Source organism: Triticum aestivum, chromosome 1A (assembly GCF_018294505.1).
Source record: "Triticum aestivum cultivar Chinese Spring chromosome 1A, IWGSC CS RefSeq v2.1, whole genome shotgun sequence".
In the NCBI taxonomy this organism is placed as follows: domain Eukaryota; kingdom Viridiplantae; phylum Streptophyta; class Magnoliopsida; order Poales; family Poaceae; genus Triticum; species Triticum aestivum.
The window spans coordinates 84358102-84430190 of NC_057794.1; the positions used below are offsets into that span (position 1 = coordinate 84358102).

The window sequence follows — 72089 nt, forward strand, 5'->3', positions numbered from 1 at the left end:
GCTGCGGAGTAAACGGAGACTAGCTAAAGGTGAGCTGACGATATGTGTTGGAAGTTTTTCCCAAGCTTGATGTGATCAAGCATCGCACGCTCCCTCTACCATCGAGATAGGTGTTTGCATTGAGCATAGACATGATTGGATTATGTCTATCGCAATACGGTTATTCATTTAAGGAGAATAATGGTTAATCTGTTTATTTGAATAATACCTTCAATGGTCTTACACCTGAAATGAATGGTTTATTGAATCTCGATCGTAGTGATACACATGTTCATGCCAAAAGATATAATATAGTAATGATAGTACCACCTACTTGTGGCACTGCCACTTAAGTCATATCGGTATAAAACGCATGAAGAAGCTCCATATTGATGGATCTTTCGGCTCACTCGTTTTTGAAAAGGTTGAGACATGCGAACCATGTCTATTGGTGTATATGCATGAAGAAACTCCATGCAAATGGACCGTTTGGACTCACTTGATTTTGAATCACTTGAGACATGCAAATCATACCACATGGGCAAGATGACTGAAAGCCTCGTTTTCAGTAAAATGGAACTAGAAAGCAACTTGTTGGAAGTAATACATTTTGATGTGTGCATTCCAATGAGTGCTGAGGCGTGTAGTGGATATCGTTATGTTCTTACTTCACAGATGATTTGAGTAGATGTTGAGTATATTTACTTGATGAATCACGAGTCTGAATTATTGAAAGGTTCAAGTAATTTCAGGGTGAAGTTGAAAGATCGTCGTGATAAGAGGATAAAATATCTATGATATGATCATAGAGATGAATATCTGAATTACGAGTTTGGCACAGAATTAAGACATTGTGGAAATCGTTTCATAACTAATACAGCCTGGAACACCATAGTGTGATGGTGTGTCCGAACATCATAACTGCACCCTATTGGATATGATGCATACCATGATGTTTCTTATCGAATTACCACGATAGTTTATGGGTTAGGCATTAGAGACAACCACATTCACTTTAAATAGGGCACCACTTAATTCCGATGAGATGACACCGTATGAACTATGGTTTAGAGAAACCTAAGCTGTCATTCTTAAAAATTTGGGGCTGCGACGCTTATGTGAAAAGTTTCAGGCTGATAAGCTCGAACCCAAAGCGGATAAATGCATCTTCATAGGACACCCAAAACAGTTGGGTATACCTCTTGTCTCAGATCCGAAAGCAATAAGGGATTGTTTCTAGAATCGGGTCCTTTCTCGAGGAAAGGTTTCTCTCGAAAGAATTGAGTGGGAGGATGGTGGAGACTTGATGAGGTTATTGAACCGTCTCTTCAACTAGTGTGTGGCAGGGCACAGGGAGTTGTTCCTGTGGCACCTACACCAATTGAAGTAGAAGCTTATGATAGTGATCATGAAACTTTAGATCAAGTCACTACCAAACCTTGTGGGATGACAAGGATGCGTACTACTTCAGAGTGGTACGTAATCCTGTCTTGGAAGTCATGTTGCTAGACAACAGTGAACCTACGAGCTATGGAGAAGCGATGGTGGGCCTGGATTCCAAAATGGCTCGAGGCCATATAATCCGAGAGAGGATCCATATATGAAAACAAAGTGTAGACTTTGGCGGAACGGCTCGATGGTCATAAGGCTATTGAGTACAGATGGATTTTTAAAAGGAAGACGGACAATGATGGCAAGTATCACCATTAAGAAAGCTCGACTTGTCATTAAGATGTTTTCCGACAAGTTCAAGGAGTTGACTACGGTGAGACTTTCTCACTCGTAGCGATGCTAAGAGTCTGTTGGAATTATATTAGCAATTACTGCATTATTTATGAAATCTTGCAGATAGGATGTCAAAACATTGTTTCCTCGATGATTTTTGAGGAAAGGTTGTATGTGATACAACCGGAAGGTTTTGTCAATCCTGAAAGATGCTAACAAGTATGCAAAGCTCCAGCAATCCTTCTAAGGACTGGAGTAAGCATCTCGGAGTTGGAATGTATGCTTTGATGAGATGATCAAAGTTTTGGGTGTATACAAAGTTTATGAGAAACTTGTATTTCCAAAGAAGTGAGTGGGAGCACTATAGAATTTCTGATGAGTATATGTTGTTAGATATTGTTGATCGGAAATGATGTAGAATTTCTGGAAAGCATGCAGAGTTATTTGAAAGTGTTTTTCAATGGAAAGCCTGGATTAAGCTACTTGAACATTGAGCATCAAGATCTATAAGGATAGATCAAAATGCTTAATGGTACTTTCAAATGAGCACATACCTTGACATGATCTTGAAGGTGTTCAAGATGGATCAGTCAAAGAAGGAGTTCTTGCCTGAGTTGTAAGGTATGAAGTTAAGACTTAAAGCTCGACCACGGCAGAAGAAAGAGGAAGGACAAAGGTCGTCCCCTATGCTTTTGTCATAGGCTCTCTACAGTATGCTATGCTGTGTGCCGCACCTGAAGTGTGCCTTGCCATGAGTCAGTCAAGGGGTACAAGAGTGATCCAAGAATGGATCACAGGACAACGGTCAAAGATATCCTTAGTAACTAGTGGACTAAGGAATTTTCTCGATTATGGAGGTGGTAAAAGAGTTCATCGTAAAGGGTTACGCCGATGCAAACTTTGACACTAATCCAGATTATTATGAGTAGTAAACTGTATTCGTATAGTAGAACAGTTATTTGGAATAGCTCCAAATAGAACGTGGTAGCTGCATCTAGGAGATGACATAGAGATTTGTAAAGCACACACGGATTTGAAAGATCCAGACCCGTTGACTATAACATCTCTCACAAGCATAACATGATCAAACCCAGAACTCATCGAGTGTTAATCACATGGTAATGTGAACTAGATTATTGACTCTAGTAAACTCTTTGGGTGTTAGTCACATGGGGATGTGACCTTGAGTGTTAATCACATATCGATGTGAACTGGATTATTGACTCTAGTGCAAGTGGGAGACTGTTGGAAATATGCCCTAGAGGCAACAATAAATTGATTATTATTATATTTCCTTGTTCATGATAATCGTTTATTATCCATGCTAGAATTGTATTGATAGTAAACTCACATACATGTGTGGATACATAGACAACACCATGTCCCTAGTAAGCCTCTAGTTGACTAGCTCGTTGATCAATAGATGGTTACGGTTTCCTGACCATGGACATTGGATGTCATTGATAACGGGATCACATCATTAGGAGAATGATGTGATGGACAAGACCCAATCCTAAGCCTAGCACAAGATCATGTAGTTCGTATGCTAAAGCTTTTCTAATGTCAAGTATCATTTCCTTAGACCATGATATTGTGCAACTCGCGGATACCGTAGGAATACTTTGGGTGTGCCAAACGTCACAACGTAACTGGGTGGCTATAAAGGTGCACTACGGGTATCTCCGAAAATGTCTGTTGGGTTCGCATGAATCGAGACTGGGATTTGTCACTCCGTGTAAACGGAGAGGTATCTCTAGGCCCACTCGGTAGGACATCATCATAATGTGCACAATGTGACCAAGGAGTTGATCACGGGATGATGTGTTACGGAACGAGTAAAGAGACTTGCCGGTAACGAGATTGAACAAGGTATCGGGATACCGACGATCGAATCTCGGGCAAGTATCATACCACTAGACAAAGGGAATTGTATACGGGATTGATTAAGTCCTTGACATCGTGGTTCATCCGATGAGATCATCGTGGAACATGTGGGAACCAACATGGGTATCCAGATCCCGCTGTTGGTTATTGACCGGAGGACGTCTCGGTCATGTCTTCATGGTTCCCGAACCCGTAGGGTCTACACACTTAAGGTTCGATGACGCTAGGGTTATAGGGAATAGATATACGTGGTTACTGAATGTTGTTCGGAGTCCCGGATGAGATCCCGGACGTCACGAGGAGTTCCGAAATGGTCCGGAGGTAAAGATTTATATATGGGAAGTCCTGTTTTGGTCGCCGGAAAAGTTTCGGGGTTTATCGGTAACGTACCAGGACCACCGGGAGGGTCCCGGGAGTCCACCAAGTGGGGCCACAAGCCCCGGAGGGCTGCATGGGCCAAGTGTGGGAGGGGACCAGCCCCACGTGGGCTGGTGCGCCCCCCACAAGGGCCCAAGGCGCCTAAGGGGAGGAGGAGGGGCAAACCCTAAGGGCAGATGGGCCTTAGGGCCCATGACTGGTGCGCCTCCCTCTCCCCTCCACCTAGCCGCCACCAAGATGGGATCTGGGGGCTGCCGCCACCCCTAGGGAGGGAACCCTAGGTGGGGGCGCAGCCCCTCCCCTCCCCCTATATATACTTGAGGTTTGGGCTGCCCAATACACACGAGTTCCTCTCCTTCTTGGCGCAGCCCTACCCCTCTCCCTCCTCGTCTCTCGCGGTGCTTGGCGAAGCCCTGCTGGAGTACCACGCTCCTCCACCACCACCACGCCATCGTGCTGCTGCTGGATGGAGTCTTCCCCAACCTCTCCTTCTCCCTTTGCTGGATCAAGGCGTAGGAGACGTCACCGGGCTGTACGTGTGTTGAACACGGAGGTGCCGTCCGTTCGGCACTAGGATCATCGGTGATTTGAATCACGACGAGTACGACTCCATCAACCCCGTTCACTTGAACGCTTCCGCATAGCGATCTACAAGGGTATGTAGATGCACTCTCCTTCCCCTTGTTGCTGGTTTCTCCATAGATAGATCTTGGTGACACATAGGAAAATTTTGAATTTTTGCTACGTTACCCAACAAGGCCATGTCCACTTTCTCTGTTTTCCCAACCAGAATCCCCAAGCTAGCTACTACCCGAGCATCCTGAAGCGGCTTGGATGGAGCACCGGAGAATCGCAGCCAACCCTGAGTAAGAGGCGTGCCCTGCGGCTCAACTCTCTTCCACTCATGGAACTCAAGGATGCACTACGTACCAAGTGTTGGAAATATGCCCTAGAGGCAATAATAAAATGGTTATTATTATATTTCTTTGTTCATGATAATTGTTTATTGTTCATGCTATAATTGTGTTATCCGGAAATCGTAATACATGTCTGAATACATAGACCACAACATGTCCCTAGTGAGCCTCTAGTTGACTAGCTCATTGATCAAAAGATAGTCATGATTTCCTGACTATGGACATTGGATGTCATTGATAATGGGATCACATCATTGGGAGAATGATGTGATGGACAAGATCCAATCCTAAGCATAGCTCAAAGATCGTGTAGTTTGTTTGTTGTAGCTTTTCCGAATGTCAAGTATCATTTCCTTAGACCATGAGATTGTGCAACTCCCGGATACCGTAGGAGTGCCTTGGGTGTGCTAAACGTCACAACGTAATTGGGTGACTATAAAGGTACATTACAGGTATCTCTGAAAGTATCTGTTGGGTTGGCATGAATCGAGACTGGGATTTGTCACTCCGTACGACGGAGAGGTATCTCTGGGCCCATTCGGTAATGCATCATCATAATGAGCTCAATGTGACCAAGTGGTTGATCACGGGATCATGCATTACGGCACGAGTAAAGTGACTTGCCGGTAACGAGATTGAACGAGGTATTGGGATATCGACGATCGAGTCTCGGGCAAGTAACGTACCGATTGACAAAGGGAATTGTATATAGATTGATTGAATCCTCGACATCGTGGTTCATCCGATGAGATCATCATGGAGCATGTGGGAGCCAACATGGATATCCAGATCCCGTTGTTGGTTATTGACCGGAGAGGCGTCTCGGTCATGTCTGCATGTCTCCCGAACCCGTAGGGTCTACACACTTAAGGTTCGGTGACTCTAGGGTTGTAGAGATATTAGTATGCAGTAACACGAAAGTTGTTCCTAGTCCCGGATGAGATCCCGAACGTCACGAGGAGTTCCAGAATGGTCCGGAGGTAAAGATTTATATATAGGAAGTCCAGTTTCGGCCATCGGGAAGGTTTCGGGGGTCATCGGTATTGTACCAGGACCACCGGAAGGGTCCCGGGGGTCCACCGAGTGGGGCCACCTATCCCGGAGGGGCCCATGGGCTGAATTGGGTGGGGAACCAGCCCCTAGTGGGCTGGTGCGCCCCCCCCCCCCTTGGGCCTGCCCTGCGCCTAGGGTTGGGAAACCCTAGGGGTGGGGGCGCCCCCCCACTTAGCTTGGGGGGAAGCCACCCTTGGCCGCCGCCCCCTTGGAGATCCATCTCCCTAGGGCCGCCCCCCCAAGGCCCCTATATAAAGAGGGGGGAGGGAGGGCAGCCGCACCCCTTGCTCTTGGCGCCTCCCTCTCCCTCCGTAACACCTCTCCTCCCCGCTTGCGCTTGGCGAAGCCCTGCCGGGATCCTGCTGCATCCACCACCACGCCGTCGTGCTGCTGGATCTTCATCAACCTCTCCTTCCCCCTTGCTGGATCAAGAAGGAGGAGACGTCTTCCTAACCGTACGTGTGTTGAACGCAAAGGTGTCGTCCGTTCGGCACTAGGTCATCGGTGATTTGAATCACGTCGAGTACGACTCCATCAACCCCGTTCTCTTGAACGCTTCCGTGCGCGATCTACAATGGTATGTAGATGCACTCCTCTCTCCCTCGTTGCTAGATGACTCCATATATTGATCTTGGTGATGCGTAGAAAATTTTAAAATTCTGCTACGTTCCCCAACAATGGTATCAGAGCTAGGTCTATGCGTAGTTACTATGCACGAGTAGAACACAAAGCAGTTGTGGGCATCGATATTGTCAATTTGCTTGCCGTTACTAGTCTTATCTTGATTTGGCGGCATCATGGGATGAAGCGGCCCGGACCGACCTTACACGTACGCTTACGTGAGACTGGTTCCACCGACTGACATGCACTAGTTGCATAAGGTGGCTGGCGGGTGTCTGTCTCTCCCACTTTAGTCGGATCTGATTTGATGAACAGGGTCCTTATGAAGGGTAAATAGAAATTGGCAATTCACGTTGTGTTTTTGGCGTAGGTAAGAAACGTTCATGCTAGAAACCTATAGCAGCCACGTAAAAACTTGCAACAACAATTAGAGGACGTCTAACTTGTTTTTGCAGCAAGTGTTTTGTGATGTGATATGGCCAAAGGATGTGTTGAATGATATATGTGATGTATGATATGATCATGTTCTTGTAATAGGAATCACGACTTGCATGTCGATGAGTATGACAACCGACAGGAGCCATAGGAGTTGTCTTTATTTATTTATGACCTGCGTGTCAACATAAACGTCATGTAATTACTTTACTTTATTGCTAAAGCGTTAGCCATAGTAGTAGAAGTAATAGATGACGAGACAACTTCAAGAAGACACGATGATGGAGATAATGGTGTCATGCCGGTGACAATGATGATCATGGAGCCCCGAAGATGGAGATCAAAAGGAGCAAATGATATTGGCCATATCATGTCACTATTTGATTGCATGTGATGTTTATCATGTTTTACATCTTATTTGCTTAGAACGACAGTAGCTTAAATAAGATGATCCCTCGCAATAATTTCAAGAAAGTGTTCCCCCTAACTGTGCACCGTTGCGAAGGTTCGCTGTTTCGAAGCACCACGTGATGATCGGGTGTGATAGATTATAACGTTCGAATACAACAGGTGTAAGCCAGATTTACACACGCAATACACTTAGGTTGACTTGACGAGCCTAGCATGTACAGACATGGCCTCGGAACACGGAAGACCGAAAGGTCGAGCATGAGTCGTATAGAATATACGATCAACATGAAGATGTTCACCGATGTTGGCTAGTCCGTCTCACGTGATGATCGGACACGGCCTAGTTAACTCGGATCATGTTTCACTTAGATGACTGGAGGAATGTCTATCTGAGTGGGAGTTCATTGAGTAATTTGATTAGATGAACTTAATTATCATGAACTTAGTCTAAAATCTTTACAATATGTCTTGTAGATCAAATGGCCCACGTTGTCCTCAACTTCAACGCGTCCCTAGAGAAAACCAAGCTGAAAGACAATGGCAGAAACTATACGGACTGGGTCCGAAACCTGAGGATCATCCTCATAGCTGCCAAGAAAGAGTATGTCCTACAAGCACCGCTAGGTGACGCACCTGTCCCACAGAACCAAGACGTTATGAACGCTTGGAAGTCACGTGCTGATGATTACTCCCTCGTTCAGTGTGGCATGCTTTACAGCTTAGAACCGGGGCTCCAAAAGCGTTTTGAGAGACACGGAGCATACGAGATGTTCGAAGAGCTGAAAATGGTTTTTCAAGCTCATGCCCGGTGTCGGTGTCACAACCGGCGGATCTCGGGTAGGGGGTCCCGAACTGTGCGTCTAGGTCGGATGGTAACAGGAGACATGGGACACTTTGTTTTACCCAAGTTCGGGTCCTCTAGATGGAGGTAAAACCCTACTCCTGCTTGATTAATATTGAAGATATGGGTAGTACAAGAGTAGATCTACCACGAGATCAAGGAGGCTAAACCCTAGAAGCTAGCCTATGGTATGATTGTGTATGGAGTTGATCCCCTACGGACTACAACCCTCCGGTTTATATAGACACTAGATAGGGTTAGGGTTACACAAAGTCGGTTACAATGGTAGGAGATCTTGAATATCTGCATCGCCAAGCTTGCCTTCCACGCCAAGGAAAGTCCCATCCGGACACGGGACGAAGTCTTCAATCTTGTATCTTCATAGTCCAGGAGTCCGGCTGAAGGTATAGTCCGGCTACCCGAACACCCCCTAATCCAGGACTCCCTCAGTAGCCCCCGAACCAGGCTTCAATGACGACGAGTCCGGCGCGCAAATTGTTCGGCATTGCAAGGCGGGTTCTTCTCCAAATCTTGTGTACCTATAGGAATAATGTCCTATTCTTGTAATGTAGCGCTCCTCGGCTTCCATGCCTAATAATGGCCGTCTTCTACGTGTAAAGCAGATGCGAAAAGCCGGGGCATTTTTACATTTACACCCCTGGCCACATAAACGAGCCGCCTATTTAACGGGACGGGGATTTAGATCCGAACCACATCTCCTCCTTTCCGCGAGTGATCATCAGAGCGCTTCCAGCAAAGGTCTATTCCAACATGACCAGCCGTCGCAGCTCCTCCCCTCGCACCTCCGGTCCCAAACCCGGGGACTGGGAGAGTTGTACCATCCTGCATAGCAAGTTAGCGTCACTTCAAGCCCAGGGATTCCTACCCCAGGCATGCATGGTCCCGATCCGAGCCGGTCTCGCCACCTATAATGGCGGAAAACAAGCGGAGAGCACCCCCAATCCTTCTAGGGGAGAGCGGGTGTGCCTCGTCCCCTATCTATTAAGGGGACTGGGATTTCCAATTCACCCATTTCTCCGCGGGCTTCTGGAGTTTTACGGCCTCCAACTGCACAATCTCACGCCCGCCTCCGTGTTGCATATTGCGGGTTTCGTCGCCTTTTGCGAGCTATTTTTAGGCGTTGAGGCTCATTTCGCACTGTGGAAGAGGTTATTTTGCCTGGTGCCCCGTTCTCAAAAGGGGTCCATATACAAAGTGGGCGGAGCCGAAGTATGGCGTATCGCCGGGACCGGATACCTATCCGGAACCCCAAAGGAAGCGTCCGAGGACTGGCCTTCAGAATGGTTTTATATAGATGACGTCCCGCTACCGGACCTTATCCGGGCTGGTCTCCCTGAGTTCAACAGTGCTCCATTAAAGAAGCGCTTGAGCTGGCGTGCGTGAAGCTCTCAAAGAGAAAACAACAGAGACGTCCTTTACCTGATGGGCCGGATAAGACTGTTGGCTCATTCCGGACTAACCATGATCGGAGTCATGGCTGCGTGCATTATGCGGGGGGTGCAGCCGCTTCAATACAGAGGCCACCCAATGTGGGAATTCAACGGGGAGGATGACGCCACCCGTTACGGTCGTAAAAAAAGGGCTGGACTCAGCTGCCGCTCTAGAAAAGATCTTATCCTCTTTGTACAAGGGAGAAAAGGAGGAATTCCTCCGCGTCAACCCGCAGGCCGGATTCAGCATGTACGATCCTCCAAGTTGGGTAAGTGAACAATTGCGCTTGCCCGTTTGTTTTATACTCCCGTGGATAGATAGGTAGTCCAATGATTTTAATGCAGGAACTGCGACAGGAGGTAAAGAATATAAGCAGCCGCCCTCCACAGCCCGAGGACCCAGAACGGTCCCTTGATCCGGACTCCGAAGAGGATCTGGACATATCAGTGGAGCTTATCGACGGGGTGTTCTATCAGCTAAGCAAGGACAATACCTTGGTAGCCATCACGGATGATTACCCAGGGTTAATCCCGGCCTCCCAGGTGACGGAAACCAGAGTCTCATTCATTTGAGAGGGATTACACTCTCATGTATTTCGGTGTTTCTGACGACAACCGCGTTTATAGGGGAGATTTCCACGGCAGGAGGCTGAACCTGCGGCGGCTAGCCAACGAGGGGCCGCAGAGCCCCGTAGGGCAAAAAGGAATGAAGTCCGGACTGAAATGCCGGCGCAAAGGTATAGTGCACCCTCTGCTTCCCTGGAGTTATTCTGTCAGGGTCGTATTAACGTTCGTGCTATCTTCAGGACGAAGAGACCTCGCCGGACTACATCCAGAGAGGTCGCCAATCGCGCCTCCACCAGCCAGGCTCCAACGTCTAGCCAGGAAGCGGAGGCGAGTACAAGGCGCGCACCGGACGCTCCTCCGACAGAGGATGCGGATAGGCTATCCGCCACAAATTCAGTGGAGAGTGCCATGAACCACAGGCGTCGCCGGACAACTCTACGCGACGGTTGTTTCTCCCAACAGGCTTTAGATGCCTTTAATTCGGGAGATGCGTACCTCCATGCCGCTCAAAATGGTTTAGCAGAGCTACGGAGCAGTATGTGAAAGACATACAGGTAAGAAAATTTTGGTTAAATATATACATATGTCAGTAGCCCCCGAGACTTGAAACAGTTAGAGCAACTGATTTAAGGATCATTGAATATGCAAGTTCTTACAGAGAAGAATACTGTACTGTCCCAGGAGCTGGAGAAGTGCAAGGCCCAACTAGAGGCCGCACTAGCCGCAGCAGGGGAGCCCCGAGAGACCCCCTCAGGTAAAATACACTTTGAAAGATTAGTATTGTGCGGTGTGGGTGCAAATCTGACAAGTTAAATTGCAGATGGCGCCGGACTCGATCCGGACAAGCAACAACTCGTACGCCAGCTAAAGGCCGGTGAGAGTATGTTGACAAGGGTGACGCGAGAGAAGAATGATCTTCAGGATGCCAACACCAAGCTGGATGTCGAACTTAAAGATGTTCGTGGCCAGCTGTCGAACTCCACGAAGGAGAATCAGTGGCTTCGACGCGGCATTTTTAGTAAGTGCTTGAACGAACTTTGAAAAAAGAGTTCGGCGAGGAAGTCGATTAACAGAGTAATGTCTGTAGGTATGCTCACATGTCGTCCTGCAGAGGAGATGCCCGGTTCTACGGGTGACCTTCTTCCCGAACTCATGCAACTGCATGAGCGAATTCAGCAAGCGATGCGAGGTGTTGCCCAAGCCTTATGGCCTGCCCACTCCGTGCCCGAGAACCTTGGAGAGCTTGCGGAGAAGCTGAAGGAAGCTCGGCGGCGCTTCCGATTGTGGAAGATATCGGCCTGCCGACAAGGCGCTCGAGAAGCCTAGGCCATGGTGAAGACTCGTTTTACGAAGTCTGACCCGAACCACATGGTCGAGGTCGGACCCGTGGGGCCTGACGGGAAGGAGATTCCTGTGAGTTTAGTATACGGCCAAGTAGAGTTGGCCGCAAAGTATTCCCAGCAGGATTGTAAATTAGACAGCCTGTTAGATGGTATAGAAGAGGAATACAATCAGTCATAATGACTATGTAATTTTGAATTGACATGTGTAATGCCTTCTAGCCGGATTGTAGATCGTTTGTCGTTGCTGACCTTTTCGCTTCAACCTCGAGACCTGACGGTCTGGAGTGTGTCCGAATACCATAGCGGTTATATAAGAACCGTGGTATGCGTGGAGACCAGGCGTAGGGGTCATTAGTGCTTTATCAGACAAGTGCCCAACTAGTTATGTTATATTACATGGTTAGTAAGAAACATCTTCCAGAGAGAGTACTTCCATTAGGGGTTCCTTTCGCTGGGAGGCATGCCCTAAAGTGCATGTCCGGACTGCGTAAAAAGACGCAGAAAAAGCATCTGGGGGCACATAAAATGGGTAAAAAGATCATCTTTTATCTCACCAACCGAATATTCCCTTAAGAACGCTAGCTTTCGGCTTCACCCAGTCTGAGGTACACATCCGGCTGATCCGACAGTAACAATCGCAGAGGTGCTCCCTTTACCACCTAGCCGAACAATCGTGAACGTAGGGGTAAGCACAGGAGCCAGGCAACCCAGCTTGGCCAAAACTTAAGTCATATCGATGCATATAATGGTGAAGAAAAAGGTACATGCGGAAGTTTGACGCATGTGTTGGGCATGAAGCCCATATAAATAAGCTTCTGTTAAAGAAGCCCCCAGGTTTAATGAGCATGAGTGGCGCATCACTTAGATGAGCCCTTAAGGGCGATAAAAGAAAAGAGGGGAAGGAGAGAAATGTAAGACAGAAAAATGCAAAAAATGGACAAAGGAAGGAGACGAACACAGAGTCCGACGCTAGGCGTAGAATCTTCGGAGACGGGTGGCGTTCCATGGGTTCGGCTTGAGTCGGTTATCCGACGCATCTCGCAGGCCGTACGCCCCGCCAGTCAGGACTTGGTAGATTATGAATGGACCTTCCCACTTGGGCTTGAGTTTGTCCTTTTTCTTGTCCGGCAGGTGTAGAACTAGTTCGCCGACATTATAATTTTTGGCCCGTACTTCTCTGCTTTGATATCTTCGAGCCTGCTGTTGATAGAATGCGGAACGGGCTTTTGCCACGTCGCGCTCCTCCTCCAAAGTGTCCAAACGGTCCTGCCAATCGAGCCCGGCTTCTCTTTCTTCGTACATGCGCACTCGAGGTGAGTCATGAATTATGTCACAGGGCAGAACTGCCTCTGCGCCGTACACCATGAAGAATGGTGTGTATCCGGTGGTGCGATTCGGCGTGGTCCGCAGCCCCCAGAGTATGGAGTCGAGCTCCTCTACCCAGTGCGTATTAGATTCCTTAAGGGACCGCACTAGTCTGGGTTTAATGCCGCTCATGATAAGACCATTTGCACGTTCGACCTGGCCATTGGTTTGAGGGTGATAGACGGAAGCATAATCGAGCTTGATGCCCATGTTTTTGCACCAGAGTTTTACCTCGTCGGCGGTAAAGTTTGTACCGTTATCGGTTATGATGCTGTGGGGGACGCCATAACGGTGTACAACCCCGGATATGAAGTCTATCACAGGTCCGGATTCGACCGTTTTAACAGGCTTGGCTTCTATCCATTTGGTGAATTTATCCACCATGACCAGTAAGTATTTCTTTCTATCGGTCCCACCTTTAAGGGGTCCGACCATGTCAAGCCCCCAGACCGCAAAAGGCCAGGTGATTGGTATAGTTTGGAGTGCGGTGGGTGGCATATGGCTTTGGTTGGCAAAAAGTTGGCAACCAGCGCATCGTTGGACTAAGTCCTGAGCGTCTACCCGGGCCGTCGGCCAATAAAAGCCTGTACGGAAAGCCTTGCTAACAAGGGACCGAGCAGCGGCGTGGTGACCACCGAGTCCGGCATGAATTTCAGCCAGAAGGTTCCGCCCTTCCTCTTCGGAGATGCACCTTTGAAGGACTCCGGTAGTGCTTTTCTTATAAAGCTCTCTCTCATGGACTCTGTAGGCTTTAGATCGCCGCACTATGCAGCGGGCCTCATTTTGGTCCTCCGGGAGTTCTTGCCTGATAAGGTAGGCTAGGAATGGTTCTGTCCACGGGGCGATGACCGCCATTATTACGCGGGATGAAGATTTAATTTCATTGGCAGAGCCTCCAATTGTGTCAGTTTGTTCGGCGTCGAATGGTGCGGCTAGGTCCGGGCTGTTATTTGCGGGTTCCCCCTCCCATGCTACAGATGGCTTGAACAATCTTTCCAAAAAGATGTTGGGGGGACTGCATCGCGTTTTGCTCCGATGCGTGCCAGGACGTCGGCTGCTTGATTGTTTTCTTGGGCTATATGGTGAAACTCCAGCCCTTCGAATTGAGCTGACATTTTTAGGACGGCATTGCGGTAAGCTGCCATTTTTGGGTCCTTGGCGTCGAAGTCGCCATTTATTTGGGATATCGCGAGGTTCGAATCCCCGCGTACCTCTAGGCATTGAATGCCCATGGATACTGCCATCCGGAGACCATGTAGAAGGGCCTCGTATTCGGCTGCGTTGTTGGAGTCCGTGTACATAATTTGGAGTACATATTGGACTGTTTCTCCTATGGGGGATGTCAAAACGACGCCAGCCCCCAGTCCGGCCAACATTTTGGAGCCGTCGAAATGCATGATCCAGTTTGAGTATGTGCCGTACTCTTTGGGGAGTTCGGCCTCTGTCCATTCTGCGACGAAGTCGGCCAAAACTTGCGATTTTATAGCTCGCCGTGGCTTATAGGTTATATCGAACGGGAGGAGCTCGATGGCCCATTTTGCGATCCGGCCTGTTGCATCGCGGTTGTTGATAATATCGTTAAGTGGTACTTCCGAGGCAACTGTTATGGAACACTCTTGAAAGTAGTGTCGTAGCTTTTTGGATGCCATGAATACCGCGTATGCAATTTTTTGATAATGCGGGTACCATGATTTTCATGGAGTGAGGACAGTGGACACGTAGTAGACCATCCTTTGAAGGGGGAATTTGTGTTCGTCCGTTTCCCGCTCGACAACGAGCACTGCGCTGACAACTTGATGTGTTGCTGCAATGTACAATAGCATTGGTTCGCCGGTGTTCGGCGCGGCTAGGACTGGGTTTGTTGCCAATATGGCTTTTATTTCATCGAGTCCGGCCGTGGCGGCATCCATCCACTCGAAGTGTTCGGTGCGCCGGAGTAGGCGATAAAGGGGCAGTGCCTTTTCTCCCAAGCGGGAGATGAAGCGGCTTAGAGCCGCCACGCATCCGGTTAATTTTTGTATTTGTTTGAGGTCCTTTGGGATATCCAATTGTGACAAAGCTCGGATCTTGGCTGGATTTGCTTCAATTCCTCTACCGGATACAATGAAGCCCAAGAGCTTTCCGCCTGGAACGCCGAAGACGCATTTTTCTGGGTTGAGCTTGATGTCGTATTTTCGGAGGTTATCGAATGTGAGCCTCAAGTCGTCTACTAGAGATTTGACATGTCTTGATTTGATGACCACGTCATCCACATATGCCTCCACTGTTTTGCCGATCTGATTTGCCAGACATGTCTGGATCATGCGCTGATATGTTGCGCCGGCGTTTTTTAGCCCGAAGGGCATTGTGTTGAAGTAGAATGGGCTGTATGGTGTGATGAATGTTGTTGCAGCTTGGTCTGATTCTGCCATCTTGATTTGATGGTAACCGGAGTATGCGTCGAGGAAACACAACGAATCGTGTCCTGCGGTGGCATCGATAATTTGATCGATACGGGGGAGGGGGAAGGGATCCTTTGGGCAAGCCTTGTTAAGGTCTTTAAAGTCGACACACAGGCGCCAGGATTTGTCTTTCTTTGGTACCATCACCAGGTTTGCTAGCTAGTCCGGATGTTTTATGTCTCTAATGAATCCGGCCTCCAATATCTTGGCTAGCTCTTCTCCCATGGCCTGTCTCTTAGGTTCGGAAAAATGCCGAAGGGCTTGTTTGACGGGTTTGAATCCTTTTAGGATATTTAAGCTGTGTTCGGCCAGCCTGCGTGGGATTCCTGGCATGTCTGAGGGGTGCCAGGCGAAAATGTCCCAATTCTCTTGTAGGAACTCTCGCAGTGCAGCGTCTACGTCGGGGTTCAGTCGTGCCCCGATGGAAGCTGTTTTATTGGGGTCCGTTGGATGGACCTGGAATTTGACTATTTCGTCGGCTGGCTTGAAGGATGTGGACTTGGATCTTTTGTCGAGTATCACATCATCCCTGTTAACCGTGGAGCGCAGCATAGTCAGTTGCTCGGCTGCTAAGGCTTCGGATAGTGTCTCGAGGGCTAATGCGGCCGTCTTGTTTTCGGCGCGGAGTGCTATGTCCGGATCACTAGCTAGAGTGATGATTCCATTCGGCCCGGGCATCTTAAGCTTCATGTACCCGTAATGGGGTATCGCTTGGAAGATTGTGAATGCTTCCCGCCCTAGTAAGGCGTGATGTCCGCTTTTAAATGGGGCCACTTGAAACGTGACTTCTTCAGACCTGTAATTATCCGGCGTGCCGAACACCACATCTAGTGTGATTTTTCCTGTGCAGCGTGCTTCCCGACTGGGGATTATTCCTCTAAAGGTTGTGCTGCTTCGCTCGACGCGGTTCCAGTCTATTTCCATTTTTTGAAGGGTTTCCTCATAAATGAGGTTCAGTCCGCTGCCTCCATCCATGAGCACCTTGGTGAGGCGAAAGCCGTCCACTATGGGACTGAGGATCAATGCGGCTGGTGCTCGGGTTGTTCGGAATCTAGGTTCATCACTTGCGTTGAAGGTGATAGCAGTGTCGCTCCATGGATTTATTGTTGCAATTTGATAGACTTCGACGAGGCTGCGGAGTGTTCTTTTTCGCATATTGTTTGATGCGAAAGTCTCGAAGACTGTGAGAACGGTACTGGTGTCCTCGGGCTGGCTTTCTGCGGCCTCCCGATTTAAGAGGTCCTCGCCAATTTTGGCTACCTGTCGGAGTATCCAACACGCTCTAAGGCTGTGAGTTGGTGTGGCGTCCTCTGTACTGTGAATTCTACAGGGTCCATCAAGCCACCTTTTCAGTACGGTCCCATGCCCTGTAGAGGGTTTTGGCTTTTTGCTATTTACTCCGGGTGTCTTATGATGATGCACCCTCTTAGTTCGTACGGGATTATTATTCAAGGCCGGATTATCCCAAAATTTTATTTCGGTTTTCCAGGCACTTTCCATCGCACAGTACTTTTGTACTATGAACGCCAAATCAGCGAAGCGTGTAATATCACGGCGACTTATGGCGTTAAGGATTCCCTCGTCCGTGCAATTACTACAGAAGATTGATATTGCGTCTTCCTCGCGGCAGTCCGTTATCCTGTTCATAACCAGGAGGAATCTGGCCCAATAATGATGTACTGTTTCATCGGGCCTCTGCCTGACTTGGGAGAGATCGCTTATATTCGGGTGGGTGGGTGTTGTTGAATCTGAGACTTCACCCAATCCAAGATTCGGAGGCCAAAGAGTTTCCGAACTCTGAAGTTCAGATTCTTGGATGTTGTCCAGCGAGTCTGGCCCGTTGCCTGATCCTAAGCTCAGGTCTTGAGTTACATCCTCCTCTCCGTGGGTATCCGTCTTGGAGGGGTCGGGAATTCAGACGTAGCTGATCCTTAAAATAGATGAAGGGTCGCCGCACTGTGCCTCTACCACGGCAACGTGGTGGGTGACTTGGGGAGAGTTAATTTCTCTTAGATCGGGTTTAAGCCCAACCTGGTCATAATCCGTAGTGACCCCCAGGGCGGCGATATGATCCAGGAGCCCGTTTACAAAAGAGAGCTCCATTGGATCTAGCTGCTGAACGAGTTCCGAGCTGACGTGTAGGTTGCTTTTGACGACCCGAGAGGTCACCGTCGGTGCAACAGCCGAACAGGCGGTCATGAGGAAACCACCTAGCCGGAGGGTTTGGCCGATAGCCAAGGCTCCCTTAGCAACGGCGCCGTCTTTGAAGTCAGGAGAAGGCATCCTTCCTGATTGTGACGGCACAAAGGAACTCTCAATGAAAGCACCAATGTCGGTGTCAAAACCGGCGGATCTCGGGTAGGGGGTCCCGAACTGTGCGTCTAGGTCGGATGGTAACAGGAGACATGGGACACTTTGTTTTACCCAGGTTCAGGCCCTCTCGATGGAGGTAAAACCCTACTCCTGCTTGATTAATATTGAAGATATGGGTAGTACAAGAGTAGATCTACCACGAGATCAAGGAGGCTAAACCCTAGAAGCTAGCCTATGGTATGATTGTGTATGGAGTTGATCCCCTACGGACTACAACCCTCCGGTTTATATAGACACCGGATAGGGTTAGGGTTACACAAAGTCGGTTACAATGGTAGGAGATCTTGAATATCCGCATCGCCAAGCTTGCCTTCCACGCCAAGGAAAGTCCCATCCGGACACGGGACGAAGTCTTCAATCTTGTATCTTCATAGTCCAGGAGTCCGGCTGAAGGTATAGTCCGGCTACCCGAACACCCCCTAATCCAGGACTCCCTCACCCGGGTCGAGAGATATGAAGTCTCCAACAAGTTCTTCAGCTGTAAGATGGAGGAAAATAGTTCTGTCAGTGAGCACATACTCAGAATGCCTGGGTTGCATAACCGCTTGACTCAGCTGGGAGTTAATCTCCCCGATGACGCGGTCATTGACAGAATCCTTCAGTCGCTTCCACCGAGCTACAAGAGCTTTGTGATGAACTTCAATATGCAGGGGATGGAAAAGACCATTCCTAAGGTGTATTCAATGCTGAAATCAGCAGAGGTGGAAATCAAAAAGGAACATCAAGTGTTGATGGTGAATAAAACCACTAAGTTCAAGAAAGGCAAGGGTAAGAAGAACTTCAAGAAGGACGGCAAGGGAGTTGCCGCGCCCGGTAAGCAAGCTGCCGGGAAGAAGCCAAAGAATGGACCCAAGCCCGAGACTGAGTGTTTTTATTGCAAGGGAAGTGGTCACTGGAAGCGGAACTGCCCCAAAAACTTAGCGGACAAGAAGGCCGGCAACACTAAAGGTATATGTGATATACATGTAATTGATGTGTACCTTACTAGTACTCGTAGTAGCTCCTGGGTATTCGATACCGGTGTGGTTGCTCACATTTGTAACTCAAAGCAGGAGTTGCGGAATAAGCGAAGACTGGCGAAGGACGAGGTGACGATGCGCGTCGGGAATGGTTCCAAGGTCGATGTGATCGCCGTCGGCACACTGCCTCTACATTTACCTACGGGATTAGTTTTAAACCTCAATAATTGTTATTTAGTGCCAGCTTTGAGCATGAACATTGTATCAGGATCTCGTTTAGTTTGAGATGGCTACTCATTTAAATCCGAGAATAATGGTTGTTCTATTTATATGAGAGATATGTTTTATGGTCATGCTCCGATGGTGAATGGTTTATTCTTAATGAATCTCGAGCGTAATGCTACACATATTCATAGTGTGAATACCAAAAGATGTAAGGTTGATAATGATAGTCCCACATACTTGTGGCACTGCCGCCTTGGTCACATAGGTGTCAAACGCATGAAGAAGCTCCATGCAGATGGACTTTTAGAGTCTCTTGATTACGAATCATTTGACACATGCGAACCATGCCTCATGGGTAAAATGACCAAGACTCCGTTCTCAGGAATAATGGAGCGAGCAACCAACTTATTGGAAATCATACATACTGATGTGTGCGGTCCAATGAGTGTTGAGGCTCGCGGTGGCTATCGTTATGTTCTCACCCTCACTGATGACTTGAGTAGATATGGGTATGTCTACTTAATGAAACACAAGTCTGAGATCTTTGAAAAGTTCAAGGAATTTCAGAGTGAGGTTGAGAATCAACGTGACAAGAAAATCAAGTTCTTGCGACCAGATCGTGGGGGAGAATACTGGAGTCACAAATTTGGCACACACTTAAGAAAGTGTGGAATAGTTTCACAACTCACGCCGCCTGGAACACCTCAGCATAATGGTGTGTCCGAAAGTCGTAATCGCACTCTATTGGATATGGTGCGATCTATGATGTCTCTTACCGATTTACCGCTGTCATTTTGGGGCTATGCTTTAGAGACTGCCGTATTCACTTTAAATAGGGCTCCGTCGAAATCCGTTGAGACGACACCGTATGAATTATGGTTTGGGAAGAAACCTAAGCTGTCGTTTCTAAAAGTTTGGGGATGTGATGCTTATGTCAAGAAACTTCAACCTGAAAAGCTCGAACCCAAGTCGGAAAAATGTGTCTTCATAGAATACCCTAAAGAAACTGTTGGGTATACCTTCTACCTCAGATCCGAAGGCAAGATCTTTGTTGCCAAGAATGGGTCCTTTCTAGAGAAAGAGTTTCTCTCGAAAGAAATAAGTGGGAGGAAAGTAGAACTTGATGAAGTATTAGCTCTTGAACCGGTAAGTGGTGCAGCTCAAGAAAATGTTCCTGAGGTGCCTGCACCGACTAGAGAGGAAGTTAATGATGATGATCATGAAACTTCAGATCAAGTTACTACTGAACTTCGTAGGTCCATGAGGACACGTTCCGCACCATAGTGGTACGGCAACCCTGTCTTGGAAATCATGTTGTTAGACAATGGTGAACCTTCGAACTATGAAGAAGCGATGGCAGGCCCGGATTCCGACAAATGGCTGGAAGCCATGAAATCCGAGATAGGATCCATGTATGAAAACGAAGTATGGACTTTGACTGACTTGCCCGATGATCGGTGAGCCATAGAAAATAAATGGATCTTTAAGAAGAAGACAGACGCGGATGGTAATGTGACCATCTATAAAGCTCGGCTTGTCGCTAAGGGTTATCGACAAGTTCAAGGGGTTGACTACGATGAGACTTTCTCACCCGTAGTGAAGCTGAAGTCCGTCCGAATCATGTTAGCAATTGCCGCATTCTATGATTATGAGATATGGCAAATGGACGTCAAAACGGCATTCCTTAATGGTTTCCTTAAGGAAGAATTGTATATGATGCAGCCGGAAGGTTTTGTCGATCCTAAGAATGCTGACAAGGTGTGCAAGCTCCAACGCTCGATTTATGGGCTGGTGCAAGCATCTCGGAGTTGGAACATTCGTTTTGATGAGATGATCAAAGCATTTGGGTTTACGCAGACTTATGGAGAAGCCTGCATTTACAAGAAAGTGAGTGGGAGCTCTGTAGCATTTCTCATATTGTATGTGGATGACATATTGTTGATGGGAAATGATATAGAATTCTTGGAAAGCATAAAGGCCTACTTGAACAAGTGTTTTTCAATGAAGGACCTTGGAGAAGCTGCTTATATATTAGGCATCAAGATCTATAGAGATAGATCGAGACGCATCATTGGTCTTTCACAGAGTACGTGCCTTGACAGGATATTGAAGAAGTTCAAAATGGATCAGTCAAAGAAGGGGTTCTTGCCTGTATTGCAAGGTACGAGATTGAGCACGGCTCAATGACCGACCACGGCAGAAGATAGAGAAAAGATGAGTGTCGTCCCCTATGCCTCGGCCATAGGGTCTATCATGTATGCTATGTTGTGTACCAGACCTGATGTAAACCTTGCTGTAAGTTTGGTAGGAAGGTACCAAAGTAATTCCAGCATGGAACACTAGACAGCGGTCAAAAATATCCTGAAGTACCTGAAAAGGACTAAGGATATGTTTCTCATGTATGGAGGTGACGAAGAGCTCGTCGTAAAGGGTTACGTCGATGCTAGCTTCGACACAGATCTGGATGACTCTAAGTCACAAACCGGATACGTGTATATTTTGAATGGTGGGGCAGTAAGCTGGTGCCGTTGCAAGCAAAGCGTTGTGGCGGGATCTACATGTGAAGCGGAGTATATGGCAGCCTCGGAGGCAGCACAAGAAGCAGTCTGGGTGAAGGAGTTCATTACCGACCTAGGAGTCATACCGAATGCGTCGGGCCTGATGACTCTCTTCTGTGACAACACTGGAGCTATTGCCCTTGCCAAGGAGCCCAGGTTTCACAGGAAGACCAGGCATATCAAGCGTCGCTTCAACTCCATTCGTGAAAGTGTTCAAAATGGAGACATAAAGATTTGTAAAGTACATACGGACCTGAATGTGGCAGCTCCGTTGACTAAACCTCTCCCTAAAGCAAAACATGATCAACACCAGAACTGCATGGGTGTTCGATTCATCACAGTGTAACTAGAATATTGACTCTAGTGTAAGTGGGAGACTGTTGGAAATATGCCCTAGAGGCAATAATAAAATGGTTATTATTATATTTCTTTGTTCATGATAATTTTCTATTGTTCATGCTATAATTGTGTTATCCAGAAATCGTAATACATGTGTGAATACATAGACCACAACACGTCCCTAGTGAGCCTCTAGTTGACTAGCTCGTTGATCAAAAGATAGTCATGATTTCCTGACTATGGACATTGGATGTCATTGATAACGGGATCACATCATTAGGAGAATGATGTGATGGACAAGACCCAATCCTAAGCATAGCTCAAAGATCGTGTAGTTCGTTTGCTGTAGCTTTTCCGAATGTCAAGTATCATTTCCTTAGACCATGAGATTGTGCAACTCCCGGATACCGTAGGAGTGCCTTGGGTGTGCCAAACGTCACAACGTAACTGGGTGACTATAAAGGTACATTACAGGTATCTCCGAAAGTATCTGTTGGGTTGGCATGAATCGAGACTGGGATTTGTCACTCCGTATGATGGAGAGGTATCTCTGGGCCCACTCGGTAATGCATCATCATAATGAGCTCAATGTGACCAAGTGGTTGATCACAGGATCATGCATTACGGCACGAGTAAAGTGACTTGCCGGTAACGAGATTGAACGAGGTATTGGGATACCGACGATCAAGTCTCGGGCAAGTAACGTGCCGATTGACAAAGGGAATTGTATACGGATTGATTGAATCCTCGACATCGTGGTTCATCCGATGAGATCATCGTGGAGCATGTGGGAGCCAACATGGATATCCAGATCCCGCTATTGGTTATTGACCGGAGAGGCGTCTCGGTCATGTCTGCATGTCTCCCGAACCCGTAGGGTCTACACACTTAAGGTTCGGTGACGCTAGGGTTGTAGAGATATTAGTATGCAGTAACCCGAAAGTTGTTCGGAGTCCCGGATGAGATCCCGGACGTCAAGAGGAGTTCCGGAATGGTCCGGAGGTAAAGATTTATATATAGGAAGTCCAGTTTCGGCCATCGGGAAGGTTTCGGGGGTCATCGGTATTGTACCGGGACCACCGGAAGGGTCCCGGGGGTCCACCGGGTGGGGCCACCTATCCCGGAGGGCCCCATGGGCTGAATTGGGTGGAGAAGCAGCCCCTAGTGGGCTGGTGCGCCCCCCCCCCCTTGGGCCTGCCCTGCGCCTAGGGTTGGGAAACCCTATGGGGTGGGGGCGCCCCCCCCCCCACTTGGCTTGGGGGGAAGCCACCCTTGGCCGCCGCCCCCTTGGAGATCCATCTCCCTAAGGCCGGCACCCCCCCAAGGCCCCTATATAAAGAGGGGGGATGGAGGGAAGCCGCACCCCTTGCTCTTGGTGCCTCCCTCTCCCTCCGTAACACCTCTCCTCCCCGCTTGCGCTTGGCGAAGCCCTGCCGGGATCCTGCTGCATCCACCACCACGCCGTCGTGCTACTGGATCTTCATCAACCTCTCCTTCCCCCTTGCTGGATCAAGAAGGAGGAGACGTCTTCCTAACCGTACGTGTGTTGAACATGGAGGTGCCGTCCGTTCGGCACTAGGTCATCGGTGATTTGAATCACGTCGAGTACGACTCCCTCAACCCCGTTCTCTTGAACGCTTCTGCGCGCGATCTACAAGGGTATGTAGATGCACTCCTCTCTCCCTCGTTGCTAGATGACTCCATAGATTGATCTTGGTGATGCGTAGAAAATTTTAAAATTCTGCTACGTTCCCCAACACCAAGAACTTTGCACAACCCAAAGCTCAGAAGACGCTCCAAGTCCTCTGTTGAAGGGAAATCAGCCTTATATGAATTGGCCTCGAGAGGAGAGAGCTCCCACTGAAAATAACCCGGAGCTAACTCACTGAGCCTATGAATAATCTGCGCCTCAGACACATCACCCTTCGTGACCTTTACAATCCCCGTGGTTGTGCTCTGAGGCTCCTCAGTTATCTCCCTCGCGCTAGGAGACTCAAAGAACATCAGCTCAGCACAATAAACACCATAGATGATAATACTCGGCATCTGATCACGTAAAACGGGGCACTCCCTCGTGTCATGTGTTGGCTTGAGACACGTATCACATAACTCAGTCATGCAGTCGGCAATGAAGTGGCCTCTCTCTCCACAACGGTAGCATAGCATCTTTTCCTTTTTTCGAGCCCACCTCGAAGCTCTGTCCACGTCGGACTTGTCGGTGGCATCGGCGGTAACGGTAGGCACATGCTCAGTCACAGGTATGTCAGCGTTAGCTAGTGCCGTCACCGCCTCCAAAACCTGACTGGACAAATCTGGCGTCTGGCTAGAAACAATCACCCCCGAGGACGTCGGCGGCTCGACAACGACAGGAGGTGGAGTTTGGCGGTACCGGTTCCGACCACCGCGACCACCACGATGACCTCTGTAGCCACCTCTCTGCCGGTAGTCAGGGCCAGAAACCCCCTCAACAAAGCCTCCAGGGGGACCGTAAAACGGTTTTTCTGCAGTGTCATCACTCTGCCAAGCGAACCCACGCCCGCCTCCCGTTGACGAGGAACCACGATGTTGGCCTTCCCCGTAGACATTGTATCCATCATCGCCCCAACGCCCATGCGGGGGGTCCCGGTTTGCATATCCGCCACCGGCAACTCTGGCCGCGTGAGTCCTGTGACCTCCGGCGTGAGCGTACGACGCCCTAGGCCGACCGTCCTGCACCACGTGCTGCTGCTGCACTTGCTGCTGCTGCTGGATGTTCTATGGATGCATGGGCGGGCGGTGTTGAGGAGGCCCGGACTGGGTCGGCCCAGCCCTAGCGGCCGGAGGCGTGGCCTTGGCCAGCGCAGCCTTCGCCAGGTGCGGCGCGGCCTTGGGCGGAGGTACGGCCCTGGCCGGCGGCGGCGGGGCAGGCCTCGGCGCCGGAGGCAGCGGCTTATGCGAAGGCGGCGGCTTTTGCGACGGGAGAGCAGGCTTGATCGGCGGCGGTAGACCCCTTCCGCGACCCGCCATGGTCCTAGCTGAGATCGATCAAAGCGGAGGAATCCTCCTAGCACGACCCGGCGGTAGTTTAGGAAACCCCGGTCTAGCGATCCTCCTGATCGTGATTGCCGAACGTGCATGGGGGGACACGGAGTCCAACAGCAGCTCATGCAACGGCCCATGGGCCACGTTGCTCGCGTCCAGCCTCTGGGTCACGGACTGGGCCTCACACCCAGTCCGCCCCGGCCCCAGACTCGGAACAACGAGCTCCAACCCAGTGTCAGCACAAATCTGATTCAAACGCACGTATCGCGCCGCCCGGATCTCACCGGGACCGACGGCCGCCGGCGGCGAGTGAACCTTCGCCGGAAACACTTTCTTTTTCTTTTTTCGGGTGACCTTTGTCCACCCATCTACCGGAAAGAAATCCGATAAGGTGACATGAGGCAAACTTACCTTAGGAAGGGGCCCTTCCCACGGCTTGATCGCCATCGCCGCTGGTTTGCAGCCCGCCGCCGGCCTTGGCGCGGGGCTCCTCTTGTCCTTGCGCCTCTCTCCCGGCATAAACTTGGATGAAGGCGCAACAACATCTGTCCACCAACGACGACGAAGACACGGTCTTCTTTGGGTCTTTGGCTGCAACCGGGTGACAATCCTCGACATCCTCTTCTTCGCCATCAACAAGCACACAAAACCTTCCTCCAATCCCTGGATTCGGTCTCATGATTTGATGCTCCGAAGTGGTTAGATCGACGATCTCGATCTGCTCCTCCCCGCTAGAAGAAACCTGCAAGCAATCCAGCACAAGAATTTCGAAGAAATCAATATGCAGACGCATACCTGTATGAATCATCTCACCGGCATGCAGGTACCGTCCGGCCAGAAAGTCGTGCTCCTCATCCCTCACCGTCGTCCAGCTTGAGCGCGGGTGCATGTATACGAAACCATCCCGTCAGATCTCCACCCTCCGGTCATCTTTGAAACGAATCCTCCAACGCACTACATCCGATGGTTTGGCAGACGGATCCTGATCCAGATCAGAATCAGACTCGGAGCCAGCACAACCTGGCGGCCGCGGCAGCACCGGAGACGGTGGCAAGGCAGCCGGAACCACGCCCCCAAGCGCCGGCTTGATTGGCAGAGGTGATGCCGGCGGCGGCGGCACAACCACCACCCACTCTCCATCCCCCTCACGTGCCTGCGTGAATAGCGGAGATGGTTCCGGCGGCGGACGTGGATTTTTAGAACAGCTGCACCCCGGCCCTGGTATCCTGGTTGTCCAATATTGCTTTAAGATCTGTGCAACACAACTAACTTTTCGTATGAAAATTTCTCTTTTTTGTTTCTCTCACATAAAAGATGTCTTGAAGTTCAAACCTTTGCAGCGTGGCAAAGCTTTCCATCTAGAATCTAGGATAAATCTTTCAGAATTTTTTGTCAAACATAAATATACAAAAAATGATTTTTTACATTAAAAAAATCGTTTTTGTATATTTATATTTGACAAAAAAATCTAAAAGATTTATCCTAGATTCTAGATAGAAAACTTTGCTACGCTGCAAAGGTTTGAACTTCAAAATATGTTTTATGTGAGAGAAACAAAAAAGAAAAATGTGTTTGCACGAATCGCGATGCGCAGAATGGATGGCTAGATAGAGAGGGCCCCGGTGCAGCTGTGCTATTTTATATTTTCGTTCCGGCGGCGGTGCTCGCTCCTGCAGTTCCTCGGCTGATTCCTCGTTCACCGTGGTCGGAGGCGCGGGCGATGGCTCCGGCGGCGGCGGCTCGGTCTCCTCAGACGCCTCAGTCATCGTTTTAGAGGTTGTAACCTATAAATATAATGAGCCCTTGAGCCATTGCTCTATGCCGGTTGTGACTAGCCTTCCAGAGCATGCGTCACTACGGCTCATTATAAGGGCATGAGCAATGGAAGCATCCGTAAGGTATAGCCTCATCTTCTCCACCTAGATAAAGTATGTTGAGCAGTAGTACTATAAAATAAACTCCCAATGCAACAGCTGCTTCACCAGGGTCCACTTTCTCTCTCTCTTCGTAATCTTTTTCAAGCATGAACCGAGAGCATGCCTACTCTGTACCAGTGTATGCTCATCTTTCTCTTCTTTTCTACCCTTCTCTCACCTTTTTGCTTCTTTGGTCAGGGAGGAGCCGGCCTCCTCTGCAAGCATCCGTTTTGATCTGCAGGCAGCACGTTGAGCAGTTTAGGACCACCCGAGCCTATGTGGATAGCTGGGGCAGCTGTCCACGGTGGCACGTTGGCCTTGCCCTAAGCAATGGTGTCACCGATCCTCTGTCCCCTGCCATCCACCTGCCTCCTGGTAGTACTACAAAGGTGAGCAGTAGATTTTTCTTTTTGATAATTGTTTTTCTTCCTGCATTGATACAAAATGATGACGCCAATGCCATTGCCATGGTTGTTTCCCTTAGCTTGGTGGTGATTTGGTTTTGCAAACCCATAATTGCAATGAGGCCGGCCGCCATAATATGGAAATACATCCTCCCCCGATCAATTTGGATAGCTTCGGTACACCCAAAAAAAGAGCCATGGATGAGTATCATTATCACCACAACTCGGTTCAAATTGCACTAACAAATACTCCCTCAGTTCCAAATTACTCGCCACAGAAATGAATGTATCTAGAACTAAAATACATCTAGATACATTCATTTCTGCGACGAGTAATTCGGAACGGAGGGAGTAGTAACTTGTATGACTAATGTGTTTTGTAATTTTTAGATTTCATCATGTACACTCATATGCGATGAGAACTTAAAGCCAACTGTAGGAATGACATTCGACAGTATGAAAGCAGTCGAGGAGTTTTACAAGGCTTATGCACACAACGTTGGTTTTTCAGTTCGAATTGGACAGAACAAGACTAAAAGATAATGTGATAGTCTGGAGGTGTTTCCTTTGTGCAAATTCAGGATTCCGAACAAAGAAGGGGGATGAACCCAAGATGGATTTGAATGGAGAGTGAGAGCCTCGTCTATCCTGAATTTGTCATAGACAATACCACAGAGATTTCAGCTCACCGCAGACAAGACATATTTCTAGAACCAATTCACATTCATTCAGTAAATCTGCAATTTCAGTATGTACAACAATAGCAAAAGGCCAAAGATTTCTTGTATAACCACATCCATTCAAGTAGTTTCTGTACACCCACTTTCATTCAGATGCAGCAAAACAACAAGGACTTGTCTGTATTGTACAACCCAGTCATTCAGTTGCAGCAAAACACCATTATCATTCACTTACAGAAACATCAGCTTGAAAGGGCAAGCCACCGGGAAGCCGTAGCAGGGAGGCAGCACCGCGGTCGCCGGATATCCCTCGCATGGGCCAGCACCAGGTCGCCTGAGGGCAGCGCCAGGTCGGCTGGGCCGCCGAGGTCGCCGTGGCGCGGGGCCATCACGGTAGCCATCAGGTCGCCGTTGCGTGGGGCTACCGCCGTCGCCGCCAGCGCGTGTAGACGCTGCCGCGTCAGGGCTGCGGCCTCCGGGTCGCCGTCGCCAGAGGAGCGGCGCTGCAGTCTGTCTGTAAAACTGTGATTAAATGGCTAGTTAGGTTCCCACCTTTGCTGTGCACCGTACGTCCTGGATCAGATGGCGTACGACGATAGTTTTTAATTTTCACTGAATAGCCGTTTTCACTTGATACTTTGCCTGGTTTATTTATATAAGCACCTTTCATTGCACATGGACTTAGTGCAATTTTGAAAAGTTTGTGTGCAATACATTCCACAGCAATGAAATGAGGTAATTTGCTGGAGATTTTGATTCTCCCTCACCACATGCTATGCTACACGGCGAGTGTAGGAAATTAAGGTTCAGTTGTCCTAGCTGGAGATTTTGATTCTCCCTCGCCACATGCTATGCTACACGGCGCGTGTTAATGCTCGCTTAGATCATAGGCATGTGCCGTCCTCATACTCCCCGCGTAATGACCACAGCGATCCATCGGGTATAAATTTGGCCGCAGAGCAACTCCCCGGTGCAGATAACCCCAACGATGGCGATCAACAAAGTAGCTCTCGTCTCAGCCGTGCTGTTGCTGGTGATCTCTTCCGCTGCTGCTGCTGCAGGGAGAGATGTTCCTCCAGTCCTCCCCAAGGACAACGTTCTGCGCGACCACGGTATCATGAATACCCCAGGTACGGACGGTTCGATTCAGCACAGCATCTCCTACCCCCTTATGTACCTTCATTTGATCCAAGAGTTTGCTTTTTCTTTTTAATTAGAGGAGAACGGCGGTCGCTCCGAATCCAAGATATACGCCATCACGCAGCCAATATTCCATCCTCCCTACGTCCCACCTTGTGCTTCCAAGGCCGTTCGTGCGAGCGGGGTCACCAAGGACGAGAAGCGTTGTTAGGAGGGCAAGTGCTGCCGAGTAACTTGCATCTCCAGCGGATCCCTGTCAAGATGTGAACATGTGGATCGTCATCTGGTATAAAATAAGGATAAATAATGTACCCGCGTTTTGCTACTGGCTTTGTAAAGCAACATCTATCAAACAGTATGTTACTACTAATAAAGACCTATCGATTATGTCTCCGAAAAAAAAATGGATAGATTATGCAGTTTTTTCACTACCTAAGTGTACATGCATGCCTGCATACCAAACAAACAGCTCTCAAACACATCAAACATTGGGGAACTAGTTGAGGCCCGAACACTTCTCGTGACAAACATCGAAGAGAAAATATATGAATAAATTCTCCCTGCAGGTTGCAAAAAGCAGCAATAGCATATTTAAAATACATGCGAGAACTTGGGCACTTTATTTTTGCCGCAGTGCTCACCTCTGTAAAGCGTGGTCTTTGCTTCTGTGGTTCATGAGCTCCTATCCCGAGCTATTACGGTATCACTATATTCTAGTATGGCGCAGATTGCGCCATATCAACCATTTCATAGGGGTCTGGCATTCCCTAAGATACCCAGGTCAACTGCTGAAATTCCTTCTTCCTGACGCTGATCCTAGTAAATTTTGACTAACTGATTGGTGCCAAGATGAAAGCCGCCAAGGTAAACTCAACTTGCCATGGCACCAACTATCTTGCCATGTTGCCAGATCGAGGACGTTGCCATATTTGTCCTGGCCCTCCATTCTAACGATTCAACATGGACACCTCCATCAACGGGGGTCTTGACAGTCTTGTGACCCTTTATTACTTATCTATCAATATATATGTCATGGAACAAATGCTGTTCAAATCATGAGATTGAGGATTTGCAGTAGATGCACCACCGAATCTCATTGTAGCCGCCGGGGTGGTGTCAAGTGGGTCACCAAGGGGGATGCGAACACCGGCTACTTTCACGCCTTTGCCAATGGCCGTAAACGGAAATGCACGATCTCGCGACTGCAATCGGACCAGGGGGTTCTGGTTAGCCAGGCTGAGATCTCGAGACACATCTACGATTTCTTCCTCTCTCTCCTGGGTACGGCAGAGGGGAAGGGCCTGCGCCTGCGTGACGACTTCTGGGGAGAAGAATCACGGGTCTCTCAGGCCGAAAACGACGGGCTCGCTTTAACTTTTTCCACTCAGGAGATTGATGAAGCGCTTAGCTCGATGAAAACTGAAACCGCGCCTGGGCCGGACGGATGGCCGGTGATTTTCTTCCGGCGGTTTTGGCCGGCGCTTAAGGACACGTTCTACGATATCATTAATGGTTTTGCACTAGGTACAGTTGACATTTCGCGCCTTAACTATGGCGTCATCAGTCTCATTCCCAAAGTAAAGAGGGCCGATACGATTAAGCAATACCGTCCTATAACTCTTATCAACGTCCCCTTCAAGATCTGCTCCAAGGCTTACACCACGCGGCTGGCTCCGGTTGCCCAACGTGTGATCGACCGCAGCCAGTCCGGCTTCCTCAAAGGCCGTAACATCCTGGAAGGCCCGGTGGTCTTGCAGGAGATTTTTCACGAACTTAAACGCACACGCCATCCGGCCGTGCTTTTTAAGCTGGACTTCGAGAAAGCTTACGACCGAGTGAACTGGGAGTTCATTCGAGAAGTTCTCACTCGGAAGGGATTCGAGTCGGGATTCATCCACCGCACTATGCAGCTGGTCTCGGGAGGCCAGACAGCGGTATCTATTAACGGAGAAATTGGGAATTTCTTCCGTAACAAATGTGGGCTCAGACAAGGTGACCCCTCCTCGCCTCTCATCTTCAATTTTGTCGCTGATGCCCTCTCGACCATGGTTCACAAGTCCAAGGCCGCGGGCCACGTCCGGGGCGTGGTCCCACACCTGTGCCCCGGCGGGATCACCCACCTCCAATACGCGGACGACACCCTGCTCCTTTTCGAACCTGACGATATTAGTATAGCCTCGATCAAGCTCATCCTCCTCGCTTTTGAGATCATATCTGGCCTGAAGATTAACTTTGCTAAAAGCGAGGTGATCGCCATAGGGATGGACGATCACCAGGCCACCCGCATTGCCAACCTACTTAATTGCAAACTAGGGAGTTTTCCATTTAAGTACTTAGGGCTCCCTATCTCGGACAAACACATCTCAATCCTCGAATGGGAACCCTTATATGGCAAGGTGGCGAATCGGGTTAGCCCCTGGCGTGGCAGGTTTCTTTCCTCTGCGGCTAGGCTGATTCTGACTAATTCCAGTCTGTCTTCCCTGCCCCTATTTACTATGGGCATGTTCCTGTTGGCCGACGGTGTTCACGCCAAACTGGACACACCCAGGTCTAAGTTCTTTTGGGAAGGAACTGGGACCAAGAAGAAATACCACCTTATCAAGTGGGCGGTGCTTTGCCGCCCCAAGAAATTTGGTGGTCTCGGGATCCTGAACTCCAAACTTATGAATGTGCCGCTCCTTGCCAAGTGGATCTGGAAACTTTCCCAAAACGAGCAAGGGCTCTGGGCTGAAATCCTCCGGGCCAAATACTTTCCGGACGGAAATTTTTTTGCCTCAAAGGCGAAGGGGTCGTCTTTTTGGAACGACATCCAGGCTGTTAAGCCTGCCTTCACTCTCGGAGCCAAGTTCAATGTTAATAATGGGGCTTCTACGCGGTTTTGGCTCGACCACTGGCTTGGTCCGGAGCCCCTCTGGCAGAGCCATTTTGCCATCTACCAACTGGCTACCAACGTTGACATTATGGTGGCCGATGCGCTTAGATGTAACCCTCCCGCCATCTCCTTCAAAAGGCCACTCCTCACTCATGAACGCGCCAGCTGGGATGGGCTCCTAGCTAAGGTGCAAGGCTTCACTCTTCTCCCCGAGAAGGACACGGTCTCTTGGTCCCTCACGAACTCTGGGAAGTTCTCGGTCCAATCCCTCTACAACAAGATGACCGAAGGACCGTCACTAGACATAGCTAGGGGGCTATGGAAAGCGGCCATCCCTCTGAAGATCAAAATTTTCCTTTGGCAACTCTTCCGAGATCGCCTTCCTTCTTCCAACAACATTGCCATTAGACATGGCCCTTCGGATGGTACTTGCACGCTCTATGGTCAGCATGAAGATGCCAACCATATCTTTTTCAAGTGCCACCTGGCCCGTTTCGCCTGGAGTGTCGTCCGTTCGGCTTTCGACCAAACCTGGAACCCCAACTCGACGTCGGACCTGCGTAGGCTCCTTCTTGCGTATAGGGGCAGTTTCGGTCGTGTATTGTGGCGATGCGTAGGGGCGCTGTGCTGGTCTCTTTGGACCATTCGCAATAAGATGACGATCGAACACAAGTTCCCTAACCACCCTGCTGACATTATTTTCAAATGCCATGTGTTCCTACAGACATGGACTCCGTTGGGGAAACGGCGTGATGCGGATCGGATGCGGGAAGCCATGGAGCGGATCCGCACGATCCAAGTTGAGGCCCGAGCCTAAGTTGGTGCTTTTGGAGCTTTTTTGGCTACCCTTTGGCTGGCTGCCTGTCGCACTGCTATTTATGTTATATCTCCTGGCGGCGGTCAGCTGCTTGTCCTTTGTTTTTTGGCTTCGGCCATTTTAGCTTGTTAAACTGTTGTCCCTGTTATGTATTACCTATGGATGCTGCCTGCTGGTGGGCTTTATTAATTTAAAGCCGGACGCATCGTGCGTCTCCGTTCTAAAAAAAATCTCATTGTAGAACCTTTGTCTTTCCGCAAACAATGTAGAACACCCTTTGTGACAGCAAATCGAAAAATTATCAGATTCATATATGCTAACTCTCAAATCCAAATCTGTTGATTCATGCCTTCATCCCATGTATGCTAAGAAAGCAAGAACAGTTTGCATGACACTACAGAGGACTACGAAAACCGAAGCTATGGCAGCAAAACCTAACCATGGGTTGCTGAAATGATTGTGCCATAGCCATGCCATCCACCTATTAATACGACTTTGGTAGTGTGCTTCCATGACACAGCACAGAGATTTCAGGTAGTGTTCACCATTGAAGTCAAACGCCACATACTCAGAAAGCTTGGTGAAGAGAGTTGATACATCCTCATCGCTTTCCATCTGGTGCACTGTAATCCCTTTCTGAGCAAGAAGAGCCACATCAGCTGACGTACTAGCAAGCTGGGACATGAGCACAAAATATGCAGTGATGTCATCTCCAACTTGACGACATGTTTGCTCAAAAGCTAAAAGATTTCTGAATAGCAAAGAAGACTTATCATCGATCAGCAAACATGGTAATTCCATGAGACCTTTTCTGAATCTAATGTCCAATAGGGAATGAGGATTGTTTTCATCAAACTCCCTTTTCTTGAACTGCATTCCCGCTTCATGATATTCCACAGCCCTACGCCATCGATTGGCCTGCTGCATTGAATTTAACAAATTTAGCTCATGGAACATGTTTTGCTCCTCTCCACAAGTGAAGATCTTGCGGCTAACATCAAGTACAAATTGGAAGCGATGAGGATTTGCAGCATACTGATGATAGTCATATTCAAACTTGTGACTAGGTTTCAGGTACTTATGACACAGGTGCAGCAGATGGTAAAAATCTTCTGGCCTATTAGCCTCAGTTATTACTTTCGAGAAATGGTAAAGAGTGCCTTCCATGAATTCAGAAATGTTATTCGTGAGTAACCAAGTAGTTGCCACATGACGTGAGAAGAACCGATAAATTGTCTTGACAATGAAGAAGGGAATCTGGTTCTCCAACAAAAGTAGGTCATATACAGCAGAACTATTATACCATTCTACAGTGCCACTATAATCCCCCTGGTTCCGACTATCAGTATGTGTGTCCATTTGATTTAGTTCAATGTCCACTGCTGAGTGCCCACTCAAACTTTGGCAGGGGGCGGAATCCATGTGGCTCAAGTCCTTTGCTTCCCTCTTTCCCTCGTATATCATGTTTTCTGTCATTTGCGCATCATCAACGGTAGCACCTTGTGCGTATATATTGCCAAGATACACAAGAATAAAACAGCTATCTAGTAGAAGCATCTGCAGGAACTCTTCACTATCCATGTTTATCTCCTCGGTGTAATAGCCTCTTGCTTCTTTTTCCAGTCCAGAAATCAAACTCAGGCACCCGCGCAAACTAACTTCACAGTTTAGTTTAAGAATATAGTCTAGACATATCCACTTCTCTGCTTCCATAGCTTGAAGTGGTAACTCTGAATGATGATAAGGGCCAATTGAAAGAATACTTGGCTCATATGCACTACTGTCAGTTTGGCGAATGCGGTGCACTATTTTGCATATCGGGCAACACCTGTTTCCTTTTCCGCGATCCTCAACTAGTGACATGCGTCGATTTAAATCTGTCCTCATGGAAATAGCTAACTCATCAATATCAACATCATAGCTACTGTCGTATTCTTCGGTCGCCATATCTGTCAAAAGAATGTAAGCAATAAGAGGATGCAATAAAACAACACATTAGATGGATACCAATTCAACTCCATCTACCTATTTGTATGGATCGAGATTAATGTGGAGATTCCTATTATGTGTTCTCGCACCCCGGTTCACTCTGCATCCCTGTCGCCGACGGAGATCAAAACCCGCCTCTCCAGCTTTGCAGGTCAGGCGGATTCACCAGGCTGAAATCCAAAATGCATACACGAAGGTCTTCGTTTATTTTGTTTTGTTTATTAGGTGGATCTAACCAGGGGGGGAATGACCATCGAAATAAGAGCAGAAGAAAGCGCGTACCCCCAGGCGGCACCTCCTGCGGTGGAGGGAGGGAGAAACGACCGTCCGGCGAGGGGCGCAAAACCTAGCTTCTCATCTTTGCGAGGAGGAAGAATGGCGGGTGGCGAAGGATCAAGGTACGCTGGAAACGGGACAGAAATCTGTCAGTGGTTTTTTTTTACATGGAAATCTGTCAGTAGTTCGGGGAACGAGGCGGATGATCCTACATCTTCGGGAGTTCGTTTTTTTAGGCAACATCACCAAGCTTTTATTAAGTCGTTACAATATTTACAGGGACGGATGGTAAATTACCAAGATGACCTAACCAAACATGGCGGCCACCATCGAAAGATAAAGCATGCTTCGCTAAGTTGTGAGCTTCAAAATTCGAACTCGTAAACTCATGACTGAAATTACAGAAATCAAAAGCTAAAGAATGTTCAACTATCTCATGAATGACTGCTCCGTAGCTTGCCAAATTCTCCTTGTGTATGTCCTGCACCACCGTTTTGCAGTCCGACGCCACTTGGATGCGCCTCAGATAGAGATCATCTGCCAATGCTAGTGCCTCTCTAATAGCAAGTGCTTCCAAAGTCGGGGGATCCACAATGTATCTGAAAGAGAGAGTCGAGGCTCCTATAAACATACCCCTGTCGTCTCTACAGATCACCCCCACTGTCCCACCGTTTCTGGTTACCGTTGCATCGGCGTTAAACTTCGCGTAACCTGATGGTGGTGCAAGCCACCGCGCTGGTCGGGCGCTTTTAGAAGGGGTCGAGGAAGGATGCCTTTGCTGGGTCACTCGTAGTTCATCCAAATATTTTGATATGAAGCTGTTGACAGAGTATGGTGCCTGAAATATATTCTCGTGAATTGCTTTACGCCTCGCATACCAAAGTGCCCAGAGCATCACCACCAGGCGATCAAAGAGATCATTCGTCAATATTTCATGTAGTGCAAACAGCCACTCCTTCGGACCATCCTCCTCGCGCTCAATCATATGCTGGACCAACTCATCTGGTGCCAAAGCCCAAACGCTTGCTGCCATCGGACATGCAATGAGGGCATGTTTCCATGTATCAGTCGCCCCACATAGCGAACAAGTGTCCTTTGTTGCCATATGTCGACGTTTGAGGACCGATCCCGTGGGCATGGAATGACGGGCTAGCCGCCACACGAACACCTTCAGTTTGGAGGGGACTTGCATGTGCCAGATCATAGACCACTTCTTGGTGTCTTGATGCTCAGAAGATGTACCGTCCTCCTCAGCTAACCAAGCTTCCCTGCTGTGTTTCGTTTTTAGAATCATTCGGTAGGCAGAACGAACGCTGAAATTACCTCGAGGCTCTTCATGCCAGGCCCAGAAATCGCCCACCCGGCGAGTGCAAAGCGGGATCCGTAGAATCTCTTCCGCATCAAAGTGGGTGAACACCGAGCGTACCAGGTTTTCATTCCACGTTGCCGATGTTGGATCTATAAGCTGCGCCACTCTCGCCGGAGGGTTCTGAACTAGAGAACATATGGGACGCTTAAGCCCATCACGTGGGATCCAGTTGTGCCGCCAAATATCGGTCGTCTCCCCATCACCAATTCTCCTGATGACCCCTTGCGCCAGGATATCCCGACCATCCAAAATCGCCCGCCATATCTGGGATGGGTGCGATCCTAGTTCTGCTTGAAGGAGAGAGCAGTGTGGGAAGTAAACTGCCTTAAGGATTCTGGCGCTTAGTGAGTTGTTGTCTGTTAGGGTACGCCATGCCTGCCTTGCCAGTAAGGCGAGGTTGAAAATCTCCATGTCACGGAAACCTAGCCCCCCATGTGCTTCGGCATAGTCATTATGTCCCACGCCACCCAGCTGGGCTTTCTCTTTCCATGCTTGGAACCCCACCAAAATTGTCGAATAATAGACATGATGCTGTCACAAAGGCCTCGTGGTAATCTGAAGCACGACATGGAGTAAACAGGTATAGCTTGTGCAACAGATTTGATCAAAACTTCCTTACCAGCAGCAGAAAGTAACTTCTCCATCCACCCCTTAATCTTCTCCCACACTCGACCCCGAAGATATTTGAATGTACCGTTTTTAGAGTGGCCAACATCTATAGGCATTCCTAGGTAACGTTCACTCAAGGACTCATTCTATACTTGCAAATTGTTCTTGACAACTTCTCTTGTCTGTACTGGGCAACCCTTGCTGAAGAAAATAGAGGATTTTTCATTGTTGATCCGTTGTCCAGAAGCAGAACAATAAGTATCAAGCAGGTTTGATACCATAGTTGAGCTCTCCCCACTTGCCTTAAATAACAATAGGCTATCATCTGCAAACAAGAGGTGGTTGACGGTGGGAGCCGAGGGAGCCACCTGGATACCTGTAAGAGACGACTAAGAACTTGATTTAAGGAGGCACGAAAGGCCCTCTGCTGCAATGAAGAACAAGTAGGGGGAGATTGGATCTCCCTGCCGGATACCACGAGTGGGTATAAAAGAGTCAAGCTTCTCGCCATCAAAACAAACCGAAAAAGAGACTGAAGAGACCATGCCCATGACCACATCTATCCAATGTAGATCAAAACCCAGTTTAGTCATGATACCTCTGAGATATGCCCACTCCAGTCTGTCATATGCCTTCATCATGTTCAGTTTCAGAGCACAATAACTGTTTGACTTTGCTCTTGACCTTTTCATAAAATGTAAGCACTCATAAGCAGATATGATGTTATCAGTAATAAGCCTTCCAGGGACAAAGGCAGACTGTTCCTCAGAGATTATGTCAGGAAAAATCCTCTTCAACCTGTTGGCTATCACTTTCGAGGCTATCTTATACAGAACATTGCATAGACTTATAGGTCGGAATTGAGCAAGTACCGTAGGGGTTGTTACCTTAGGAATCAATACCAATACTGTATCATTAACAGATTCTGGGCTCTCCTCGCCCCTTACTATTCTGAGCACTATATCTGTTACTTCATCACCACAAACCTCCCAATGCCTTTGGTAAAAGTGAGCAGGAAAGCCATCTGGGCCTGGAGCCTTTGTCGGAAACATCTGAAATAAAGCAGTCTTGATCTCTTCCTTGGTATACGGGGTACACAAATTTGAGTTCATCTCAGTTGTCACCTTCCTAGGCACATGGTCTAGCACCGCATCCATGTTTTGGACACCTTCGGAGAGATATAAAGACTGGTAAAAATCATTAGCTAATACCTTTAGCTCTGCTGGATCAGATATCTCCACTCCCAGGGAATTCTGTAGAGCCTTTATCATATTTTTCTTGCACCGAAGACTAGCTCGGAGATGAAATAATTTTGTGTTTTTGTCTCCTGCCGAAAGCCACTCTACCCTGGCTCTCTGTCGCCACATAATCTCCTCCCTGTGAAACATCTCAATCAGCTTCTCATTGATTTTTAGCTCGACATGGGAAGGACCCGTTCTTGCTGGGTCGTTTTTTAGCTCCTCTAACATCGGTTTGAGTTTTCTAATTTCTTTCCTGACACTCCCGAACGTATCCCGGCTCCACCGCTGCAAGTTAGTCGCCAGGTCCCGCAACTTGTGGCGTAGCGCTGCCACAGACGTGCACGGAGGGCCAGCCCCCCATCCCGAAGCTATTGTATCAAGGAAAGTCTCGTGCGCCTCCCACATGAGCTCGTACCTGAACGGTTTCTGAATCCGCTCGTTGTTTTGTACTTCCCGCTCTAAGAGTAGAGGTGCATGATCTGATGTAACCCCGGTCAAGTGCGTGACCGCAGCCAGCGGAAACCTGGCCAGCCATGATGCGTTTACAAGAGCTCTGTCAAGTCTGCATCTTGTATAGCTCCCTCTTGTTACTTTCTTCTCGAAGGTCAAAAAATTGCCTTTATAGCCAAGGTCAAGCAACATGCAAACATCAAGGACTTCTCTGAAGGCTTGGATCTAGGCATTGCTACGCTGGCCAACTCCTTGATGTTCATCAGGACGTAAAACTTCATTGAAATCCCCCAAACAGAGCCAGCGAAGATCGCTCAAACTACTGATGTTTTTCAAAGTTGTCCATGTGTGATGCCTCATATGTGTTTGTGCTTCTCCATAAGCGCACGTCATTCTCCACTTTTCTGCGTCCTGTTCCTCAACAGACACATCTAAATGATACACAGAGTAACCAAGAACTTCCACCTTTATTGAGTTATTCCAAAACAAACCTATTCCACCACTCCTACCTTGACTACTAACATCATAAGAGTTGTCAAAGCCCAAAGTTCCAGCTAACACTTCTACCCTAGCACTTTCAATTTGAGTTTCAACAATGCACAATAGGGTAGGGGTAAATTGCCTCGCGAAATCGTGAAGTTCACGGACTGTCGCAGCTTTACCCGCACCACGATAGTTCCAACAGAAAATGTTCATTGGGCCCAGCAGCGCTCCTCGAAGGAGCCCGCCAACGCTGAGACAACCTTGCCAAGATCGCCCTCCCTTTGCTCTTCTGCTGCTTCATGTGTTTTGGCCCTCTTCAAGACCTGCTTGCTACTAGGACTAATGGGATCAGTGGGAGGTGGCAGCGCTAGGGTCGCCCCCTGGCCTCCTGCACTCAGGCTCGGTTGTGTCCCTTGTTGCACTTGTACCCTCTTCCTTGCATAATCAGCCTCTGTCATGTCCACATCAGCTTCGGATGTATAATCTGTCTGCTCCTTGCTACCCCCACCTTGGTCAGAGAAAGGACCGCTTCCCTTAGCTCCCCGGCCTCCTCTCCGACCACGGCCCCCTCCCGGACCCTGTCCTATACGCATGGCCCAGGAAGCTTTAAGATCTTTGAAAACTAAGGCTTCTGGAGGATGAATCCCACTGCCATGTTCTTTGAAGAGGTGACCCAGCTTTCCACAGACCGCACACCAATCGGGAAGCTTCTCGTATCTCACACGATATATCTGGCGCTTTCCGTCCCTTATCATAGAGACAGCATTCTTCAAGGGTTTGTTAACATCGATCTGAACCCAAACCCGATGGAAATTCTTCACAAAGTCAAGCGATTAGGGTTCTGCATATAGAACTTCTCCACCTTTTGAGCTAAAGATGGAACCAGATGAGCATAAAGTGGCGGCACATCATGAATCTGCACCCATATCTCAATCGTGTCAAGTTGAACTATCGACGGTTTGGCCAATCCATCATATGATTTCAGAATAACGGCATCTCCCCAGAAGTGCCATGGACCATCACGTGTTACTCTCTCCCAGTCTCCCAGTGTCGGTGTCAAAACCGGCGGATCTCGGGTAGGGGGTCCCGAACTGTGCGTCAAGGCCGGATGGTAACAGGAGACAAGGGACACGATGTTTTTTACCCATGTTCGGGCCCTCTCGATGGAGGTAATACCCTACTCCTGCTTGATTAATATTGATGATATGGGTAGTACAAGAGTAGATCTACCATGAGATCAAGGAGGCTAAACCCTAGAAGCTAGCCTATGGTATGATTGTTGTATATGGAGTTGATTGCCTACGGACTACAACCCTCCGGTTTATATAGACACTGGATAGGGTTAGGGTTACATAGAGTCGGTTACAATGGTAGGAGATCTTGAATATCCGCATCGCCAAGCTTGCCTTCCACGCCAAGGAAAGTCCCATCCGGACACGGGACGAAGTCTTCAATCTTGTATCTTCATAGTCCAGGAGTCCGGCTGAAGGTATAGTCCAGCTACCCGAACACCCCCTAATCCAGGACTCCCTCAGTAGCCCCTGAACCAGGCTTCAATGATGACGAGTCCGGCGCGCAAATTGTCTTCGGCATTGCAAGGCGGGTTCCTCCTCCAAGTCCTCCATAGAAGATTGTAAACACCAAGAGTAGTGTCCGGCCCCGCAAAATAAGCTTCCACATATTGCCATAGAGAGAATAATATTGACACAAATCAAATCTGCTGACGTATTCCGCAGTGCGTCATCACACTATAGCCAAGTCCTTCACTCGAATCGTTTTCACTTTTCCACCTCAGCATGTTTTGCGAGGTGGTTTCCTTGGCACGTCTTGTCAAAGCAGAGATCGTGTGCCCCCCTTTTACGGGATTCTCATCAATACGGAGGTGGGTAACCCAATCGTGCCCGTTAGCATGTTTTCTCGATTAAAGACGAGTCCCAAACGGTTACGGGGAGGGCTCCTGGTATTCAACCTCTTATAAAGAGACCAGGGCCTTACTCCTTTTCTCCAATCCTAAAACAAGTTCGCCCGTCGCCTCGAGTTCCGACACCCTAGGCTCCAGATTCCGGGCGCCTCAGACCTTCGACAATGTCCGGTTCCGACCTTCAAGGCTGATGGATGCCCTCCTCCGTCACGGAGGAGGACGTGCTAAAGTTGAGAGAGTCTAAGTTCTTGACCGCCGAAATCCCGCACAGGTTGCCTGCTCAAAGGCAGGCTATCCCCAGTCCCCAGCCCGGTGAGAGCGTAGTGTTCGTGTCTCACTTCCTTCGGGGGTTAGGCTTCCCGATGGATCCCTTTGTGAGGGGACTGCTGTTTTATTACGGGCTGGAATTCCACGACTTAGCTCCGGAGTCCATCCTCCATATCTCCTCGTTTATTGTTGTATGCGAAGCGTTCCTCCGTGTTACCCCTCACTTCGGATTATGGCTCAAGACTTTCAAAGTGGAGCCGAAGATGATCAAGGGATGGCACGCAGAGTGCGGAGGCGCTGTTATAAGCAAAAATGTTGATGCTCCATGGCCCGAGGGCTCTTTTCAAGAGGAGCTGGGCTTGTGGCAACGAGAGTGGTTTTATATCACCGCTCCCCGGAGCGCCAAGTGGGTGGTGCTTCCTGCCTTTCGCTCGGGTCCCCCACCACGGCTAGCGTCATGGGTTAACAGAGGGTTAGATTGGGGTTTGCCCAAAGACGTGCCCTTGTTACAGGGCAGAATTAAGGATCTCTTGGAAGGAGACCTCAGCTTGGTCAAGGTGATGCAGGTCATGCTAATTCGCCGAATATTGCCCGGCAAACGTCGCCCCCTTCGCTTGTGGGAGTTTAATCCAGAGGGACCGCGAGCTCTCCAGAACTTTATGGGCGCAACGCCCGCGGAGATGTATAGACTGTTCTTCGGATCACAAGAGATGTGTCCGGATTTAACCGAGGACGCAGGCCTAAGCTGCAATTGCCCGGATACTCAAGTAAGCAACCTTGTGCCCGGACCTTCTATCCGTATAATTGTCATAAACTTGCCCCTAAAAGAGTCGTCCTTTTAAACAGGAGTGGATAGCAAAGGCAAAGTTGATCAGGTGCCCGGCTCCCCTTCCTGAAACCAGGCCGGATCCCGTGCTGGTCAGGATGCTGGAGATAATGCCTTTGGAGGGGGAGGACAAGGAAGCTATGGCCTCCTCGAAGAAGGCTGCTCCGAAGGGAGGAACCAACAATTCCTCTCCTAAGGGGAAGAAGAGAGCCGCCTCTGACGACCCGGAAACCATGGCCTCGAAGCGGGGGAGAAAATCCTCGTCAGAGGGTCCGACGCTGGGGAGTTCCTCGACCGGACTACGCCCTCAAGGGGATCAGCCCTCCAGCGAGCCATAAGTGGAGAAAGATTTTCCTTTTGAGGGATGAGGGAAATCCTTGATTTATATCTGAGAAGATTAACCAAACCTTTACCTTGTAGCTCGGACCTCAGCCCTTCTCAGCAGAGCTCGTCTTCGGGGGATCTCCTTCCGGAGATGATGGAGAGCGGGATGCCTCCCCCTGTCGTGCCGCCTAGCGAGGCGGGCGACCCTGATGTCGTCGCGGAGGGTTTCTCCGAATCCGGCAGGGGCGGAAGGTAGCTATGCGGCCCCCCGAGGTTCTCTGCGTCCGGCCTTCGAAAGAGGTCATGGGACGAGCCCGGCACCGTCTAGTGCTCGGCCGGAGGAGCTAAAGATTCTGCTGGGGCGAGCTTCTATCTCAGAGGAGCACCGCGCATTGATGGGCACGGTGATTGAAAGGATTTCATCCGCAGAGAGCGGATTGTATGAGGCCGTCAAAAGTTTACTGACGGGTTTCGAGGTACATTAGATAATGTATACTTTTGTCAGTTGCGCATGAATAAGATGCGCCCTATGTAGATAGTAGCCCCTGAGACTCTGTGCGTCGTCAAGAAATGATGGCACGCGGAGGATCATAATCCCAGGTCTAAGATGTCGCTTTTGAATGTAGGCGGTAGGGTGTCCAGAATCGAGCCGAACTGACGATTTTGCCGAACTAAAGCGGCAACTGGACGTGGCAGATGCCGACATCACGCTTGTCAATAAGCGGCTTGATGAGGCTCAAGGTATGTAATTCCTCGGGCGGCATCAGGTAAGAACAGTTTTATGCCTGTGTCTTACGATGTGTGTGCTTGACGCAGATGGTGCGGCCGCCGTGGAGAGTCTTAGGGCAGAACTTGCCCGAGCTAAAGAACAAGCCAGCAAAAGTGATGCGGCTACCAGGAAAGCCCTTGAAGAGCTGAGAGCCGAACAGGCTGCTCACTGCCGAAGCAAGGAAGAGATGGCCGAGATGGCCGAAAAGTTAAAAAGCGCTACAGACCGTTGCAGACTTCTTGAAAAAGAAGACCAGGCGAAACAGACGGACTTAGAGAAGGCCGTTGCTAATGCCGAGGGCGCGCGCTCTGCGATGAGAGCTGCGAAGGAGGAGCTGCGTCAGGCCGAACAGATTGCGGCTGGAAAGCCCTTTATGCTGCGGAGGAAATTTTGCGATCTGAAGTTTGCTCCGTTGGACCGGATGTGGAGCGTGGAGGATGCCTATCTGGACTTGGCAGCGAGTGCTGCTGATGCGACCAAACACTTTCGAGATCAGAAAGATCGCAAAGTGGAAAAGCTTTTCTGGTCGCAGTTTCACAATCCAGAGCGTCCACTGGCAGTGGATGATCGTTTGGCTCAATGGGCCGAACTGAATAGGTTGTCTGGACTCGCCATGAAGTACGTCATAGGTCACCTGTGGCCGGGGAGATCGGAGCCGAAGAGTTATTTCAGTTTAGTGCAGCAATTCCTTGACGCGGTGCCGCGTATAAATGCAATGAAGAGGTCGGCATGCATAGAGGGCGCTAGGATGGCTCTTGCCCGTGTTAAGACATACCGGGCAGAGATGGAGACCACTGTTGTTGCGTCCCGAGATTCGGACAAAAGCCAAGTACCCTCCGAGCACTATTTTCAGGAAGTTCTTGAAGGCGCTCGTGTAATAGAGACGCAGTGCCCGAAAGATGCTATGTTATGATAGCATGTGTAATTATAAAGTAATATTTTGATAAACTGTAGTGGCCTTTTTTATACTTGTGCCTCCAAGTATTGGGAACACCTCCTGTGCGGCCGTTTTAAGATATATATATATATATATATATATATATGCAAAATCTGAAAGATGGCAGTCGTTGGCTTCAGCCCCCACGCACATAGTGCGGGGGTGCTCGCAGAAGACGCATTTTCACACTTAACCCAACGTCTTGGTCCTACAAAGGAGGTGATAGCGCAGCGGGCCAGGCAACCGGACTATAATGCTTTAACACTTTCACTTAGCCATAGGAGTTTGACAGTGAGACTATTTAGGTAGCTCCTTGGTGGCAACTGCGCTCATCCGAGTTCATGGCGCGTATGTGCCTGGCCGGGAAGCGGCCCTTCGTTAAAGCGGAGGAATCCGATAGATTCCGATAGGTCATCGAGTGGCTGGCCAGTCTCACGCTACATCATGACAGTCAGTTTTCGGCTTTCTCTACTGAGGTGCTCGCCCGGCCGAACCGGGGCACAATCGCAGTAGTTCTCCTGGTGCTACCTTAGCCGATAGAGCGGAACGTAAGGTAGCCGAACTCAGGAGCCGGGCAACCCAACATTTGACCAAAGACATGATTCGGAGCTGATGCATATAATGCCAAAACTCGCGACGCCGAACACTCCCTAAGGTGTTCAGTCTTTATGAGTGCGGGCGAAACAACACTCTTTATTAAAAAAGGAAGCCCCTAGTGTCCAGGTACGTGCAAAAATTCTGACGTGGCCACATGCCAAGAAGCCAGCCTCCTCCTTGGTTATATCAGAAAAAACCAGGAGATGTCTAGCAACAAGAGACAGTAAAAAAGGTTTACGCAGGGTCTTAATCTAAAAAGAATCCTTTAGGACGGGTCCCTACTGCACGTCTGCGCCTGTGTCTCCGTTGTGCCGTATCCTGGACGGGCGCCGCACGACGTTCATCTGTAAAAGAGAGGAACTGAGTTGAAAATGGGTCGTGCCGAAAAGGTTTAAAACAAACAAAGTATAAAGTGAAATATATAAGATTGAGCTTTATTGTCTCTTATTGTATATACGTGGAGCCCCTAGTTCGGGGGTATATGGCCTCTAGGCCTGCATCAATGATGATTTTGCACCGAACTCGTCTATCCGCGTTCGTGGTCTTGAATGACCTATTTCGAAGTTTTTTGGCCGGTGAGGCCATTTTGCTGTGGGGCTGTCAAAGCGGCCGCACAGTCCTCCGCTTGGGGAGGCGCACTTTAGTGCTTCCCCTTCAAAGAGATGATGCCTCGTGGACCGGGCATCTTAAGCATAAGAGATGCATAATGCGGTATTGCGTTAAAGCGAGCGAAAGCTTCGCGTCCCAGTAGTGCTTGATAGCGACTTGAGAACGGGACGATATGGAAGGTCAGCTTTTCACGGCGAAGGTTATCGGCAGAGCCGAATATGACTTCTAGCCGGAGAAAACCCATACAGTGGGTGTCCGGACTCAGTATTACCCCTTGAAAGGAGGTTTTGCTGTGGCGGATTCTTGCTGGGTTTATCCCCATGTGCTGGATTGTATCCTGATATATCAGGTTTAATCCACTGCCACCGTCCATAAGGACATTTGAAAATTGGAGTCCGTCAATTATTGGATCGAGTATCAAGGCAGTCCAGCCTACATTCTTGATATTTCTAGAATAATCTAGCTGATCGAAGATGATCGGTTTTGACAACCAGTGGCAGGACCCTTTGGGGGTGGGCCATGTGGTGCGTACCTTTACGGGCGCCGCAGTTTTGTTATGTGAAGTGACTTCACTGTTTTTACTTCTTGTGGGAAGTTCTTTTGTTTCCTGGTGCTCTGCTTTTGGGGTTCGTCCTCGTCTTCGCTTGGTGTGTCGAGCCCCTTGTGTTCGGTATTGAGTCTGCCGGATTGTTTGAGAACCCAACAGTCTCTGTGGGTATGGTTAGCAGGCTTCCCGGGAGTACTGTGTATCTGACATATCCTGCCAGGATTTTATTTAGGTTGGATGGATCGTCCCTGTTATCCTGTGGGGGCGATTTTGCCTGATTTTGTCGTGAGCCTTTGAATCCGGCATTGACTGCCGTGCTCTTCGGACTTTTGTCCTTAGTCCGGCGACGGTCCTTGTTGCATCGCGATTTTTCATTTCCATCCCTAGTTTCGGATGTACTTGGATTGCTGGGGCTGCACCTTGCCAACCAGCTGTCCTCCCCTGCACAAAAGCGGGTCATGAGGCTTGTTAGTGCGGCCATTGTTCTTGGCTTTTCTTGGCCGAGGTGTCTGGCGAGCCATTCGTCTCAGACGTTATGCCTGAAAGCTGCTAAGGCTTCGGCGTCTGGACAGTCGACTATCTGATTCTTTTTAGTGAGGAATCTATTCCAGAACTGCCGAGCTGATTCTCCGGGTTGTTGTGTCATGTGACTAAGATCGTCTGCATCCGGAGGGCGGACATAAGTCCCTTGAAAGTTTGCCCGGAAAGCATCCTCGAGCTCTTCCCAGCTTCCAATTGTGTTTTCGGGAAGGCTTTTAAGCCAATGCTGGGCTGACCCTTTAAGCTTAAGGGGTAAATATTTTATGGCATGGAGATCATCTCCTCTAGCCATGTGTATGTGGAGGATATAATCCTCGATCCAAACTCCAGGGTCTGTTGTTCCATCATATGCCTCTATGTTTACAGGTTTGGATCCCTCTGGGAATTCATAGTCCAGGACCTCATCGGTGAAACATAGGGGGTGTGCAGCGCCCCTGTATTTGGGTGTGCCGGATTCTGATGATGGCTTCATAGTGTTGCTTACGAGAGCTTGCTTTCTTGGCCCATAAATGGACCTGACTGGGCCATGATGCGAATCCTTAAGTGGGTCGCATGCCGATTTGGGTGTGGCACCGCTTGCCGCTTTATGGGGTCGTCTATCCGACCGTGTGGCTTTCTCATTTTTTGAATGCGAGGGCTCTAGGGCCTCTTCGTTGAATTCAGGCAGTAGCCTTCTTTTCGGATAGCTTTTAGTGCGGCGACTGTCACCGTATTTATCTGCGGTATTGATTACTTTGCTCCATCTAATCCGGAGTGCATCCTCCGCTGTTTTTAGCTTCCGCTTCTGCTTTTTTAGGCTCCGTGAAGTTGCAACGAGCCTCTCGTGGAGATTCTTCTGCTCCATGGGTTTATCCGGCGTGAGGTCGTCCGGAATGTCGTTTTCGCCGGAGGCGGGATGTTCGGTTTCTCTATCTGTGTTGCCCTGTTTGGACGTTTGCTCTAAGGCCTGCTCGTCGTCTACCGGCTCGTCCTGCTCTATGGCTGGGTTTACGCCGACGCTTTGATTGCTTTTCGGGGGGTCGATCTCCCGTCCCATCCCCTTTTCCTCATTGTCGCTTCCTTTAGGGGTATCCACCATGTACACATCATGAGATGAGGTGGCTGTCCAATGCCCTATGGGCGTTGGTTCGTCGGTATCTCCTGCATCGTCATCCATGTTGTCGATGTCTCCGGAGTCGAAGTTGAGCACGTCGTTTAAATTGTCGACAGTGGCTACCAAGTGGGTGGTGGGTGGGCTTTGAATTTCTTCATTGTCCGTATCCCATCCTCGCTGACCGTAGTTCGGCCAGGGATCTCTTGATAAGGAGAGAGACTCGAGAGAGTTCAGGATATCGCCACAAGGCGAGTGCTGAAAGATGTCTATGGCGGTGAACTCCATTATCGGCGCCCAATCGGATTCGATCGGCAGGGGCGTGGGGGGTTCGGAGTTCGGAAAGGCGTCCGGATCCTCGGAGTCACGGATCATGCAGAGTGCGGGGCTAGTGTTCGGCTCGATTGCCTTTGAGATCGAAGCCCCTGAGGTGACGTCCAACCGCTCATCCTCGATTGGCGCAATAGGCTCCGAGTTAGGGGTCGGAACCGATGCGTGTGCGGCCTCTAGGACACTGTCCGGAGGAAGAGCTAGATCATGCCCCTCGAGATAGTGCGGCGCGCTTGGCCGTGGCTCGAACCCGTCGAAGATCAAGTCTCCGCAGATGTCATCCGTGTAGTTTAGGCTTCCAGACCTGACTTGATGGCCAGGGGCATAGCTTTCGATCTGCTCCAGGTGGCCGAGCGATTCGGCCCGCAGAGTGAAGCCGCCGAAGACGAAGATCTGTCCGAGGAGAAAAGTCTCGCCCTGGACCGCATCGTTGTTGATGATCAAAGGAGCCATCGGGCCTAAAGGCGACGACACAGAGGAACTCTCAATGAAAGCACCAATGTCGGTGTCAAAACCAGCGGATCTCGGGTAGGGGGTCCCGAACTGTGCGTCAAGGCCGGATGGTAACATGAGACAAGGGACACGATGTTTTTTACCCAGGTTCGGGCCCTCTCGATGGAGGTAATACCCTACTCCTGCTTGATTAATATTGATGATATGGGTAGTACAAGAGTAGATCTACCACGATATCAAGGAGGCTAAACCCGAGAAGCTAGCCTATGGTATGATTGTTGTATATGGAGTTGATTGCCTACGGACTACAACCCTCCGGTTTATATAGACACCGGATAGAGTTAGGGTTACATAGAGTCGGTTACAATGGTAGGAGATCTTGAATATCCGCATCGCCAAGCTTGCCTTCCATGCCAAGGAAAGTCCCATCCGGACACGGGACGAAGTCTTCAATCTTGTATCTTCATAGTCCAGGAGTCCGACTGAAGGTATAGTCCGGCTACCCGAACACCCCCTAATCCAGGACTCCCTCACCCAGACATGAAAATTGGGCTATATACAGATTATCCTCGAGCGGTTTGAACTGCACCTCCTGTGCGAGATCCCATGCCGATCTCATGTTCCTAAAAACCCAATATTGGCTGTATGATTTGGGCGAGTGCACCCTGACCAGCGCCATCCATCGCGATGCCTCCGGCGGCGCCTCCTTCTCATCGTACACCACATCGTCAAGGTCCTCCTCTCGAAGACCTAATTCCCTCATTAGTGTTGTCACGTCATCCGTCTCGGGCAGCACCGCAGACCGCGACCCCGAAGCTTCGTCAGACGCCATGGCAAAAAACTTGATAACCCTAGCCCGATGAGAAAACCACCGAGCCATTGTTGATAGCCCTAGAGCCCTCCTCCCCAGCCCCGCCTGGGCCAGGGGCGTCCCCTCACCCCCGCTCGATGAGAGGAGGCACGAAGACACGCCGGAGGTAGGGAAGATTACGATCTCAACAATGGCGATCGCAATCGCCTCGAGAGGATGAAACCCTAACTAGAGGGGAAAAAGGGTGGACGGCTTGTAGGCTTCTCGGGAGTTCGTGGGACGGTTATGTTAGGCTGCAACATGCAGGATGAGATGGGTCCCAATTCTTCGGGGGGTTTTCTTTTTCGTTTTTCTCTTTTTTTCTGGTTTTTCGTTTCTCCAATTTTGTTCCCATTTTTGAGGAAACTTTGATATGCCAAAAATTGTTCATAATCTCAAAATTTTCAAAAAATGTTCGTGTTTACAAACTTTTTTGGATTTCAAAAATCTGTTGTGTTTTCAAAAATTGTTCATAGATTTTAAAAAAATGTTTGCATTTTCAAAATAATGTTCCCGTTTCAAGAAATACTCAGAATATCAATTATTGTTCCCATTTGCGAAAATATTTCAGAAAAACAAAAACATTTTCTAAAATTCCTGAATTTTTTTAATTTCTCAAAATATAGAAAGCAGGATTTTTTAATAAAGTACCATTTTTTATATTTTCAAAAAAGAGAACATAATAACAATTTCAAATATTTGGAACATTTTTTAAAATATGATTTTCTTTTGAAAGCATAAAAAATCGAAATATTTTCTAAAAATATGATTAATTTTTTGAACATGAAAGAAAAAGAAATTTCAAACATTTTTTGGAAATCATGAATAATTTCTGAAAACAAGGACAAAATTTGAAAATTGTGAACATTTTTTAAAAATACTAAAGTTCTTTCCAGAAAAGGAGAACATTTTAAAAATGAAAAATAAAAAGCAAGAAAAGAAAAAGGCAATGAAAAGAACATCAGAAAAGAATCTGAGTCTTCCCAAAAGAGGATAAAAAATCGGATCATGTACGTTTCAGTATATGGGTCGGCCCAATGGTACGGCAAATAGCTTGTTGGTTCAGGGCCGGTGAAAGTTTTAAACCTACTAGACTCCTAATGCCAAGCTTCGGGGCAAATGATCAATACAGACAAGTCTTTTATTTACTTCAGCAAAGGGACACCAGACGAATGCCAGACATGAAGTCAAAGGGGTCCTCAATGTCCATACTGAGACTTTAAATGAGAAATACTTGGGCTCCAACTTGTAATTCTCATATTATAGGCCTTCTAAAATCAGAATCTCAAACAAACACATCAGATTCTTCCATAGCTTCCTAGAATCCTCCAGCCGCCGCCCTCTCACTCCACCCACCATCGTTGCTCACCGCGTCCTCAACTCGTGATTGCTCTCTCATCTCATCTCTCACGTTTGATCCTAGGGCCTCCTGTTCCGCCGTGTTGTGAGACCTCCACGACTGACGACAACTTCCCGTCTAGATCACCTTTGGTGGCCATGGCCTCCTAGTAGAAGTGGTGAAGCCCTCTACCACGGGAGCTCGCTTCCATGGTCCGGTCCGGCCTCACCAACCTCTTCGCCCCGAGCTTCCTCCTGCACTTCCTCCTATGCCACTTTACAAGTTTCATGATTGACCAGTGCATTTAGGGGTGTTGTAGACATTTCACAAGACTTTGGATTTCCAAAAGCTAGGAGAACAAATAGTCAAATTTTGATTTCAAAAATCTGCAGCCCCAGTCGATTCTTAGGAATCCAAGCCAATCATCATTCTTAGGAATCTGTAGCCCAAACAAAGGACATCTGAGTACCTAAAAGACAGGTTATGGTCAAAGGCGAAGTTGGATTGAGAAAACTATCTTTACAACGGGCAAAGAAATTCTAATTAAATCAGTAGAGCATGTCATTCCAGTTTTCTCGATGTCATGCTTTAAGTTGCCAAGAGGTCTATGTAAAAAATTGAACAAGCTCATTCGTCAGTTTTTGGGGCCAGCGGAGAGGGGAAATGTTGTGACGCCCCCAATTTGACCGTACACTAATCATACACGTAAATGTGTACGATCAAGATAAAGGACTCACGGGAAGATATCACAACACAACTCTAGACACAAATTAAAATAATACAAGCCTTATATTACAAGCCAAGGGCCTCGAGGGCTCGAATACATATGCTCGAATACACAAGAGTCAGCGGAAGCAACCATATATGAGTATAGACATAAGTTAAACCGGTTTTGCCTTAAGAAGGCTAGCACAAAAACAACATTGATCAAAAAGGCATGGCCTCCTGCCTGGGAGCCTCCTAACTACTCCAGGTCGCCAGTGGTCATCACGTAGTAGTAGGCACCCTCGGGGTAATAGTAGTCATGAGTGGCATCGCCTGGCTCCTGGGATCCATCATCTGGTCGCAACAAACGAGTATGGGAGAAAAAGAGGTAGCAAGGCAACCGTGAGTACTCATCCAAAGTACTCGCAAGACTTACATCAGAACTAAACTAAGTATGCATATGTATCAAAGGAATGGGTTGTATCTGTGGACTAAACTGCAGAATGCCAGGAGAGAAGGGGGAAGCCTAGCGTATCGAAGACTAGCATCTTCAAGCATCTTGCAGCATTTAGAAGAGTACATATCAACATAATGTAAAGTAGTAGTAGTGTCATCAACCTCGGCCAGAGATCCTTTCTCGACTCCCAGCGAGAAAGCAATCCCAGAGCCATACTATCCATTTCTCATCACAATCCATTTCTCATCATCATCCATTTCTCATCACAGTATCCAGTTCTAGTTGTATCGATCGGGATACAACTCCAAGTGTCCATTACCGTAGGACAGGCTATCGGTAGATGTTTTCTTCCCTGCAGGGGTGCACCAACTTACCCACCATGCTTGATTAACTCCGGCCGGACACACTTTCCTGGGTCATGTCCGGCCTCGGCCAAACAATACGCTGCATCCCGACCTAGGCTTAATAGAGAGGTCAGCACGCCGGACTAAGCCTATGCCCCACGGGTCATGGGCCATCTCCCCGGGAACTCCTCCACGTTGCGTACGTGGCCGGTGAGCAGACCTAGCTACCTCCTTCAACAAGGCAGGAGCTTACGCAGTCCAACCCGGCGTGCGCCGCTCAGTCGCTGGCGTCTATTAAGCTTCGGCTGATGTATACGACACAGAACGCCCATACAATGCCCACGTGATGGTTAGTGCTATCAGGCCAGAGGCCCCTCGGATCAAATATCCAAATCGTAGTGGATTAGGAGCACGCGGTAACAAGCAGAGACTCACGATCGATGTGACCCCGTCGCCCCGTCTCGAGTACTTGCGGCAAGGTCTAAGAATGCTCGACCACGCCTCGTAAGTATCTCGCGGGCACCTTCCAGGTCAACCCGTCTCCACATCACTCGCTATTAAGCTCGCGCGGGTACCCCTCAGGGCCGACCCGTCTTTAGTAACCTGGTTCAGTGTAAAGTCATAGTAATCATAGTAACTGGGTGTCTAACACAAAGGGGAAAACCTGAGGGATCACCCCGGTGAATTCCACTCGATGTTATCATCAAGGTGAACGTAAGAGGATCCACCCTCGAGGTTCACACTTGATGGGTGCACGACGGAGCCGTAACGGAAGTGGTTAAGGAGGAAATCACCCTCGATGACCTCGACCGTATAGCTACACTATAGAGATCTCATCAGGAGTGATGTAAGAGGTTCCACCCTCGGCACTCGATGGTAACTCTGCAGAGTCATACAACTAGGGGGGTGATGTGCGGTGTCGGGGCCTGGACGTCGATCACGTTGATCGAGTCATCGAACATAAAGCGAGGCAACTGGGACAAGGTGGGTTCACTGATAGATCTCTAATCAACCTATACTAAGCAGTTTAGGATAAGCAGGTAAGGTATGAAAGCATGTAACAAAAATAGGCTATGCATCAGAGTAGGATCATACAGAAAGCAGTAGCAGTTCTAATGCAAGCATGAGAGGGAAAGAAATGGGCAATATCAGAATGCTCAAGGAGGGTTTGCTTGCCTGGTTGCTCTGGCAAGGACGGGTCGTCGTCGACGTACTCGATCACAGGGGTAACATCGGTCTCGGGGTCTACCGGAGAGAAGAGGGGGAAGAAAGAGTAAATATAAAGCAAACATAGCACCACAAAGCATAACACGGCAATAAGATGTGACGGGTGTGACCTAACGCGATAGGAGGTGATACCGGCGAAGGGGGGAAACATCCAGGAAAGTATCCCCGGTGTTTCGCGTTTTCGGACAGATGAACCGGAGGGGGAAAGTTGCGTGTTCGCTATGCTAGGGATGCATGGCGGACGAACGGGATGCGTATCCGGGTTCGTCTCGTTGTTCTGAGCAACTTTTATGTACAAAGTTTTTCGATCCGAGCTACAGTTTAATTTCTATGAATTTTCAAAGATTTAAACAATTTCTGGAATTTCTTATTTAAATTTTATTTCGAAAATTCACCTGTTAAAACTGGGTGCACCTGGTGCAGTGCACCCAGGGGTGCACCAGAGACTGACTGGTGGGGACCCGTTGACTTGGTCAACTGCCCAGTCAGCTGGTCAACTTGGCCAGTTGACCAGTCAACTGTAGCCATGGGGCCCGCTGGCAGCGACCCGGGCGGCCCTGGCCAGTGCCACGTCGGCGGCAGTGGCTAGCGAGGGAGGAGAGCGCGGGCGACGGCAGGCAGGGGCCGTGCAGGCGGCGAGGCGAGCGGGGGGGAGGCACTGGCGAACCGGGCGACGCGGTTGGGCACGCGCGGATAGGCGCGACAGGGCGCGCGGTTGAAGGAGCCGCCGGATGCGCGCTGAAGCAGCGGCAGCGCTAGCGGGTGGCGGTGGCAAGCGGCGGGGCTGGAACGGCGGCAAGCTGCGCGCGGGAGGGCAGCAGCCGCGAGCGTCACAGGGCATGGCCGGGCGCGGGTCAACAGGCGTCGGGGCTGCTGCAGGCGATGGCGCAGAGAGGGGCGGGATGGACGACGCGGGCGGGCGAACGGGACGTGGCCGGCAGAGCGCAGGTAGCGGCGGGCTGCAGCAGCGCGGAGGCGGCAGAAGAGCGGGGCGGGGATCACGAGAGGAGGCACGGGAGCAGGCGCACACGGTTGGGAGGCCTCCTGGCAGCGCTACGGGCACGAAGCCGCGCTCGAAAGCGAGCTCGGCCAATGGTGACCGGGACGGAGAGGCTCGGCAGCGGCGACGAGTTCGGCTATGGCAGCAACGATGGCCTACGGGCATGGGAAACAACAGGGGAGTATGGGGAGGAGAGGGAGGTGCTCACAGGGCGCCTGTAGAGGAGCAGAGTGGGCTCGGGGGAGGCCTGGGGCAGACGAACCGCGGCGGTGGAGCTCCGGCGTCCCGAGGAGGAAGACAATGGCGTGGCGGCGATGCAGTGATCCCCGACTCGGACTCATGGTCGAGGACGACGTAGCGGAAGCGGGCGGATCTCGTGGACTCGACGGAGAGGCGAGAGGATGCTGGCGGCTATGCGGATGACGACGGCGCAGCCATGGCAGCGCTCGGGCGCCGGTCCAGATCGAGAAAGGGAGCGAGCGGAGAGGAGAGGGGGAACGGGCAATCTAGGGTTCGTCTAGGAGGCCGAGGCGGTCTTATACGCACGGGGGGCGGCGGAGAGGCGCGGGATGGCCGCCACAGGACCAGGGGCGCCATGGGATGGCCACCACAATGCCCCTGCTTCTGTAGCATGAGGAGGGAGAGGACTGGGGTGTGGGCTGGGCTTGTTTTTGTTGCTAGTTGGGCCAAGGCCTAGTGGGACAGGGACTGGGATGTAGGTTTGGGTCTATAGGGAAAAGATGGTGGGGATTTTCTCCTTTTCTTTTGTTTTCTTAAACTTTACTGTTTTAGTTTTTAGCCCATGTTTTGCATTTAGTTGTTCCACCAAACAACCTTTAGTAAAATGTGAAACATGCCATATAAATACTAGACAATATTCTTAGATGGCACCAAAAAGTTTGGGCTCAAAAGGAGTTGTCTAACCATTTTTAAAAACTAAAAGGGCCAATTTAATTATTGTTGGACCACTAAATAAAATTCCAAGGGCACTTTGGGAATCTAAAATAGGTTGGTTCCAACATGAAAAATATCCAGGGATTTTTTGCCACACTTTGAACATTTTAGTTTTCATGTTTGGCAAATTTGAATTTTGGACTTTAGTTTGAACGCGAATTTGAATTAAGGTCTGGATCAAGCGAGGATTAGCAACAGTAACATGATGATGTGGCACCATTAAAAGGGGATTATTGTAGCATGACACTCGGGGTGTTACAAATCTCCTCCACTACAAGAAATCTCGTCCCGAGATTTAAGTGCGGAAGTAAAGAGTAACTTCGGGAGAACTGACCCTTATAGGGTTAATTATCTGGTGAATAATTCAGGGAATGTGGCAAAAGTATCTCTCGAGTTGAAACTTAAGAAAACATCGAGAGCAAAATATGAAGGTACAATAGGAAGTTTCAAGCGAATGGACAAACGATCAATACCTAAACAGAGTGTGAGAAGGGGGTTCAGAGCATCGGGAATATATCATCTCTCGGACAGTGGCTCGTGACAACACACGAAGCCAAGAGCAATGATACTTCGGAATAAAGGATATACAGGAGAGTCAGGTTCCGATCCTGTGGAACTGTGGGTTATGGGCCCACCATGTGGGTTAAAATAGAAGGAGCGATGACATCTTGCACGGTCATGATAGCAAGGCATGTCAGAGGGTAGCCTGTCAGTTAAGTCGGCAACAACGTCGATACCAAGGGCGAGGGACGAAGAGAACCATTTTCCTGCTCGTTGAAGGAGGCACGCTGTTAGGCAAAGTTCTCGTCCATCGGTGGCTACCGGAATGTCATCAACAATAGTAACAGGGTATTTACTGACAAAGTTGTACATTGAGGTGCTTACCTAAGCAAGAAATTATCTCTACTGAGATAAGTTAGTTTACCGGAAAGGTTAAACAAAAGAATGGAAAGGAAAAATATGATTAGTATATTAATCAGAACAATGGAAAGGAAAATGTGTTTAAACACAATTATCAGGAGTATATCCTTCCCAAGGACAAGCAGAGGATGATATCCATGACAGGATAGTAAGTAGATAACCAATTGGGTAAAGGGAAAGAATTTCATGACATTATCCATACAACGGTGTTTGGATAATTGATAAAGAAAATTTAGTATCGTGCTTCAAATGTTCTTATTGGATATCGAATTACCACAGACATGCTTCGAGATAGCATTGACATGGTTTCGAGCAAAGGTCAGACTTTGGATACACCAAGGATCCATCGAAAACAACTTTAGAAAATAAGTCATACAATTTTAGCAGGAAAAAGATGAGGGTGTGGCCGACGGGCTCAGCCACAATCCATCACATGCCAAAAAGGATGTACTTCCAAAATTAAATGAACAAGTTTGTGTTGGGGAAGGCAAGAATGTTGTGATGATAACATAAATCATCGAGGGGGAGGATTGTATTTCTCACCATGAATTCGATTGATATCCTGGAAAAGCTCAGAGTGTTGATGATGATCACGACAGATTTTGTCGAGGTACTATGAAGAGGCCATCGAACAGCAACGACATCAAGCAAGAGGAATGATGAAGCGAAAGGTTATTGGAACCACGGATGCGACACACGCTCGAAATCAAGCTTGTTGTTTGAGGTGAAATGATAAGACGAGGAAGATCGACATAAGCTTAGTTCATCGTCGGAAGTTGTGCTCCGGGTAGAAGGACCGGGTAGCACAGTTAAAATTAGCTCGATAATGATATAGCCGATCAGGCTAGGAATGATGTGATGGAGTATCATTCCAATGAGAATTCACAAGAGGTAGTGCAATGACACAATATCCTCGAGATAACAAGGGGCAATACTCGAGGTAGATCAAAAATAGAGGTTGGACAGATGAAAAGATCTGTAGAAGACAAGTATTTTAACTTGTCCTGGAAATTGAATAAAGGAGAAACTATGGTCGGAACCAAAGTTATGAATGATCAAACCACCGATACAAGATGAACTTATAACAAGGGGTAATCATTTTTACGAGAAGCTTCCATGATAAGTTCTACATCGGTTCCATGGGCATGAACACAAAGGTTCAAGGTCAACTCCCACTTCTTCAATGCATAACCTTTCATTCACTCCTCGTTTTGGAAGAAATTATAGTGCAGAAGATTTATCTGGCGAAGTACCAGAAGAGTAAGACTCACATCTCTTTTGAGTTCACACGGATTAGGGAAGGCATAGGTTCAACCCGTAGGGGTATCTTAGGAACACCTACCACTAACTTCTAGAGCATATAACACCAACTCAATAGCAAAGTATGGTTGACAATAAGCAGAGGATACAATTTACTGAAGGCAATATGTATCAGGGGAAGAGCGCACGAGATTTTGAATATGAAGGACATTGCCGGATAATAATCCAACAAAGGATTCAGCGGTCCTTAATGGATCTGATGTGAGTATCAGTACTCAATCAGAAGAAGGAAAGAGTGCAAAGGCATTGGATTATAGAAACATCTGAAAAATTCGATGCTTGAGTAGAAAGGAGTTATGATTTCAAGTCGAAGGATCAGAAGCAGAGGCTCTAATCAAAATATGAGTAAGTTGAATAGACTTAGAGGTGCACCCGATCAAATCTTGATTGGGCAAGAACCAGCTCATAACTAGAGCGATGTCGGAGCCAGAAAGAAAGTTTCCAAGGATTAATTTATGATTGCGAGTATTCGCTCACATGTTGAATCCATAGGAACAGAATGACAACCACAAAGAATTTTAAAGAATATTGCTAAACATATGGAATTAATCCTAATGCAAGCAGGCAAGGAGAATCAAGAGCAATAGGCTGCAGAGGATTTTTGGAAGATCACATAGTATTTCCAAGTATTTTGGAAAGCATGTGAACAACTAGGGATGAACGGGTTCAATGAATTATCCGTAGTGCAAAAATAAGCCGCAAAGCAGAAGGCAAAAAGGATTCTTGAAACAACGGAGAATACATCTTGTAATAATATGAGCAACTGGATATGAAGGTACAAGCGGCAAGGATATTATTCACGGGGATTAACTATGGTCAGGAACTGCAAGGCAGTGGGCACAGGGTCTCGACAAACATCGAGGAGTATCTGCAGAATCTTCTGGCGAAGCAAGCGATCATCGGTAATGTCGGGGCTCCCCGGGAGGAAGTGGTTACGAGATCCTAGAGTCAGAGTTAGTAAAAAGTTTAACCCGAATAGACGAGAGATCAGAGTCCCAGAGTATAGACGAGGAATAAAAGATCCTAATACCACCCAATGGCGACGTGGGCCCGTAAGGCACACAACCATGTTAGTAAACATTTTTCAGTAACTAGACTCGACTTCGGCCAAGGAGTTGGAAAGGGGGCTACCTACAGGCAGTCAGCTCTGATACCAACTTGTGACGCGCCCGATTTGACCGTACACTAATCATACACGCAAATGTGTACGATCAAGATCAAGGACTCACGGGAAGACATCACAACACAACTCTAGACACAAATTAAAATAATACACGCCTTATATTACAAGCCAAGGGCCTCGAGGACTCGAATACATAAGCTCGAATACACAAGAGTCAGCGGAAGCAACCATATCTGAGTACAGACATAAGTTAAACAGGTTCTGCCTTAAGAAGGCTAGCACAAAAACAACATTTATCGAAAAGGCATGGCCTCCTTCCTGGGAGCCTCCTAACTACTCCAGGTCGCCAGTGGTCGTCACGTAGTAGTAGGCACCCTCGGGGTAGTAGTAGTCATCAGTGGTGTTGCCTGGCTCCTGGGATCCGTCATCTGGTCGCAATAAACAGGTATGGGAGAAAAAGAGGTAGCAAGGCAACCGTGAGTACTCATCCAAAGTACTCGCAAGACTTACATCAGAACTAAACTAAGTATGCATCTGTATCAAAGGAATGGGTTGTATCTGTGGACTAAACTGCAGAATGACAGGAGAGAAGGGGGAAACCTAGCCTATCGAAGACTAGCATCTTCAAGCATCTTGCAACATTTAGAAGAGTACAGATCAACATAATGTAAAGTAGTAGTAGTGTCATCAACCTCGGCCAGAGATCCTTTCTCGACTCCCAGCGAGAAAGCAATCTGAGGGCCATACTATCCATTTCTCATCACCATCCATTTCTCATCACAGTATCCAGTTCTAGGTGTATCGATTGGGATACAACTCCAAGTGTCTGTTACCGTAGGACAGGCTATCGATAGATGTTTTCTTCCCTGCAAGGGTGCACCAACTTACCCACCACGCTCGATTAACTCCGGCCGGACACACTTTCCTGGGTCATGTCCGGCCTCAGCCAAACAATACGCCGCAACCCGACCTAGGCTTAATAGAGAGGTCAGCACGCTGGACTAAGCCTATGCCCCAGGGGTCATGGGCCATCTCCCCAGGAACTCCTGCACGTTGCATACGCGACCGGTGAGCAGACCTAGCTACCTCCTTCAACAAGGCAGGAGCTTACGCAGTCCAACCCGGCGCGCGCCGCTCAGTCGCTGGCGTCTATTAAGCTTTGGCTGATGTATACGACGCAGAACGCCCATACAATGCCCACGTGATGGTTAGTGCTATCAGGACAGAGGCCCCTCGAATCAAATATCCAAATCGTAGTGGATTAGGAGCACGCGGTAACGAGCAGAGACTCACGATCGATGTGACCCCGTCGCCCCGTCTCGAGTACTTGCGGCAAGGGCTAAGAATGCCTAGCCACGCCTCGTAAGTATCTCGCGGGCACCTTCCAGGTCAACCCGTCTCCACATCACTCGCTATTAAGCTCGCATGGGTACCCCTCATGGCCGACCCGTCTTTAGTAACCTGGTTCAGTGTAAAGTCATAGTAATCATAGTAACTGGGTGTCTAACACCAAGGGGAAAACCCGAGGAATCACCCTGGTGAATTCCACTCGATGTTATCATCAAGGTGAACGTAAGAGGATCCACCCTCGAGGTTCACACTTGATGGGTGCACGACGTGGCCGTAACGGAAGTGGTTAAGGAGGAAATCACCCTCGATGACCTCGACCATATAGCTACACTACAGAGATCTCATCAGGAGTGATGTAAGAGGTTCCACCCTCGGCACTCGATGGTAACTCTACAGAGTCGTACAACTAGGGGGGTGATGTGCGGTGTCGGGGCCTGGACGTCGATCACGTTGATCGAGTCATTGAACATAAAGCGAGGCAACTGGGACAAGGTGGGGTCCCTGATGGATCTCTAATCAACCTATACTAAGCAGTTAGGATAAGCAGGTAAGGTATGAAAGCATGTAACAAAAACAGGCTATGCATCAGAGTAGGATCATATAGAAAGCAGCAGCAGTTCTAATGCAAGCATGAGAGGGATAGAAATGGGCAATACCGGAATGCTCAAGGAGGGTTTGCTTACCTGGTTGCTCTAGCAAGGAGGGGTCGTCATCGACGTAGTCGATCACAGGGGCAGCATCGGTCTCGGGGACTACCGGAGAGAAGAGGGGGAAGAAACAGTAAATATAAAGCAAACATAGCACCACAAAGCATAACATGGCAATAAGATGTGCCGGTGTGACCTAACGCGGTAGGAGGTGATACCGGCGAAGGGGGGAAACATCCAGGAAAGTATCCCCGGTGTTTCGCGTTTTCGGACAGATGAACTGGAGGGGGAAAGTTGCGTGTTCGCTATGCTAGGGATGCGTGGCGGATGAACGGGCTGCGTATCCGGGTTCGTCTCGTTGTTCTGAGCAAATTTTATGTACAAGGTTTTTCGATCCGAGCTACGGTTTAATTTCTATGAATTTTCAAAGATTTAAACAATTTCTGAAATTTCTTATTTAAATTTTATTTCGAAAATTCACCAATTAAAACTGGGTGCACCTGGTGCAGTGCACCCAGGGGTGCACCAGAGACTGACCGGTGGGGACCCGTTGACTTGGTCAACTGCCCAGTTAGCTGGTTAACTTGGCCAGTTGACCAGTCAACTGGAGCCATGGGGCCTGCTGGCAGTGACCCGGGGCGGCCCTGGCCAGTGCCACGTCGGTGACAGTGGCTAGCGAGGGAGGAGAGCGCGGGCGCCGGCGGGCAGGGGCCGTGCGGGCTGCGAGGCAAGCGGGGGGGAGGAAGTGGCGAGCCGGGCGACGCGGCTGGGCGCGCGTGTGGATAGGCACGGCAGGGCCCGCGGTCGGAGGAGCCGCCGGAGGCGCGCTGGAGCAGCGGTGGTGAGCGGTGGGGCTGGAAAGGCAGCGAGCTGCGTGCGAGAGGGCAGCAGCCGTGGGCGACGCAGGGCATGGCCGAGCGCGGGTCAGCAGGCGCCGGGCACGCCGGGGCTGCTGCAGGCGATGGCGCAGAGAGGGGCGGGACGGACGACGTGGGCGGGCGAACGGGACGCGGCCGGCAGAGCGTAGGTAGCGGTGGGCTGCAGCAGTGCGGCGGCGGCAGAAGAGCGGGGCGAGGATCGCGCTAGGAGGCATGAGAGGAGGCACAGACGGCTGGGAGGCCTCCTGGCAGCGCTACGGGCACGAAGCCGCGCTCGAAAGCGAGCTCGGCCGATGGTGACCGAGACGAAGAGGCTCGGCAGCGGTGACGAGTTCGGCTTATTGGAAATATGCCCTAAAGGCAATAATAAATTAGTTATTATTATATTTCCTTGTTCATGATAATCGTTTATTATCCATGCTAGAATTGTATTGATAGGAAACTCAGATACATGTGTGGATAAATAGACAACACCATGTCCCTAGTAAGCCTCTAGTTGACTAGCTCGTTGATCAATAGATGGTTACGGTTTCCTGACCATGGACATTGGGTGTCGTTGATAACGGGATCACATCATTAGGAGAATGATGTGATAGACAAAGACCCAATCCTAAGCCTAGCACAAAGATCATGTAGTTCGTATGCTAAAGCTTTTCTAATGTCAAGTATCATTTCCTTAGACCATGAGATTGTGCAACTCCCGGATACCGTAGGAATACTTTGGGTGTGCCAAACGTCACAACGTAACTGGGTGTCTATAAAGGTACACTACAGGTATCTCCGAAAGTGTCTGTTGGGTTGGCATGAATCGAGACTGGGATTTGTCACTCCGTGTAAACGGAGAGGTATCTCTGGGCCCACTCGGTAGGACATCATCATAATGTGCACAATGTGATCAAGGAGTTGATCACGGGATGATGTGTTACGGAATGAGTAAAAGAGACTTGCCGGTAACGAGATTGAACAAGGTATCGGGATACCGACGATCGAATCTCGGGCAAGTATCGTACCGCTAGACAAAGGGAATTGTATACGGGATTGATTAAGTCCTTGACATCGTGGTTCATCCGATGAGATCATCGTGGAACATGTGGGAGCCAACATGGGTATCCAGATCCCGCTGTTGGTTATTGATCGGAGAGTCATCTCGGTCATGTCTGCATGTCTCCCGAACCCGTAGGGTCTACACACTTAAGGTTCGGTGACGCTAGGGTTATAGAGACATTAGTATGCGGTAACCCAAAAGTTGTTCGGAGTCCCGGATGAGATCCCGGACGTCACGAGGAGTTCCGGAATGGTCCGGGTGTAAAGAATTATATATAGGAAGTGTTGTTTCGGCCATCGGGACAAGTTTCGGGGTCACCGATATTGTACCGGGACCACCGGAAGGGTCCCGGGGGTCCACCGGGTGGGGCCACCTGCCCCGGGGGGCCACATGGGCTTTAGGGGGTGCGCCTTGGCCTATATGGGACAAGGGCACCAGCCCCTAGAGCCCCATGCGCCAAAGGGACAAGAGGAGGGGAGAGTCCTAAAGGGGGAAGGCACCTCCGAGGTGCCTTGGGGAGGATGGACTCCTCCCCCCCCCTTGGCCGCACCCTTCCTTGGAGGAAGGGGCAAGGCTGCGCCCTCCCCCTCTCCCTTGGCCCTATATATAGTGGGGGGAAGGGAGGGCAACCTAACCTAAGCCCTGGCGCCTCCCTCTCCCTCCCATGACACATGTCCCTCCTCCCGCAGCGCTTGGCGAAGCCCTGTTGGAATCCCGCTACTTCCACCACCTCGCCGTTGTGCTCCTAGATCTCCATCAACCTCTCCTCCCCCTTGCTGGATCAAGAAGGAGGAGACGTCGCTGCTCCGTACGTGTGTTGAACGCGGAGGTGCCGTCCGTTCGGCGCTAGGATCATCGGTGATTTGGATCACGACGAGTACGACTCCATCAACCCTGTTCTCTTGAATGCTTCCGCGCGCGATCTACAAGGGTATGTAGATCCACTCCTCCCTCGTTGCTAGATGACTCCATAGATAGATCTTGGTGACACGTAGGAAAATTTTGAATTTATGCTACGTTCCCCAACAGTGGCATCATGAGCTAGGTCTATGCGTAGTTTCTATGCACGAGTAGAACACAAAATAGTTGTGGGCGTTGATTTTGTTCAATATGCTTACCGTTACTAGTCCAGTCTTGATTCGGTGGCATTGTGGGATGAAGCGGCCCGGACCGACCTTACACGTACTCTTACGTGAGACTAGTTCCACCGACTGACATGCACTAGTTGCATAAGGTGGCTAGCGGGTGTCTGTCTCTCCCACTTTAGTCGGATCGGATTCAATGAAAAGGGTCCTTATGAAGGGTAAATAGCAATTGGCATATCACGTTGTGGTCTTTGCGTAGGTAAGAAACGTTCTTGCTAGAAACCCATAGCAGCCACGTAAAACATGCAAACAACAATTAGAGGACGTCTAACTTGTTTTTGCAGGGTATGCTATGTGATGTGATATGGCCTAGAAGAATGTGATGAATGATATATGTGATGTATGAGATGATCATGTTCTTGTAATAGGAATCACGACTTGCATGTCGATGAGTATGACAACCGGCAGGAGCCATAGGAGTTGTCTTTATTTATTTATGACCTGCGTGTCAACATAAACGTCATGTAATTACTTTACTTTATTGCTAACCGTTAGCTGTAGTAGTAGAAGTAATAGTTGGCGAGACAACTTCATGAAGACACGATGATAGAAATCATGATGATGGAGATCATGGTGTCATGCCAGTGACAAGATGATCATGGAGCCCCAAGATGGAGATCAAAGGAGCTATATGATATTGGCCATATCATGTCACTATTATTTGATTGCATGTGATGTTTATACATCTTGTTTACTTAGAACGACGGTAGTAAATAAGATGATCCCTCACTAAAATTTCAAGAAGGTGTTCCCCCTAACTGTGCACCGTTGCGAAAGTTCGTCGTTTTGAAGCACCACGTGATGATCGGGTGTGATAGATTCTTACGTTCACATACAACGGGTGTAAGCCAGATTTACACACGCGAAACACTTAGGTTGACTTGACGAGCCTAGCATGTACAGACATGGCCTCGGAACACAAGAGACCGAAAGGTCGAGCATGAGCCGTATGGTAGATACGATCAACATGAAGATGTTCACCGATGATGACTAGTCCGTCTCACGTGATGATCGGACACGGCCTAGTTGACTCGGATCATGTAATCACTTAGATGACTAGAGGGATGTCTATCTGAGTGGGAGTTCATAAGATGAACTTAATTATCCTGAACATAGTCAAAAGGTCTTCGCAAATTATGTCGTAGCTCGCGCTTCAGTTCTACTGTTTAGATATGTTCCTAGAGAAAATTTAGTTGAAAGTTGATAGTAGCAATTATGCGGACTAGGTCCGTAAACTGAGGATTGTCCTCATTGCTTCATAGAAGGCTTATGTCCTTAATGCACCGCTCAGTGTGCTGAACCTCGAACGTTATCTATGGATGTTGCGAACATCTGACATACACATTTTGATAACTACGTGATAGTTCAGTTAAACGGCTTAGAGTTGAGGCACCGAAGACATTTTGAAACGTCGCGAAACATATGAGATGTTTCGAGGGCTGAAATTGGGATTTCAGGTTCGTGCCCACGTCAAGAGGTATAAGACCTCCGACGATTTTCTTAGCCTGCAAACTAAGGGAGAAAGGCTCAATTGTTGAGCTTGTGCTCAGATTGTCTGAGTACAACAATCATTTGAATCGAGTGGGAGTTGATCTTCCAGATGAGATAGTGATGTTTCTCTGAAGTCATTACCACCAAGCTGCTCGAGCTTCGTGATGAACTATAATATATCAGGGACATATATGATGATCCTTGAGATATTCACGATGTTTGACACCACAAAAGTAGAGATCAAGAAGGAGCAATGGTTGGTGAAACCACTAGTTTCAAGAAGGGCAAGGGCAAAAAGGGATGCTTCATGAAACGGCAAATCAGCTGCTGCTCTAGTGAAGAAACCCAAGGTTGAACCCAAACCCGAGACTAAGTGCTTCTGTAATAAGGGGAACAGCCACTGGAGCAGAATTACCCTAGATACTTGGTAGATAAGAAGGCTGGCAAGGTCGATAGAAGTATATTGGATGTATTATGTTAATGTGTACTAGTACTCCTAGTAGCACCAGGGTATTAGATACCGGTTTGGTTGCTAAGTGTTAGTAACTCGAAATAAAAGCTACGGAATAAACCGAGACTAGCTAAAGGTGAGCTGACGATATGTGTTGGGAGTGTTTCCAAGGTTGATATGATCAAGCATCGCACACTCCCTCTACCATCGAGATTGGTATTAAAACCTAAATAATTGTTATTTGGTGTTTGCGTTGAGCATAGACATGATTGGATTATGTCTATCGCGATACGGTTATTCATTTAAGGAGAATAATGCTTACTCTGTTTATTTGAATAATACCTTCAATGGTCTTACGCCTGAAATGAATGGTTTATTGAATCTCGATCGTAGTGATACGCATGTTCATGCCAAAAGATAGTAATGATAGTACCACCTACTTGTGGCACTGCCACTTAAGTCATATCGGTATAAAACGCATGAAGAAGCTCCATGTTGATGGATCTTTGGGCTCACTCATTTTTGAAAAGTTTGAGGCATGCGAACCATGTCTATTGGTGTATATGCATGAAGAAACTCCATGCAAATGGACCGTTTGGACTCACTTGATTTTGAATCACTTGAGACATGCAAATCATACCACATGGGCAAGATGACTGAAAGCCTCGTTTTCAGTAAAATGGAACTAGAAAGCAACTTGTTGGAAGTAATACATTTTGATGTGTGCAGTCCAATGAGTGCTGAGGCGTGTAGTGGACATCGTTATGTTCTTACTTCACAGATGGTTTGAGTAGATGTTGAGTACATTTACTTGATGAATCACGAGTCTGAATTATTGAAAGGTTCAAGTAATTTTAGGGTGAAGTTGAAAGATCATCGTGACAAGAGGATAAAAGATCTATGATATGATCATAGAGATGAATATCCGAATTACGAGTTTGGCACAGAATAAGACATTGTGGAAATTGTTTCACAACTAATATAGCCTGGAACACCGTAGTGTGATGTCCAAACATCATAACTGCACCCTATTGGATATGATGCATACCATGATGTCTCTTATCGAATTACCATGATAGTTTATGGGTTAGGCTTTAGAGACAACCACATTCACTTTAAAAGGGGCACCACGTAATTCCGATGAGATGACACCATGTGAACTATGGTTTAGGGAAACCTAAGCTGTCATTCCTTAAAAGTTTGGGGCTGCGACGCTTATGTGAAAAAGTTTCAGGCTGATAAGCTCGAACCCAAAGCAGATAAATGCATCTTCATAGGACACCCAAAACAGTTGGGTATACCTCCTGTCTCAGATTCGAAAGCAATAAGGGATTGTTTCTAGAATCGGGTCCTTTCTCGAGGAAAAGTTTCTCTCGAAAGAATTGAGTGGGAGGATGGTGGAGACTTAATGAGGTTATTGAACCGTCTCTTCAACTAGTGTGTGGCAGGGCACAGGAAGTTGTTCCTGTGGCACCTACACCAATTGAAGTGGAAGCTTATGATAGTGATCATGAAACTTCAGATCAAGTCACTACCAAACCTCGTGGGATGACAAGGATGCGTACTACTTCAGAGTGGTATGTAATCATGTCTTGGAAGTCATGTTGCTAGACAACAATGAACCTACGAGCTATGGAGAAGCGATGGTGGGCCCGGATTCCGATAAATGGCTCGAGGCCATAAAATCCGAGAGAGGATCCATATATGAAAACAAAGTGTAGACTTTGGGAGAACAACTCGATGGTCGTAAGGCTGTTGAGTGCAGATGGATTTTAAAAGGAAGACGGACAATGATGGTAAATGTCACCATTAAGAAAGCTCGACTTGTCGTTAAGATGTTTTCCGACAAGTTCAAGGAGTTGACTATGATGAGACTTTCTCACTCATAGCGATGCTAAGAGTCTGTTGGAATTATATTAGCGATTACTGCATTGTTTGTGAAATCTTGCAGATAGGATGTCAAAAAAAACATTGTTTTCTCAACGATTTTCTTGAGGAAAGGTTGTATGTGATACAACCGGAAAGTTTTGTCAATCCTGAAAGATGCTAATAAGTATGCAAAGCTCCAGCAATCCTTCTAACGACTGGAGTAAGCATCTCGGAGTTGGAATGTACGCTTTGATGAGATGATCAAAGATTTTGGGTTTATACAAAGTTTATGAGAAACTTGTATTTCCAAAGAAGTGAGTGGGAGCACTATGGAATTTCTGATGAGTACATGTTGTTGACATATTGTGGATCAGAAATGACGTGGAATTTCTGGTAAGCATATAGGGTTATTTGAAAAGTGTTTTTCAATGGAAAGCCTGGATTAAGCTACTTGAACATTGAGCATCAAGATCTATAAGGATAGATCAAAACGCTTAATGGTACTTTCAAATGAGCACATACCTTGACATGATCTTGAAGGGGTCCAAGATGGATCAGTCAAAGAAGGAGTACTTGCCTGAGTTGTAAGGTATGAAGTTAAGACTTAAAGCTCGACCACGGCAGAATAGAGAGAAAGGACGAAGGTCGTCCCCTATGCTTAAGACATAGGCTCTACAGTATGCTATGTTGTGTACCGCACCTAAAATGTGCCTTGCCATGAGTCAGTCAAGGGGTACAAGAGTGATCTAAGAATGGATCACAGGACAGCAGACAAAGTTATCCTTAGTAACTAGTGGACTAAGGAATTTTCTCGATTATGGAGGTGGTAAAAGAGTTCGTCGTAAAGGGTTACGCCGATGCAAACTTTGACACTAATCCAGATTATTCTGAGTAGTAAACTGGATTCGTATAGTAGAACGGTTATTTGGAATAGCTCCAAATATAGCGTAGTAGCTGCATCTACAAGATGACATAGAGATTTGCGAAGTACATACGGATCTGAAAGATTCAGACCCGTTGACTATAACATCTCTCACAAGCATAACATGATCAAACCCAGAACTCATCGAGTGTTAATGTGAACTAGATTATTGACTCTAGTAAACTCTTTGGGTGTTAGTCACATGGGGATGTGACCTTGAGTGTTAATCACATATCGATGTGAACTGGATTGTTGACTCTAGTGCAAGTGGGAGACTATTGGAAATATGCCCTAGAGGCAATAATAAATTAGTTATTATTATATTTCCTTGTTCATGATAATCGTTTATTATCCATGCTAGAATTGTATTGAGAGGAAACTCAGATACATGTGTGGATACATAGACAACACCATGTCCCTATTAAGCCTCTAGTTGACTAGCTCGTTGATCAATAGATGGTTACGGTTTCCTGACCATGGACATTGGATGTCGTTGATAACGGGATCACATCATTAGGAGAATGATGTGATGGACAAAGACCCAATCCTAAGCCTAGCACAAAGATCATGTAGTTCGTATGCTAAAGCTTTTCTAATGTCAAGTATCATTTCCTTAGACCATGAGATTGTGCAACTCCCGGATACCGTAGGAATACTTTGGGTGTGCCAAACGTCACAACGTAACTGGGTGGCTATAAAGGTACACTACAGGTATCTCCGAAAGTGTCTGTTGGGTTGGCACGAATCGAGACTGGGATTTGTCACTCCGTGTAAACGGAGAGGTATCTCTGGGCCCACTCGGTAGGATATTATCATAATGTGCACAATGTGATCAAGGAGTTGATCACGGGATGATGTGTTACGGAAAGAGTAAAAGAGACTTGCCGGTAACGAGATTGAACAAGGTATCGGGATACCGATGATCGAATCTCGGGCAAGTATCATACCGCTAGACAAAGGGAATTGTATACGGGATTGATTAAGTCCTTGACATCGTGGTTCATCCGATGAGATCATCGTGGAACATGTGGGAGCCAACATGGGTATCCAGATCCCGCTGTTGGTTATTGACCGGAGAGTCATCTCGGTCATGTCTGCATGTCTCCCGAACCCGTAGGGTCTACACACTTAAGGTTCGGTGACGCTAGGGTTATAGAGACATTAGTATGCGGTAACCCGAAAGTTGTTCGGAGTCCCAGATGAGATCCCGGACGTCACGAGGAGTTCCGGAATGGTCCGGGTGTAAAGAATTATATATAGGAAGTGATGTTTAGGCCATCGGGACAAGTTTCGGGGTCACCGGTATTGTACCGGAACCACCGGAAGGGTCCCGGGGGTCCACCGGGTGGGGCCACCTGCCCCGGGGGGCCACATGGGCTGTAGGGGGTGCGCCTTGGCCTATATGGGCCAAGGGCACCAGCCCCTAGAGGCCCATGTGCCAAAGGGACAAGAGGAGGGGAGAGTCCTAAAGGGGGAAGGCACCTCCGAGGTGCCTTGGGGAGGATGGACTCCTCCCCCCCTTGGCCGCACCCTTCCTTGGAGGAAGGGGCAAGGATGCGCCCTCCCCCTCTCCCTTGGCCCTATATATAGTGGGGGGAAGGGAGGGCAACCTAACCTAAGCCCTGGCGCCTCCCTCTCCCTCCCATGACACATCTCCCTCCTCCCGCAGCGCTTGGCGAAGCCCTGTTGGAATCCCGCTACTTTCACCACCACGTCGTCGTGCTGCTGGATCTCCATCAACCTCTCCTCCCCCTTGCTGGATCAAGAAGGAGGAGACGTCGCTGCTCCGTACGTGTGTTGAACGCGGAGGTGCCGTCCGTTCGGCGCTAGGATCATCGGTGATTTGGATCACGACGAGTACGACTCCATCAACCCCATTCTCTTGAACGCTTCTGCGCGCGATCTACAAGGGTGTGTAGATCCACTCCTCCCTCATTGCTAGATGACTCCATAGATAGATCTTGGTGACACGTAGGAAAATTTTGAATTTATGCTACGTTCCCCAACACGGCTACGGCGGCAACGATGGCCTACGGGTACGGGAAACGACAGGGGAGTAGGGGGAGGAGAGGGAGGTGCTCACAGGGCGCCTATAGAGGAGCAGAGTGGGCTCGGGGGAGGCCTGGGGCAGACGAACGGCGGCGGTGGAGCTCCGGCGTCCCGAGGAGGAAGACGACGGCGTGGCGGCGATGCAGTGATCCCCGACTCGGACTCGTGGTCGAGGACGACGTAGCGGAAGCGGGCGGATCTCGTGGACTCAACGGAGAGGCGAGAGGATGCCGGCGGCTATGCGGACGACGAGGCGCAGCCATGGCAGCGCTCGGGCGCCGGTCCAGATCGAGAAAGGGAGCGAGGGGAGAGGAGAGGGGTAACTGGCGATCTAGGGTTCGTCTAGGAGGCCGAGGCGCTCTTATACGCACGGTTGGGAACGGCGGAGAGGCGCAGGATGGCCGCCATGGACCAGGGGCGCCATGGGATGGCCACCACGATGCCCCCTGCTTCTGTAGCGTGAGGAGGGACAGGACTGGGGTGTGGTCTGGGCTTGTTTTTGTTGCTAGTTGGGCCAAGGCCTAGTGGGACAGGGGCTGGGATGTAGGTTTGGGTCTATAGGGAAAAGATGGTGGGGCTTTTCTTCTTTTCTTTTGTTTTCTTAAACTTTACTGTTTTAGTTTTTAGCCATATTTTGCATTTAGTTATTCCACCAAACAACCATTAGTAAAATGTGAAACATGCCATATAAATACTAGACAATATTCTTAGATGGCACCAAAAAGTTTGGGCTCAAAAGGAGTTGTCTAACCATTGTTAGAAACTAAAAAGGCCAATTTAATTATTGTTGGACCACTAAATAAAATTCCAAGGGCACTTTGGGAATCCAAAATAGGTTGGTTCCAACATGACAAATATCCAGGGATTATTTGCCACACTTTGAACATTTTAGTTTTCATGTTTGGCAAATTTGAATTTTGGACTTTAGTTTGAACGTGAATTTGAATTAAGGTCTGGATCAAGCGAGGATTAGTAACAGTAACATGATGACGTGGCACCATTAAAAGGGGATTACTGTAGCATGACACTAGGGGTGTTACAAATGTAGACCACACAAGGTTTCTTGGAGAGCTATGACTCAACCAAAGAAGTGTGGCTGCTAGGGATTCAGGGACCTCGAGCTCTTCAACCTAGCGTTGTTGGCTCGGAAATCTTGGCGCTTTCTTGCCGTGCCTGACTCACTTTGTGCACAGTTTCTCAAGGCCGTCTATTATTAAAGCAATGGTATTCTTAATGTCGAACTAGGATCACACCCGTCTCAAGTATGGAGGTTCATCTTGGAGAGAAGAGATGTACTCTCACAGAGCATCATTAGGCGCATTGACGATGGCGCAACCACACAGGTTTGGACTGAAAAATGGATCCCGAAAGACGCATCGATGAGACTAGTTGCTTGCCTGGCCAGCTACCATCCTACATTTTCCAGCAATCTGATTGATAGCACTTTGACGCCATGGAGAGATGATAAGTTGTAGAAATATTTTCTTCCCTCTAACGCTCAAGCAATAAAGAACATATCCCTTTGTACAACCTCAATGGCAGATTTTTTTGGGCTTGGCAATTTGAAAAGAAAAGACAATTTTCTGTCAAGTTGGCTTACCGCATTTTGGTTAACATAAGAAACAATAGGGAGGGCTTGTTAGATTAGAGAAGGGTTGCT

At 48.6% G+C, this 72089-nt stretch overlaps 1 protein-coding gene and 1 long non-coding RNA gene across 2 annotated transcripts; one reads left to right on the top strand and one right to left on the bottom strand.

Annotated features, from left to right (window-relative positions):
- The first annotated feature begins 28805 nt into the window (after positions 1-28805).
- LOC123099158 (uncharacterized) lies at positions 28806-29430 on the top strand. The gene is made up of 2 exons (XR_006448104.1): positions 28806-29016; positions 29104-29430. It is a non-coding gene; the product is annotated as an uncharacterized lncRNA (long non-coding RNA).
- A 3597-nt stretch (positions 29431-33027) lies between these two features.
- On the bottom strand, positions 33028-35183 carry LOC123099246 (UPF0481 protein At3g47200). Its single transcript, XM_044521454.1, has 3 exons — positions 34987-35183; positions 34741-34874; positions 33028-34664 (listed from the first exon to the last, which is right to left on the bottom strand). Exon 3 carries the CDS (start codon positions 34660-34662, stop codon positions 33067-33069), a length of 1596 nt encoding a protein of 531 aa, XP_044377389.1. The 5' UTR covers positions 34663-34664; positions 34741-34874; positions 34987-35183; the 3' UTR covers positions 33028-33066.
- Between the last annotated feature and the right edge of the window lie 36906 nt (positions 35184-72089).

Coding starts and splice junctions, on each gene's coding strand:
- LOC123099246 (XM_044521454.1), bottom strand. CDS start 34,662: ATGGCGACCGAAGAATACGACAGTAGCTATGATGTTGATATTGATGAG.